This window comes from Hevea brasiliensis, chromosome 2 (assembly GCF_030052815.1).
Source record: "Hevea brasiliensis isolate MT/VB/25A 57/8 chromosome 2, ASM3005281v1, whole genome shotgun sequence".
Lineage (NCBI taxonomy): Eukaryota > Viridiplantae > Streptophyta > Magnoliopsida > Malpighiales > Euphorbiaceae > Hevea > Hevea brasiliensis.
The window spans coordinates 12,482,355-12,554,443 of record NC_079494.1 but is presented as its reverse complement, the minus strand read 5'-3'; the positions used below and the strand labels follow the sequence as shown (position 1 = coordinate 12,554,443).

Sequence of the window (72,089 nt, the reverse complement as noted above, 5' to 3'; positions counted from 1 at the left end):
TGAAGAGAAACTGTTTAGCTTCTGTATCTGTGACTTGTGAGGGAGCAAATTGAATCATTTTCTATCTTTAGAGTAAATGAGGAGACTTTGCTAGTAGATTCGTACTTAATGTTGCACTTATTTTTATCCAAACACGGTCTTATGATTTGCCCTAATATAATAGTACATTTCATATTAGTTGTATATACTAATTATTTAAAGTCAATTATGTACTTATTTTATTTATATAAAAAATAATATCAAAAAATAATTTTAAATAAATTAAAAGTATTTTTAATATTGTTAGTTTTATAAATTCAAAGTGATTATTAATTAACACAAATTATTATATTTTTAGGTCATATTTTTACAAATTAAATAGTTAAATATTCAATATAATAAAATGATGTTAAACACTTATTTATTGCAATTTTGTGTGATGTTGGTAACGAAAAGATGGATAAATTTTATTTTTGAGGGCAAGTCCTTATAAATAAAATTTTGTATAAGTTAAATAATACTAATTTTTGTTAATTTCATTGGACAACTTATGTTTAGTTAGATAATTGAAAAAATAATAAAAACTAAAACAGAATAAATTTAGGTAGAATAAAAAAAAAAATTTCTCAGTTTTTTTGTTTGTTTATTGGAAACAAATATCAATAATCTCCCAAGAAAAAAAATTACAGATTCAACAAGGTTAAATTACTACAAAGTCTCTAAATTTTATTAAAATTTATTAATTAATCGCTAAAATTCTGAAGAGGCAATTAAAATGTCCCTTATTTATTCAAAATAGAACTAGTTAGTCCCTTGTTTATTCTAACATTTTATCAACCCCATTTCTCTCCTAAATTCAAAGCCAAAAACACCAATTTCCTCTCTTGCCTTAGTTCCCAAATCACCAAAATGTGCAAAATTTTGATAAGCTTTGATGCCCGACCCGTAAACAAATGCGAAAACATATGCTTCTGCTTGGAAGGAAGTAGCCTGTCTGAGTAAATCAAGAAGTCCATGTTCTGCAGGGAAGGAACCTAAGCTAATCAAATAATACCAAAATTTGATCAACTTTAGTGTTGCTAAGGATGGAAATGGAGTGAAAGATATGGTGCGGAGGGTCTCTAGTTGAGGAGAAGCATCAAACATGGATCTGAAGTCAATGGAGGTGAAGGAATATGGAAAAGAAGCAAGTTGTCGATTGACTATATTATAAACCATACTTTGCAAAGTCCTTGAAGGTTGTAGTGTGGATGGTATATGAGAATATAAACAACAAAAATATTTACTTCCTTCAGATCACCCATTTTCTTTATAATTTTTTTTATTCTAGTTAAGGGTATTGCATCTTAGAAAAAAGATGGATCATTGATAAATCATTGTCTAGTTTGAAGCAGAGTATAACACATGTATTGCAAACTTGAAGCCATTAAAACCTAGCAAGTTGATCAATACGACAGTTTACTTTTTGCAGCTATGTTTGAACTTTTCCCTGCCATTGCATTTGTTTTCTTATGCTGTGGAAAAGCTTGAAGATATATTATTGGAGCATGAATAGTCATTTCTTATTACTCCATTCTAGAACTTTAAGCTGGGATATATAATCTTAGGACCAAGTCTAGTTGCTTGAAAAAAGAAAAGGAGTAGGGTCTGATTCTCGGTTGAAGCAAGAAGTTGGGTATTGAGGTTTGGATGCTGGATGTCATGAGTACAAATTTAGCTTTGGTGGTCTCTGCTGGGATTGAGGGATTTCACGAGTAAGAATTGTGCTGGTGAAGGGAATGGGTTTAATGATTTCAAGGCTATGAAGAATAGAAGCAGCGGATGGATTTATACTTTGTAGGGGCATTTTTGGAGTAGAAAATTTCTCTCTCTTCTGACTAAGGCCACATCCCTCTGACTAATGGATTCTATCAAAAAAATTGAACCAAGAACTAATTAGTTCTATTTTAAATAAATAAGGGACATGTTAATTGCCCTTAAAAATTTTAGGAACCAACTGATAAATTTTGACAAAATCTAGGGACCTCATAGTAATTTACCCATCCAACAATCTCTTAGCCTGTAAAACCATCTTAGAAAATGACAAAATTAATTTCACTAAACATTACACAGTCCCTAAATCCTTTAATAAGATGACAAAATGGAGACTTAAACACTTGAAAAACCAAATCAAGGAAAACCCATTAGGAAAAATAGAATCTGAGGAACTTTGAGTAGGAGGATGATGATTTGACAGATAATGATGAAGCAGTAAATGACATCACCTCACCTCATGCATTGCTCTCTAAGTTGAATTTTTTTTTTTGAACTACATACTAAAATGCATTTACAGGGCCCCATGGGCATCAAAACAGAGAATGGAGTTGAGCTTTAAAGGCACAAACTGAATCCAGTGAGAATACAATTTGCCCCTAGCAAAATGCTTTGCAACACAATCAGCAGCTCTATTTCTAGTCTTTCTAACTAATGAAAATGATAGGGAATAGAAAGAACTAGTTAAAGCCTGAATTGTTTTGACTATGGATAAGATTTCCTAGGAAATGGTTGTTTACCTATTAATGATGGCCTCAAACACACCAGATGAGTCAGTCTCAATCATCAATCTATCAACACCCATCATTTTAGCTAATTTAATAGCTTTTAGCACTACTCTAGCTTCAACTATTAAAGGAGAAGTAGCATAAATAAGAAAAACCTAGCATTAACGAGAGATCCCAATTGATTTCTTACTATAACTGCTATAGAAGCATAAAGAGAAAACTCCTTATAAGAAGCATCACAATTAAATTTCAAAACTCCATGATCTGACAAAGTCCACACTATAAGGATATTAGCAACTAGACTTCTACTCTATACTATCTCCTTTCCTGTTAAAACTTAGGCGTATTCTACATACATGAGAGTTATTTTACCTACTATGGATATGGGGTTAGGAACAACCTACTTAAACAGAACTTTATTTTTTTCTTTCCAAATTGCTTAACAAACTATAATTATAAGACTGAAAGCTTCCAAGTTAGAACTAAATTCTTGAACAACCTTGCTCCACATTGTGAGAAAGTGGTGAACCCAATAGGGTTTGGTTTATATGAACAAATGCTTGAAAACCAGGTTGCTATGACATAGTTACACCAAAAGAGGGTGTGCTGAACAATATCTGTGCGTTCATGACAAATTGGGCAAACCTTGCTTGGCAAGATTCTCTCTAATAAGTAGAGCATTGCAAATAGCTCTACAAATGAAGACTTTTAGCTTAGGTTGCATAGGAATGTTCCAAGTCAACTTCCAAACATCTTAAGTAATAGAGTGAGAATTTGATGGTCTACTATTCTAACTCCACTGATTCTAAGCAAGGAATTTATACCCAAATCAAATAGAATAATTACGATTTCTTTCATAATGCCACGCAATCTGATCTCTGGTCCCAAAAGGAGCAATAGGGATTGCAAGAATAGCCCTAGCTTCTTCTACAAAAAAAAGGGAATTGACTAAATCTCTTCTTCATTAAAGATTCTCCTGATCAATCAAACCTGCTACTAAGTGAAGATTTAGAGGGATTGCTCGTGGCCTATTAACTCAAAACCTCTTAACTTTTGGTATCCATGGATCTATCTATATCATAGTATCAAACCTATCTCTAATGTTGTGCCGAATCCCTTCTTTAGGAACCTTTCTTCCCAATAACAAACCTTGCCAAATCTAGGAACTTCTTCCCAGAGAATTTAATGCCTACCGCAAAGATAAGTTTAGAAAGTATAGGCTCTTTAAGATCTTAGCCCATAAACCCTCTGAATTCTTTAATAATCTCTAACACTATTTAGCTAAGCAAGTTAAATTGAAGAGTTCAAAATCCAAAAACCCATCCCTCCTTGCCCCTTTGGAATAAAAGCTTTCCTCTAATTGACCCAATGCAATTTCCTCTCCCTGTCCTTTTTTCCCTACTAGAAATTAAATACCACACTATTTAGTTGATTACAAAAATTCCTTGGGTATTTAAGAATGGACATGGAGTACGTTGGGCTAGCACACAACATAGATTTAATGAGGGTTTCACGGCTTGCTTAGGACAACAACTTTTACTTCCAAGATTATGCCTTCATCATCACTTTCTCCTTAATGAAACTCAAAGCTTGAGTTTTTTTATCTCCCTTATAAAGTTGGCAGCCCAAAATATCTATCTTCAACATTCATCTCTCTAACTTGGAACATATTGAGAATGTGATGCTTCAACTATGGAGGAGTCTTTTTATTGAAGAAAATGCTTGATTTGTTAAAATTTACTCTTTGTCCTAAAGCTTCTGAATAAAGAGAGATGATTTCGAGAATAGCCGCTATTTCTGCCATAGAAGTTTTACCAAAGAACAAGGTATCATCAGCAAACAAAATATTGGAAATTGCTAGAGTACCTTTAGCCACTTTAAAGCCCTTAATAATTCCTTCTCTCTTCACCTTATCAATCAAGCAAGATAAATCATAAGATATGAATAAAAAAAATATGAATAAATAAAAATATGAAGAAAAGGGATCTCCTTATCTAAAACCCTAAAGGATAAAAAGGAGCAGTAGGAACATATGCATATCTGCTTTTTCATTCTCATTCCCTTTTTGTTCTCTTAATGGATTAGGTGATTCAAAAATATGACCCTGAGAATTTTGTTTTTGAGTTTCTACCATAGCTCGTGCTTTTCTTTTCTAAGTATTTTTGGGTTAAGCAACTGGATAGGTAACTTCAGAGGAGACAAACTGCTTCATCCATCTGCATAAGTGGGAGATGAGGCTTTAGGATCATCTTCATGCACTTCAGCCTTAGTTATAACCATCGGAAGCATACATAAAACCTTTGGATCTTTAATATTAAGAATTAAAGCGATTTGAGAAGGTGTTGGGCCCGTAATAATAATATCTGGCTTATAGAGACTACTTGCTAAATGGATAAGGAAATCAATCTTCTTAGCTCAATAATGTTTGGATCTAGAAGTCTTGACTTTTTAATCTGCAGATGGGTTAGGGACTCTTGAACATCTCATTTTCTATTGCCCTAAGAGGAAGAAGATACAAGGCCACTCTAACTAGCCTTTTCATTTGTTATGGGCTTTACAAAGACATAGCCCATATCCTTATTTATCGATTCTACCTCTTTTTTTTAAAGTAACTTGTATTACTGAAGTCTCATTATGAACACTTTTTTCAACCTCAATCACCTCGAGTGGAGAGAAGGTTGGTGAGACAATTCTTGAAATAACTTCCCCAAAACTAAAAGAAGGGGGGTATTATCATGGAGTTCAAATTGCTTAGAAAAGCAGCAAAGCTCTTTTCCTTTGTTAAAAATTTCTCGAGAGAAGGGCTTATCTAAAATGAAGAGGTAGCTGGAGGAAGAGCTGTCAAAGTACTCATGGGCTATTCAGAGCATTTAATGTGAGCAGATGGGGTCATCAGGGTGGAGCCAAGAGCCAAATTGGGATACACACCACCTTAACACTCTGGTTTGTTGTAGATGAAATGGTAATAGGGATTAGAGAAAGATGTGCTGTAGAACTAGATTAGAGAGTCAATCCTTAATGATAGGGTATAAGAGGGTTAATTGAAGGTGATAGTGATGATATGTTTTTAGTAGAGAGCCAAAGACAAAATCGAAGGGTAGAAGCCAAGCCTGAACTATAATACCCACTACTTTCCGATGTCAGAATTCCCATCATGGATAGAAAATTCTTGTGAAACTTAGGATTTCATAAATAACAAAAATAGTGGTAAGTTATATATGTATGATATGATTTGCTAAAAAAATATATAATTATGAAAATGTTTTAAGTTTGATTTTTTGGGTAGAAGGAACTTCAATAGCCGAAAGTTGAAACTTTGATAGTCGAGTCCCTTTTTACTATTCAAATGTCCTTTTGGACAGAATAGACTCTGGCAACTAAAAGCTAAGCTTTCGGCAGTCGAAAGTCCCCTCGATAGCAGGGGTAAAAATAGCCACTCTGTCTTTTTTTTTTTTTTTTGAAGAACAATCAGTTTCTCTCCCTCTTTAATTAATGTTACATGCAAGGAGGATCTACTTTGGAATTTCCTTGGCTAATTGGGTGATTAGTGTGCTTAGACGCTTGGATTGTCTTTGGAGACTCAAGAATTACAAGATAATTAAAGTTCCTTTTTCTCCCTAGCCATTTTTAAAGGAGAAAGGTACCCCTCCATTCCTTTTCTCACCTTTAAAAACATGTATGAGTATGTTTTTAGGGAAATGAAGAGTAGCTTATATGGCATGCAAATTTTAGGTTGTTTTGAATTTTCGAGAAGAATAGGTGAGTTAATGCATGTATGAGTTGCTGAAGGTTTTATATTTTTGTGTCTTAGCGAGAATTTTCTGGTTGAGCTAGGGTGTTGATAATCATGATTTGTATATAAGTTAAAGAAGATAAAGTAAATTTAATTAAAATAGATGTTTTGTTTGAAGTTGAGAAAAATTATGTTTTTTTTCCCTTTTGGTGGATGCATGTAGCATGTCAATATGTCTTCAAGTTGATATATACCCTAGATATGTGTTTTGATAGTTGGATCATGTCTTGGAACCTAAAGATGAATTTTGAGAGTTTTGGGTATGAGTTGTGACATATAGTAAGTTTATAGAGTTAATTATATTAATTTTTATAAATATTTAGCCTTTTAATTAATTTTAATTATATTTTTATAGTTTATTTATCTAAAAGTTGATTTCTCTCTTTTTAATAGATATTTATTCTTTTTAGGAAAAATTATAAAGATTAGTGAAAGATGGAGAGAAGTTGAAAATTGGGCAGAAAATCTCACCCCCAGCCATGAGATTCACATGGTTAGCTGTGGAATTGAAAAAACAAACATGGCCTCTTGTGGGATGAGTGCAGAGCGCATGGCCAACCATGAGAATGCATCCTACACATATGACTAGCCATGAGATGGTCTTTGAGGGCATTTTCTCACCCAATGGTCTTGTGATACCTCACCAAGTGAAGGGGAAGAGTCAAAATTAGAGTTAGTTAGAGATTTTATGAATGGAGAAGAAAGGAAGAGACATTTTTTAGAGGTTTCTTAGCACCCAACCACTCCAGAAAATTCATTGTAAAGAAAGAGCAAGAAATTGGAGAGGGTTTTCTTGGAGCATTTGAAGGCTAGAGTAAGGGTTCTTTATCAAGCACACTTAGAGTTTATTCTTTCTATTCTTTTTCTTTCTTTTCTTTTATTTGAAACTCATTTTTTAATTTGAGTTGGTAGATGCACGAAGGGGTTCTCATGGCTTTCCACAACAGCATGAGACCCTTGAGCCTTTCGGTATGGGAAGGATGGGAAAAGATAGTTTTGTGAAGAGAGGAGATGAGTCAGAATTTATATCTCTTTCTTAGGAAGGACTGGAGTATGGGTTTGGGTGTCATTATCCATAACAAGGAAGTTTTAGAAACCCTAGGTTTATGGGCTACCCCTAATATTTTTGCTTCATGCTTACCCACCTTACTTCCCACCATTTAACCCATATCCCATGTATCCTCTCTAATAATAATCCCAAAGCTCTTTAACCCCCATGGGAACTCAGAACCCATGGAGGGGGTTACAGGAGAGCAAGCACCGCCACCAACCCCTGTAGCCCTTATGGCTCCAACATAAAAAACTTGGATAAGTAGTGGAGGTAAGACAAAGATGACAGACTACTTGAAGCTGGATGCACCTAAAGATAAAGAAGGAGATGATCCTTTAAGTATGTTAAGGGGTCCAGATGATAGCTAAGGAATTGGGTGCCAGTGACAGTAGAGCCATTTAGACGGCTAACTTTACTTAAAATTCAAAAAGGCAAAGAAATGGTATAAGGCTTATGTTGCCAGCAGGGTTGACAGCATGATTTAGTCTTAGTTTGTGATGGAATTTACCAATTGGGTTTTTCCAAAAAGCTCTAGGGAGTTAAAAGTGATAGAGTTTGAATAATTAAGGCAAATTGTTAGTATGAGTGTGGACAAATACATAGATATGTTTGTGGACCTCTTGCAGTATGTGGGGCAAGAGTATGATACTGATAAGAAGAAAGTGAAGAGGTACACCCATAGGCTACACTCTAGATACTCTTTGTTTTATTCTGGCTACAGAAACTCATAGCTTCCATTCGATAATAGATGCTACAAGGAAGATGGAAGCAGGGGCTATCATTGAAGAGAGTCTGAATCTAAAAAGTACAGAGGCTAAATAGTCTACTATTTCGAAGGCTATAGATACAGGGAGGTTTAGTCACTTGACCAAGAGTATTTTCTCATCGGAGACTGAGAAGGGAAAAGGGGGAAAGTTAGGCAAAAAGCATAAGAAAAATAAGTTCTGGTGCAGAATCAAGTCTGGCCTTAGGATGGGAAGTGTGTCTAGTTTAAAATCAGACACTTTTAGTTGTGTTAGCTATGGGAAACCTCATAAAGGACCTTATATGTTTGAAACCTCAGAGTGCTATAGATATCGTCAAGAGGGACACAGTGTCCTAATATAGAAAGGGTGGCTTCTCAACAAGCAGAGCCAGGCAGTGTGGCCCAACCAGTAGCGAGATAAACTCTTATGGGTCCCTCTTCAAGAAGGGGACAGTGTAGAGGATGAGGTTTTTCTTCCTCTATAGTAGGCTCATAAGGGAAAGGTTCAGTGGCACTGGCTTGGATCTTTACTATGAGATAATAGGAAGCTAATACCTTTAACATCATGGTGTCATGTAACCTTTACATAGGAAGCTTTAATGTGCATGCTTTGATTGATCCGGGTGCATCACACTCTTTTGTTAACCTAATATAGTCTTAGGGTTAGGATTGATAGTCTTAAGTTTGCAATGTCTGTTGTTTATTAGAGGCCCAAAGTCTGATCCTTCTGTGACACAAATGATCTGTTACTCCTATCTGGTGATGGTTAAAGATAAATGTTTTTCGGCTGACCTAGTGGTCCTAGAATTGACAGATTTTAACATCATTCTGGGGATGGATTGGCTTTCAACTAATTATACAACCTAAGACTACAAGAATAATGTGATAAAGTTTAGGGGACAGGATGAGTCAAAGGTAGTATTTTAGGGAGATCAAGTGCTAGCTGTGAAGGGGATGATCTCCACTAAGCAAGCCAGCAGAATACTCCGGAATGGATGTAGAGGGTTTCTAACAAATGTTAAAGAGGTTATTGAGAACAAAAGTGGATTAGGGTCAGTTCCTGTGGCAAGAGTAGGGCTGAGCACTATTCGGTTTAAACCGAATTAACCGAACCGAATCGCCCTATTTCGGTATTTCGGTTCGATTTTAGGAGTGGTTCAATTTGGTTCGGTTTTATTTTTTTGAAATTTCGATTATTTTGGTTCGGTTCGGTTTTACTGACCAAAAAGTTTGGTTGAACCGAACCGAACCGAAATTTATTAAAACACATCGTTTTGGCCTTGAGATTTAGGGTTAAGTAAATATCTCTTGTTAACTTCAGTCCCTTCCTCCAAACTTGCTCGCCACGCGATTCTGATTCTCCATAGCAGCACTTACTCATTCAATCATTCGATTCTCACTCATTCGTCTCGTCAGTCTTCACACTCCTCACTCATTCCTCTCCTCTCTTCTCTCTCGACTCATTCTTCTTACAACTTAAGGCTATCGTCGCTGTCTTGGAGTGCTTTGTCTCTCACTCTCATTCTCCAGTCCACGGTAGGTTCAACTCTCCTTAGTTCTTTTCTTACTTTCAATCTCAAATACAATTGAGTAGTTTGAATGTTTGATACACGATATTATAAATTTATATCTACTGCATGTTCAATTAAATGCTTGATTTATACTAAAATTTCTCTATGATTATTAAAGGGAATCATCATATATGTTGTTAAATTACTCAATTTTGTTTGTTTTTGTAGCCCAATTCTCAAATACTGTTGAGTAGTTTATTACATGATACTATAAATTTATATCTACTGCATTAATAATTTCAGTGATTAACATGATGCAAAATGGGTATAGTGTTACTAGTATTTGATTATGATTTCAATTGGGGAATTACTAGTCTATATCCATTTCAAATGACGGTCTCCTGGAGTGTAAACGCAACAAGTAGAGATATATTGGTGGTTTGAGCATGCTAATAGCTTGTAGGACTCTGCATACCAATAATAGAATCAACATTATTTTGTGTTAATCTAATCAGGTCAATATATAATTAATATTGTTTTACATCATATTAACTGTTAATATCATTATATATATTAATATATTTAGTCTCACAATATTTAAATTATAGAATAGTAGAATAATAGGAGTATAGGACTAAAGAAGGTATTGCCTAGTATAGTATATATCCCATCCTGGTATCAAGAAATGTAATATTACCTCGATAACATAAAATGAAGAGAAACAAATCCGGCAGAAAGAAGAATCAAGAAGAACAACTTCAAAAGAATGAAGCTGGATATTTCAAATTTTAATGGTTTTCAAGCAACCGAAGAAGCTCGAAGAGGCAACATGTCATAGCCATGAAAAACCATCAAAGAAAAGAGTAATTTTCTATAAACAACTATAGGAAAGTAATAATTATAGATCCTATTCCTAATTCCTATACCTAGTTATCTATCCATCATCCCATTTCCTGCTGACATTCTAGTTATAGAGAGAGAGAACTCTCTCTTCTTAGTTATAAATAGTAGTATGATCAGACCAAAAAAAGTCTACCAAGACAATTGCAACCCCCCATAAAATCTAAACTTGATATCATGGCTGTAGTTGCATTCCCAGACATTGCCACCAAGCAAATTTCTCCATTTTCATTTGGAAGAGACTAAAACTATTTACCCTTTAGTAGATGTTAATGGTGCACTTCAATTGTGCAACCTTAACATTGAGATTTTTATAATAAAATATACCAAAGGTGGAAAGAAAAGTAGAAATTCTCTTAAAACAATTGGAAATTTACTTGTTATTGCAAAGCCTTTTACAACAGTTGAGAGAACTATCCTCTAGGGTTGGATACACACTTGACACTTGTGAGGTGAACTTTATATCTCATGATAGAAATTTGATAACTCGTTTGTTTTCTTAAATAATCTAGAAAGTAAAAGGTAGACAATCTTTTATCACTTTTACTAATGACTACTCAAAATATATCCCATAAGAAACAAGATGGCTAAGGAACAATTTAGTGCAGATAAAGGAGAAGCCTGAATGAAGCTAAATTATACCATCCATATCATCCATTCAGAAAAGGGAGGAAAATACACCTTCAGAGTTTTCCAGCATTGTGAAGATGAAGGACTAGGAAAACAATCAACAGTTTCCTATACTCAGTGATGGGGAAATTGAACTCTGATTAAAAAAATGAGAGTTCTGTGCCAAGTGCCACTAGCTAAGGCCTTACATGAATTTTTCTAGGCAATCACTCTTATGTCTATTTGTCACACTGGTTCCCATAAGAAAGTGAGCACTCCTATCAAGTTATCAAAAGGCTAAATAACAAAAATCAGTTTATTGCAGAGTTTGGGGCAGCTTATCTCATATACAACTAGCAGATCAACAGACTTGATGGTCCCAAATTTTGGTTGATCACCAGCCAAAAAGAGGCACAGATTTATAGACTTAGGCTCCTGCACCATATATGATTATGGAACCTTTCCGGACAAGTATCCACACTCCCCCATCCCGGATCTGATGGGAGATAGTATATTAAAGTCATAACAATTGAGGTAGAAAAAAGCTATGATGGGAGATAGCAGCAGTAGCATATGTATTAAAAAAGAGGTTGTGATATTAAATTGATAAATGTTAAATTCATTTGATGAAAGTTTTAAAATTTGTTTAGTTTTAAATTCCATGCAACCAATAAAGCTTCAATTTTCTTTGCACTTTGTGGAAAATATCTGATAATTGGGCACATTGTAGTCCTCTTTCCATTTGCAGAAATCTTGTCTCATAAACCTCTGGACTATACTTCTTTGTTCTTAGCAAACTTGTGCTCCAGAATATAACATATTCCATTATAACATATTTTCAATTTCCCATAAAGCCAATGTCCATGGATTTTGTAAAATTTTGGTTACGATATTGATCCAAAGTGTGCAAAAACTGTAGGATGTTCTTCATAGCTGATCTGCATTCAGCTGCATATAGGAATCTTCTTTAGGTGCTCTTGTTTCCTTTTAATTCCCTTACATTTTATGCCTATTTGACCATCTCTACGTGGATATACATATGAAAGGGTGTTTGGATATGTAAAACCAGAATTCAATTTTACAGTAAGTGTAGCTCAAGTAGCACTATGCATATCAGCAACAGAAGCAGCACTATGCATAGCCTGGATATATTAATGAGCTGAAATATATATATATATATATATATATATATATATATATATATATAACAAATAATTAATTGAATTTAAGCTCATTAATCTAACCAAAGGCAAATAAGTAATTGAAAGTTATGCTGTTTTCACCAATAGAACAAGCAATCTAGTATCCTAGGTCATTTTATTAATAATTAATCCAATTAATTATTAATAAAATGACCTAGGATACTAGATTGCTTGTTCTATTGGTGAAAACAGCATAACTTTCAATTACTTATTTGCCTTTGGTTAGATTAATGAGCTTAAATTCAATTAATTATTTGTTATATATATATATATATATATATATATAGATGTATTATGTTTAAGTTTCATTCCTTCATAAAACATATTAAATGACATGTAATTGTATATTCTATGTAATTATATATTTTGATTTCATATGCAGGTTAATTTTTAAATTTCAAAGATGGCACAACAAGAAACAACAAATGATCTTCTTGTGGAACCTTCTCATCCACCTCCAGTTTCTTCAAGTCAAACCGAAGTCGACGAAGCAACTTCTAAAATGAAGAGGAAGGGCATGAAGCCAAGATCAGCTGTTTGGGATCACTTTTCAAAGTTTGTTGATGGTAGTGGCATACAAAAAGGCAAGTGCAATTACTGCTATAAAGAATTTTTCTGTGACCCCAAAAAAAATGGAATTACTGCACTTAGAAATCACATGTTTGCATGCATAAAGAACCCACATGGTATGACTACTAGGCAATCACAATTGTCTTTACAACCATCTTTGATTATACAAGAGGGAGGGGGAGGTCATTGTGGTACACTAAATACTTGGAATTTTAATCAAGAGAGGTCAAGGCGGAACCTAGCTAAAATAATAATTATTGATGAGCTCCCATTTATGTTTGTGAAAGGGGAAGGGTTTAAGGAATTTATGGAAGTTACACAACCTAGGTTTCGAATTCCATCCTGTTGGACAGTTTCAAAGGATTGTTATGACTTGTACATGGAAGAGAGAAAAAAAATTGAAGAATTACTTTCAAAATTCTAATCAAAGGGTTTGCATTACCACAAATACATGGACTTCATTGCAAAGAATCAATTATATGTGTATCACTGTACATTATGTTGATGATAATTGGACATTGCATAAAAAAATTCTTAATTTTTGTCTAATTACTAGTCACAAGGGTGATGATATTGGCATGGCAGTTGAGAGTTGTTTGCTAAATTGGGGAATTAAGAGAGTGTTTATAGTAATTGTTGATAATGCAAGTTCAAATGATGTTGCTATTGCCTATTTGAAAAAGAAAATAGTTGGTTGGGGGTTTAGCATTTTAAATTCCAAGTACCTTCACATGAGATGCATTGCACATATAATTAACTTGGTTGTTGTTGATGGATTGAAGGAAACTAATGTTTCAGTGAAAAGGGTTAGGAAAGCTGTGAGATATATTAGGCAATCTCCTGCTAGGTTGCAAAAGTTTAAATCATGTTGTGAGATGGAGGGGATTGAAAGTAAAAGTTCTTTATGCTTAGACATGTGCACTAGGTGGAATTCTACTTATTTGATGTTAAATGTTGCACAAAAGTTTGAAAATGCATTTGATAGATATGCTACTATAGATCCATGCTTTAAATTTGATCTTTAGTCAAGTGATGGTTTGCCAGATAGTTTGGATTGGGAAAATGTTAGGAGACTTGTAGATTTTTTGGGCCACTTTTATGATCTTACCTTGAGAATATCAGGATCTCGATATGTCACTTCTAATATATTTTTTAATGAGATCAGTTCAGTTGATTGTTTATTGCAAGAGTGGCAAGGGAGTAATGGCATAGAATTGGCTTGTATGGGTGATAGGATGAAGGTAAAATTTGATAAATATTGGGGGGATCTTGATAAGATGAATAAAATAATTTATATTGCAGTGGTGGTTGATCCTCGATATAAGTTGGAATTTATGGAATTTGCTCTTTCAACTGTGTATGGGAAAGAAAAGGGTATGGAATTGGCAAAGAAAATTAAATTGATTATATATGAGTTGTTTAATGAATACAAGAAAACATATCAAGCTGAACATGAACGTGGTAGCAATGTAGCTGGGAATACAAGTGAAAACAATGAAAGTGAAGGAGCAAAAAAGAAATCACGGTTGAATTTGGGGGATCAATTCTTGAAACATAAAATAGAGACTAGAGAAGCTAATAGCAAGTCTGACTTAGATTGCTATTTGAATGAGGGCATTAAAGTGGTGGATGAAAAAGAAGAATTTGATATATTAAAGTGGTGGCAACTTAATTCTGGTAGGTTTCCCATCCTTTCAATCATGGTAAGAGATATATTCGCAATGCCTATATCTACAGTTGCTTCAGAATCAGCCTTTAGTACTGGAGGTAGAGTACTTGATCCTTTTAGAAGTTCTTTAACTCCTAAAATTGTTGAAGCATTAATATGTGCACAAGATTGGTTGCGAAAGTCCCATTGCTACAAATCCATTGAAGAGCAAATTGCTGACCTTGAAAGGCTTGAAGAGGGTATGTGTTTCGATTAATTTGCTTTTATTTGTTTCTAATTTATTTGCTAAATTCATTTTTATTTATTTTTCAGCATTTTCACTTTGTGAAATAAGTAGCATCAATGATAACACTGTGAACTTAGATAGTTGATATTACAAGTAAATATGGCTATAATTGTTTAGAGTTATTATTGTTTATTTTGTTTATTTTTTTAAATTTTTTTTACCAATTCTAATCCTTTTCATGTTTACATATCCATCAATTGGTATTTAAAGCATTCAGGCTTGCTAGTTGGAGACAAAGTGATGGAACTATTGTAATATTTTAATTTGTAATTGTATGATTTTTTATGTTGGACACTTGCTTATTTGCTTTCATGTTTGATTTATTTTATGGAGTTTGTTTAATGTGGACTGTATAAGAACTTTTATTTTATTGGTTTGGATGGCTTTCATTTTATGTATTTAGATTGTCAAGGACTTATCCATTTGCTTTATGATGAATTTTTTTTAAATTATTTTATTTTTATAGAGATTTTGAGTACTATATGTTTAATTTTATTGATTAATGTGAAATCAGGTCTAAGTAGGGTAAAAATCAAATCAAAAAAGCAAAAATCAAGTTCAAGTAAGGTGAAATCGGGTCCAAAACTTAAGCCCATTTAGAGCCCAAACCGATTGAACTAAACCGAACCGAACCAAAATTTTTTGGTTCGGTTCAGTTCGGTTTATTATATATTTCAGTTCGGTTCGGTTCGGTTCATTATATTATGTAATTCGGTTTATTCGATTTTTTTGGTTCGATTCGGTTCGAACCAAATGCTCAGCCATAGGTAAGAGAGTTTCTAGATATTTTTCCAGAGAAACTACCTAGGTTGCCACTTGAGAGGGAAATAGATTTTAAAACTGATCTAGTGCCTAATACTAGACCCATATTTATCCCCTCTTATAGGATGGCTCCTGCAGAGTTAAAAGAGTTGAAGGAACAGTTATAAGGTTTAGTAATAAGGGGTTCATCAGACTGAATACCTCTCCTTATGGTGTTCTGGTATTGTTTGTGAAGAAGAAGAATGGATCCCTGATGTTGTGCATAGACTATAGACAATTAAATAGAGTAACCATGAAGAATAAGTATCCTCTACCCCATAATGATGATTTGTTTGATCAATTAGCCAGAGTTAATTGTTTTTTTAAGATAGATTTGAGGTTCGGTTACCACCAGTTGAGGATTAAGGAATCAGACATTTTGAAGATTGCTTTTCAAGCTAGATACGGGCATTATGACCTGTGATGTCATTTAGATTAACTAATGCTCCAGTTGTATTCATGGATCTCGTGAATAGGGTATTTAGACCTTATCTAGATCGCTATGTAATCGTCTTTATTAATGACATATTAGTGTATTCTGGAAGTCCCAAAGAATATGCATAGCATCTAAGAGTAGTCCTCCAGACCCTAAGAGAGCATCAGTTGTATGTCAAGTTGTAGAAGTGTGAGTTCTAACTAAAGAGTATATCTTTCTTGAGGCATATGGTGTCCAAAAATGGTATTGAGGTGGACCCCAAAAAGGAGAAAGCCAAAGCAGATTAGTCAAGGCCAACCACAGTGATGGAGATCAAGAGTTTCCTAGGCTTTACTGGCCATTATAGGAGATTTATGCTTGATTTCTCCAAGATAGCTGCTTTCATGACTAGGTTAACTCAGAAGAACAAGAAGTTTGAATGGGATGATCAACGTGAGAGCTTCCAAAACCTTAAAGAGTTTTTATTACAACACTAGTGCCAACCCTGCCTTTAGGCAATGAAGATTTCACCATTTACTGTGATGCCTTCAGAGTGGATTTAAGGTGTGTTCTCATGCAGAATGGTAGAATAATAGCTTATGCTTCGAGGCAGTTAAAGGCGTATAAAGCTAACTATCCCACTTATGACTTAGAAATAGTGGTTGTAGTCTTCACCCTAATGATGTGGAGACACTATCTATATGGGGCTAAATGTAAAATTTTCACAGACCACAAGAGTCTCTAGTACATCTTTAATTATAAAGAACAGAATCTTAGATAGAGGAGATGGGTAGAACTACTCAATGATCATGATTGTACCATCTATTACCACCTGAGAAAAGTAAATGTTTTTATAGATGCCCTCAACTGGAAATCATTGGCAATTTGGCTCATATATCCGTAAAAAAGTGGCCTATCTTAAAGGTGTTTCACCAGCTGATTAGAGAAGGGATACAGTTAAAGTTATCAGCTAAGGGTACCTAGATAACTTAGATGAAAGTGGCACTAATGTACTTGAGACAAGTGATAGAGAGATAGCACAAAGGTCATGAGTTGGTAAGGATAGCTGAAGTAATGTAAAAGGGTAAAAACCTTGAGTTCTGTTTTGATGGGAAAGGAGTGTTGAGAAATGGTAGCAGGTTATGTGTACCAAATGATATTAGGCTTAAGGGAGACATTAAGAAAGAAGCTTATAATGCTAGGTATAGCATACACCTTGGAGCCACCAAAATATATCAAGATCTAAAGAAGGTGTTTTGGTGGCTTTCCATAAAGAAAGAGATAGACCATTTGTGTCTACTTCTGAGGTCTGTCAAAGAGTGAAGTTAGAATATCATAAGCCAACAAGAATGCTTAACCCACTTCCTATTCCAGAGTGGAAATGAGAAAATGTGGCAATGGACTTTGTTGCGGGATTACCTATAGCCTCCAACAGATATGACTTTATTTGGGTGATGCTAGATAGGTTGACCAAGACTGCTCACTTCATTCTTATAAGAGCTAACTATTTTACGGATAAGTTGGCTCAGTTGTACATGGCAAAAATAATAAGGTTGCATGAAGCCCTAGTGATGATAGTCTCTGACAGAGGATCGCAATTCACATTAAGGTTTTCACACCGTCTTCAGAGTTAGGCACCAGGTTGGACTTCAACATGGCTTTCCATCCTCAGACAAATGGATAGTTAGAAAGGACCATACAGACTTTGGAAGATATGCTAAGAATTTGTGCAATTGACTTTGGAGGATTATGGAAAAAGTACCTTTCTCTAGTTGAGTTTGCATACAACAACAACTATTACTCTAGCATTGGAATGGCACCATGTTAAGCTTTGTATAGGCGGAAGTGTAGTTCTCCTGTGCATTAGGAAGAAGTTGGTGAGTGGGCCTTAGCAGGGATTGAGTTGGTGGAAATCACCAATCAAGCTATGCTACTAATCAGGGCAAGTTTGAAGACAACAGCTAGTAGACAGAAGAGCTATGCAGATTTCTATAGAAAGGAAATGGTTTTCCAAGAGGAGGATATGGTGCTTTTAAAGGTATCTGCAATGAAAGGTGTTATTTGGTTTGGGAGGAGAGGCAAACTAGCTTTGAGATATATTGAACCATATGAAGTACTGCAAAGGATCGGAAATGTATTGTATAAGCTAGCTTTGCCACTAGAAATGGAGAGAATCCATCCGATTTTTCATGTTTCTATGCTATAGAAGTTCGTGTCAGATCCAAATAAGGATATCAGTGAACCAAACATGAAAATTTTAGAGGATCTTTCCTATGTCAAACAACCTGTGCGGATTGTGGACACATAGATAAGAAAGCTGAGAACAAGGAAATTCCTATGGTCAAAGTTCTGTGGAATTGCCATAACATGGGAGAATGCATGTGGGAAACTCGTGACTCCATGTTACAACAATATCCTTCCGTGTTCTAGGTACGTCATGTTACACTTGTTATATCTGTTTGTTTGGTTATGTTACATATGTTATGCTGTTATGTGAGTTGTTTCAATGTTCGAGGACGAATGTTCCTAAGGGGGAAAGAATGTAACATCGGAGAGAATGTAACACCCACTACTTTGTAACATCAAAATTCTTATTGTGGATGGGAAATTCTCATGAAATTTAGTGTGTCACGGATAAAAGAAATAGTGGTAAGTTCTAAATGTATGATATAATGTGCTAAAAATGTAATTAAGTATGAAAATGCTTTAAGTGTTTTGACCAAGAAAAAGTTTAAGTGTGATTTTTTGGGCAGAAGGAACTTCAATTGCCGAAGATTAGACTTCTAGCAGTTGAAGTCCCTTTTTATTGTTCAAATGTTCTTTTAGATAGAATGGCTTTTGGCAGCCAAAAGCTAAGCTTTTGGTAGCTGAAAGTCTCCTTAACAGTTAGGGTATAAATAGTTACTCTGTCTGATTTTTTTTAAAAGAACAATCAGTTTCTCTCCCTCTCCAATTACTGTTACATGCAAGGAGGATTTACTTTGGAATTTTCTTGTTTAATTGGGTGATTGGTGTGATTAGATGCTTGGATTGTCTTTAGAGATTCAAGAATTCCAAGATAATTAAAGTTCCTATCTCTCTCTAATCATTTTTAAAGGAGAAAGGAATCCTCTCCCCCCCCCCCCCTCCCCATTCCTTTTCTCACCTTCAAATACCTGTTTGAGTATGTTTTTAGGGATATGAGGAGTAGTTTGTATTGCATGAAAATTTTAGGTAGTTTTGAACTTTCAGGAAAAAGAGGAGAGTTAATATATGCATGAGTTATCGAAGGTTTTATATTTGTGTGTCTTGGGGAGAATTTTCTAATTGAGCTAAGGTGTTGACAAGCATGATTTGTATATAGGTTAAAGAAGTTAAAGTAAATTTGAGTTCAAATAGATGTTTTGTTTGAAGTTCAAATAAAAGTTTAGTTTGAAGTTGAGAAAAATTGTGTTTTTTCCCCTTTTGATGGATGCGTGTAGCATTTAACCATGTGTTCAAGTTGATATATGCCCTAGATATGTGTTTTAATAGTTGGATCATGTCTTGGAACCTAAATATGAGTTTTGAGAATTTTTAGGTATGAGTTGCTACAGGTTTTCGACTTAGGAATTCTAAAAGTTTTCAGGTTTGACTATCAAAAAGCTTAATTTTAACAGCTGAAGTCATGCAATTTCTCAAGAAAATTTAGACAATTTCTAGGTTTAGCAGTCAAAGTCTAAGACTTCGACAACCGCAATGGCTACTGCCTGAAAAGAGCAGCCAAAGTTGATTCTGCTAGCCTTATTTCTCCTTTAGTTTTAAGGCTCCAAAACATGATTTAACTATCCAAAAGGACCTACAATTATCTCTTTGATGTATTTATAGAGTTTTAGAGTTTCAAATAACTCCTTAGGTTCTGATGTTTATAGTATCAGACTTAATCGATTTAGGAAGCTAAGGATCCAAGGCTAGCTATCATTTGAGTGAGGTTTTTGATAGGCTACAAGAGGTGAGTAACACTAACTCTAATGAATGTAAATGTAATTAAATTAAACTTATAATCATCTACATGCATCATTTCACTATTTACTAGAATGTATGTATCTAGAATACAAATGTATTACATTTTTACATATTTGTTATTGATCCACTTGTTTCCCCCATATTATGGATATATTTTATGATATAAGCATGCATGATATGATGTAGTAAAACCATGTGAGGTCTAATAAGCCCCTGGATCACTATTTATTAAGCGAAAGTCTAGAGGAACCTCTGTATGAGCAGCACTCATTGGATATGTTATGTATTTAAGCGAAAGTCCTGAGGAGCCTTTATATGAGCTGGACATATTGATTTGTCCATCTTATGTGAAATGTTTACGATGTGAAAATTCATTTGGATGATGCATTGCATATATATATGAAATGAGAAAGATAATACATGTATGTTTGATTAGTTTACTCACTAATTAGTTTACTCACTGAGCTTTTAGAATCTTACCCTTGTCCCCTAACCCCAGATGCAAGGTTACAGGAATAGAGATGTTTTTAAGAAGCTAGCAATAGGAGGAGCCTTAGACTTGTTATGTATATTTGATGTTGTTAGACTAGACATGTAAAATGTTAAGGGATAGATATTGTGCTTGGTTGTAAAAGTATTGTGTTAAGATTTGTTTTAAGTAAAGCATGTATGTATGTTACCATAATTTTAAGCATACTTGTGTTTTCCAATGTATGAATGTAAAGGCCACACTTTGTTATCTTTATGGAAGGTTCAAATTCAGAATCACTTTTTCATGGATTATGTAATATGTTCTAACAAAAGTTTCAAAATGTGAATGACATGGGTTGCTTAAATTATGGTTATTATGAAAATGTTTTTATGTTTAGTAGGTTTTTAGGCTTGCTATGGGTTCCAGTAGCCTTAAATTGACTCGATCCCTAACGTTGGTAATGGCCCCTAGGTTGGGTCATGACATGAACCACTTCCATCAAATTTCATTTTCTTTTCACAATTTCAAACATCATGGCCGATAATATAACAAAAGAAGCAAAAAAGAGGCAGTCTCTCATACTTGACTTTGTTTTAATCTCTTCCCTCCCCACCCCCCTTACCCAAACTTTCATACACACTACGGACGTCCATTTCCCCTGCTCTGCAATTATCTCATCCCATTTAACAAGACCACTAAACAAAGCTCTAATACTTTATGCATTTCAATGATTCCAATAAGAGGGAGGCAACCCATGTAATTGAACCAAAATGCACATGTAGAGAAATCTACTTCCTGAATAGCTTTATTTGGAGGGTCAGTCTTATAACACAATTAGATTATTATCAATCATGCAAGAGCTTTTCTCATAAACCCAATCTTTATCACTAACTTTCTCAAAGCATAAAACATAGCACCTTGTTGGGCCCCTTCTTACTTAAAAGTCAAACACTTTCCACACCTTACAAATGGTTGTTTTCAATACCCATGGGGACTACTTTTGGGCTATAACTTTGGCAATTAATTTATCCTCAGTCACCTACTTGCCTGAATACTCAGAGGCAACCAAGTGTAGAATTGGCTCCTCACAACTCAATGTTTTCGTCATTATGATGATATCACTCAAGGAGTCTTCTGAGGATAATGAGTTCAGAGGCTAGGAATAATTGAAGAAAGATAAACCACAACAAAAAGGAGTAAATGTAGGAAGAAAACTAGGTAGTGATTAGTAGTAAATGCAAGGGACAAGTGGAAGCTAGGCTGTATTGAGTAGTAAATGCAAGGAAAAATAGAAATTAGAGGAGAAAATGCCACAATTCCAATAGAGACAAGGATTGGGCAAGACAAAAGCCAGGATCAGGTTAAAAGCAACAAAAGGAGAATACAAACACATTAAAGATTAAAACATCAATCTCTCTTGTATTTTTTTTTTTATTGTTTTTCAAAACTACATTGGGACTTTGAGCTGTTGTGATGATATTTTATGTAATGGGTATTTTTTAGTTTTCAAAAAGAAAAATATCAAAAATTGAAATGGAAAACCCACAAAGAAAAAGAATTTTGATCAAGATATCTTAGATGAAATGGTTGAAGATGACCCTCCAACGTTAAAGGCGCTTACTTTTGAATTTCTTTTTTAACTTAGATGATGTCATTAAAAGGTGCCTTAAAGCCCAATATAGAGATAGGTTGATGGCCATAATACAATTAAACATTAAAACATGCTTTTAACTAGGCGATGTGCTTCAGTTTGTTGCAATCTCCCTCAGTTTGTTGCAGTGGCGTTCTCTCCTTGTTTCAAAAAGTGAAGCTTTTTAATGGAAATTCATTGTCTCTTCTTGTTTCAAAAAGTGAAGCTTTTTAATGGAACTTTTGCAAAGAAAAAGAAAAACTATGAGAATTTAAGATTGAGAGGAGGCATAACAAAGAGAGAAGGCTAGAAATTTATGGCCTTTGAGTTTTTAGTTTTGTTAATTTCTAGTGATTTGATGATCTTATTTTTTAGGGTTTTTAATTTTATGGACTTAGATTTTGTTAATTGTAAATTATAAAATTTTTTAAATATAAAAAATAATTTTTATTATTTAAATATTATAAATTTTTGTGTGCCATACCATTTTAATTTGCTCCTATACTTGTGTTATAGAATGTGAATATAAATGTTTTGATCATTAGGATTTTAGGGGTTTAACTATTCCACATTTTAGAAGTTTAGGAGTGAAATGGGATGCACTTAAAAATTGAGGAGGCAAAATGACTTTTTATAAAAAGGGTAGAGGCAAATTATGTATTCCACCTTAATCATATATATTTTTAATAGAGTACTTATTATTTAAACCGTAATTGATTTATAATTTAAAATATAAAGTATTTTATACCATCATTTTAAAATGTATTTTATTATTTTAGCTTACGGCTTTCTTTTCTCTCTATACAATTTCTTCTTTTTTGCTTTTTTTTTTTTTTTACTTGAGGGGGATATCTTTAGCCATTAACCACCTCTATTCTTTCCTTTTTTATTAAAAATCTTCATAAATAAGTGTTTTTACACATATCTGGCTCTATGCGAGTTTTTTTTTTCTCTTCTTTTTCGTGAGGCTTTTTAGTGGGTTTCGTATATACTATATGGCTTAGCTTGTTTTCCCTTTGAGGATTATATATAGAGCTTGCAAAATAAGAAAAAACTTTTTCTAGTAGGAGATCCAAATCACAACTCATTAATGTTTCGAGGTGCTAGTTATGATCTGGTGATACTATCCCTACTACATGCATTCAGGAATAAAACTGTGTTCTAATTGATTATTGTTCACACATTGTTATTGATGGAGTGAACCCACTTACTAAGGGCCTATTTGACATTACTATTTAAACTGCTATTAAGAAAATTATTTTTTTAAATATACTAGTCAGAGAATATGAAAAAATAATTTAAAATTAAATTTGATAAGTTTTAGTAATAAGAACATTAAAATAATAAAATAGCTTTTCTCAAATGGCCTTTTTTAACGGCATCTAAAATGATATTTTTATTCAAAAAAATAGTTTTAACCTCTAAAAACAATAACAAACAGACACTAACTTTGATTGAATTGTTGTAGTTCTATATTTTTTTTTGTTATTTTAAATTAGAACTTTGCTTAATATTTATCTATATTATCTTTTGTAATTCTGTAACGCCCTCACTTTAGGTGGTCCGTACATTCTACTGTTCCGATGATTAACGTCTGTTCAGATAGCTAGGATGTCTGAAATTACATTTAAACTAGGGTGAGGAGACATAAATTGATTGAATAAAGACCAAGAAAAATTAAGGAAAAATAAAAGAAATGAATTGCAAATGAGTTTAACGAGCCAGAGTCACGGCGATGGATGACCTTAATGGCGAGCGACTGTGAAGACAGTTGCCAATCCTAGACTCATGGGAAAACCTTGTAAGATAAATATTGGTACTTAATTGAAAGAATTATGAAGTCTAAATGACAATAAAAATACCAAAGAAAATCTAAGAAAATTTAGCCAATCGGTAAGGACAGTTAGAACTCGATAAGTACAACAAAGGGCATTTTGGTCATTTCACCCCCAGTGATGAATTTTGACCAAAATGTCAATTAAAATGAGAGAGATTAAAACATACAAAATGAATGAAAAAGATGAAATATGCAATGTAAAAAGGGAAAAGAAAAGAAAAGAAAGAAAATCAAAATATAAATGAATTATTACATGAGCATGATGTCATAATGACATCATTAAAAATTATGACCAATGGAAATTAGACAACATACATAAATAAGAGACAAAGTAAATTCTTCCTTTTCTTAGCTAGGCCGAACCACCATTTGAACACCTTCCACCATTTTTCTCTTCATTCCAAGCTTGATTTTCCTCCATATTTCACCATAAAACTCCTAAGTGCCTTCACAAAAACTTGCTTTTACACCTTGAGAGAACTAGTGGCAGCCAAGAAAGAGAGAAATATTGAAGTTTTTATAAGCTTGGATATCTCTTGATCAAGATTAGTGCTTGTTCTTCCTTCCCTCCTTTAAACTTTGAATTCTAGTTAAAATGAGTTGAAAATTCCATGAAATTAGAATGAATACCATGAGTAGGGGAAACCCTAATTTCGGCAGCCATAGGAAGTGTGATGAATTGATAGTTTTGATGGTTTTGAATTGGTTAGTGATGGCATGTAATAAGTATAAAGCAGTAAGACTATGTATTATATGTGTTATGTATGAGATTGTGATTTTGAGTTAGAGTTTTGACCTAACTTTGGGACTTTTGTATTATAGCTTGAAATTGGCATTGTTGAGATGATTTGTTGACCATTAGAAGTGCCATGTATGTTAAATGAAGTTTGGGAGTTGGAGAAATTGAAATTGGGAGTATTACATTTTCATGCAGATTTTGGGACTTATGAGTACAGTGTGATTATTGAGCCATAACTAGAGTTGTATTACTCTAATTGGTATGAGGCCAATTGGAGATGAAACTAGAGTCATAATTTCCCATTTTTCATGAATAGACCATGCCCAAAAACTATCCCTACCTTGACCTAAAATCTACTTGAATTTGGGTAACCTTAATCTGGAACTAGAAAAATGACCAAATAAATAATAAATGTTCAAATGGCCATAACTTACTCTAGAAAGGTCAGAATGACCTGATTCTTAAACCATTGGAAAGTTTAGACATAGGAGCACATTTTTCATGAAGAGCACAGAGCCTAATTCTGCCCCTAACCCAACCAAATTGCTAGCAAAATTTAGATTACCAATTTTATCCAGAACCAAACTGACTTAAAATTCTGAACTTAGACCTATCCGACCAGTTTTGGCAAAAATATCATAACTTGGTCCGCAAAATTGAAAATATAGTGAAACCAAAGCCCAAATTTCCATAAGATCTAGATCTACAACTTTGGTATTTTGACCAAAACCCAGAACCAAATTGAACTTGGCCAATTGGTTAGGTCAAGTCAGTATGCCAAATCCTGGAATTTAACTAAATAACCACTTGACCTCAGAATAGTTTTTAAGTCATATCTCCCACTAGGAAACTCCAATTCAGATGAGCCATATTATTATGGAAACCTGAGAAATAGGGCTCCAACTTTGATTTAGAGACTTACCTCAAATTTTGAGTGTAAGAACCCTAAAATGAGAGTCAAAATTACTAACCTGAACCTGAAATCCTGAAGGCAAAGGGTACCTGAGTCTAGGCTAGTTAATTTATTATAATTAATTCTATAAAACTTGAAAAATTGCAAATCTTAAATTTTAGTGATCCTAAGACATAGAGTAACAACTCCTATGAAGAACATTAGGCCTAAAAATGGCTGTAACATACTCAAATAATTAAATAAAGTTGGACTCCAAAATCTGCCTGGTTTTGGAACTCGAAAGAGGCAGTGAACCAGTTTTGGTTATTTGATCATAACTTGAGTTCTAAAACTCTAAATAACATGATTCAAAAAGAAAAACAAAGATAAGACATAGAGGAACAACTTCCATGAAGGAAGTATGGCCAAACAGTAGCCACATCTTAACCAATTTATTAGGTGAAGTTAAGACATCAAATCTGGACCTTGAGAAAGGTTCATAAAATGACTTGTTATATGATATGAAGTTAATCAAAATGAGTTGCTAAACACATAAGTCATATAAAAATACACTTGGGACTTATGTTCCCATTATTAATGATATGAAAATGGTATAAAGCATAGATAATACATGAAGTGAAATAATAACATGTTATGAACCCTTAATAGTACATAGCATGAAATAATAATACTATAAGTGCTTAACAATACTAAATTGCCTAATTTATACCTAGACTTATATATATAGCTTAGATCGATTAGTATACCAATTAGGGACTACAGCTTGCAGTACTGCCCACATGAATGATCATCGATAGATAACATATGTCTGAGATGGTTGTTCTACTAGCTTTATGCCTGCCTGTTGGCCCTAGTGCCTATTATAATTACTGGCTTTATGCCTGACATGACCGTTGTATACTTGATAGATATACGGATGTCTAATTAGTATACTCTCGTGTTTTCAGTCTATATAGTATGTCATAGGTTACTTGGATACAGATATGAGTAATAAGCCTTAAATTTAAATAATTACATGAAGAGATCACAGATATGAGTAATAAGACTGAACATGGAATAAATGAACAGAAAATATCATGATTAACTTAATTGCTTCCAAAGTTCTATAAACATGTAAAATACTCAAAATTCATGAAATTATACATGGAATAATTATTTTAATTATTTAGTTAGTTTTTTTTTACTTTAATTTATGCACCACTAAGCATTATGCTTAGCGCGTTGGTTTTTCCATCGTGTAGGTATTGGAGAGCAGCAACAACAGTAGTGCCTAGACAGGATTTTGATCAGATCTGCTACAATGTAGATTGTCACCTCAATAGTCCATTTTGATAGGGCTTATGTATATTTAGATTTTGCATTTTGATCATTGTATATAAGTAAATGTTGTAAATCATTTTGAGATATGTAATTAAATTTTGAGATTTGTAATTAAATTTTGAGATTGTATATAATTTGTACATTATTGTATGTAAATTTTATATGAATGAAAGGAAATTTATTTTCTTAAATATTTTATGAATAATGAGATGATATGATGTGGTATATAGAAATAATGAGATAGATAGTATAACATATGATATGAAATTATTTTTAACAAGTGAATATCAAAATTCATCATGCGCTAATAAACACAGAGGAGACTCTGTTTGGGTCTCCATAAAAATAAATTGTGATATAAAAAAAATCTACACGTAAAATAATATAAGCAAATGGACATTAAATTAATAATGAACACGACAAGACAAGGTAGGGTGCTTCGACACGAAATATGACATACCTTACTCGATTATATTATAGGCAAGTAAGGGGTGTCACAAATTCTCGTCAATTTTAATAAAATTTTAACTTTCCACAAAATATATATTTATTTATAATTTTTTTCAAAGTTTAAATTGTGGCATTAAAATTTTTAATAATTTATAAATAATATAAAATATTAAAAATATTTTAAATATGATTTTTTCCCCTTCCTGTTATTTTCTCCCTGTGGGTGACGCTCCCATTCACTAGACATTAGACAACGCACTAAATAGAGCGGTTCTCTGTGAACCCACCTCCGTACATGAAAATAATCGGACCCATATACATTTTTTTATTCACAACTCAATTTTGTTGAAATTTGATTACATAGTACAAAAAGGTGGATAGGAATAGTTAATATTGTGATTAGAGTTAAGAATTTTTTTTTTTTTTTTAAAAACCTCACCACCAGCTCTTAATTCATTGCGAAAGGTGATAATCCATATGTTTTCTGCATAATTAAGTAGTTCTTTTTTATAGAATTAAGTATTCCTTCTCATATTCTAGGTAGCCAGCCCATTCTCACTACCAAACCATAATCTAAACTTTTTTTTTGGTAAAATTATCTATGAATGAAATTTGAGATCTCACAACATTATCCAGCCAAAATTATTAATATTATAATTAGTTTTTTTTTATTTATATCAAATTATGTTTTTACTTATTCAAACGGATGGGATTAATTTATACTTAAATTTGAATATTATTCAGATAAAATTCTCTTAATAATGGTGATTTGAAAATTTAAAAGGCAATTTTTATAGTTCGTTCTTAAATTTTTATATTTTATTTTTATTCTTTAATTTTAATTTATTATTAAAAAAATATAAAATTTTAATTTTATTTCATAAAAATTCATCTAATTTGATATAACAGATTTACAGGTTAAAAAAAAATAAAATTATTTTTTTATCTCATTTTTACTCACATTCAAAAAATTATCCACTTCAATCACCATTAGACCTATTATAAAAATACTAATATCATCATAATGATCTATTTTATAAAAATGAGAGATAATTTATCTTTTATTGAAAAATACTAGAACTACATTTATAGAGTTACACGATAGTTTAATGGGATTTTTTAATATGTAAATTTACTATTGTAGATTTGAGGGATTTTTTATAAAATAAAATTAAAATTTAAAATTTTTTTAATAACATATTAAAATTAAGAAATAAAAGTGAAATATAAAATAAAATTTAGAGATAAATTATAAAAATTACTTAGAATTTAGATACCTAATCTTATAAATAAAGTCTCAAAGAATGTATATATTTTAAAGTTTTAGTGTAATAATAATAATAATAATAATAATAATAATAATAATAATAATAATAATAATAATTAAAATTTAATTTTAAATTTAAGATTTGAATATAAAAAAATAAACATAGGTTGATCCCATGAATTAGGAAATTATTAGAAAATAAATCCAAGTATCTTTGACCACCAACTACTAAAAGCAAGTTCAGACATATGAGTACAATTAAACAAATGAAATAAGGCATTACTCGTGAAAGTTGGAAACATGTCCGTCTTAGAGATCATCTACGCAACTCTACATTAATTAATGATTAACAATTAATAAAACTTAAAAAATGCTGTGTTTATAGATCTTGGCAAGAGAGCGTAGATGAGGGAAGGTCGGTGCGTGCGCGAGACATCAGCCGGTGAGGGTAGAATTAGAATTTTGAGTGGAGTCTGTCACGTGGCAATGCATCTTTGTTCATGCAGCCCACCACTCCTATCACCTGTCAACTTTAAGATGTGTGAGAGAGAGAGAGAGAGAGAGAGAGAGAGAGAGAGAGAGACATTGAAACCGGTAGCGGACTTTGTAAAACTTGTTTTCTTTCTTTCTTTCTTTCTTTCACAGTTTCACTCTTGCAATCAAACGTTATAAAAAGCAGTTTGGAGAAGGGGCAAAAAATGAAGTCGATGAAATGACATTTATACCCTTGGTATTTTCCGTCATTATGCGAGAATCTGTAGTAAATAATCTTTCTTCACAAGGATGTTCTCGTAATCTTAAGTCTTTTAACTTAAAATAATTGACCAAAAATTTAATAAAATTAAAAATTAAAAAAACAAAAACTCTTTGGCTTGCTAAACGAGTTTTGCTCATAAGACCATATATTTTCTTTGTTAGTTTGCGTGAGATGTGTATAAGAAATTTAAGATTTGTTTATTTTATCTGTTAAATATAATTAATAATTAATAATTAATAATTATTATTAATAATTAATAATTAATAATTAATGATATAAATAAATAATTTATATTATTAATAAAAATATTTTAATAAAATTAAAATATATTAATTAAAAATAAAAAATATAAAAATATTAATTTTTAAATTAAATAAAAAAATATAATCTAAATAAAAAATAAAATAAAATCAACCATCAATAAATAAAAATAATTTTAAAATTAAAATTAATATAAATTATATCTACTAAACATAATATCAATTATTAATTATTTAAAATTTATTAAATACTTTAATTTATCTATTTAAATAACTATAGCTACATTCAACAGTAAATCGAACGCCCTTCTAATACTCGCTTTGGTTGGTAAGGCTCTCTCTCTCTCTCTCTCTCTCTCTCTCTCTCCAATTATTTTATCTTTGCAAAATATCACACTTAACAAAAACCAGACTGGTTTTCAGTTTCAGCTAATAGCCTTGACCATGTCACCTGTTAAGCCTTGAGCTTCCCCCAAGATGCTTCTGTCTCCTAACCTTCAAGCTGATGTCTTTTTTTTGCTAATCTTCTGTTATTTGAATGTTTCTTCAGTGTAGAGGTGGTGTTCCAGTTTTTCTGAGGTGGGCTTTTTTTCTATATGGATTTTGGGGTGGTTGGTTTGGAGGGGTTTGTGGGTTCAGACACTAGTAGTAGTTGTTTTGCTTCTCTTGCTACTTCAGATCCTGAGATAAAGCAGAAGTGGTACGGATCTGGGGTTCTCAAGCAAGAGAGATCTGGTACTACGTCTGAAGATGATTGTAGGAGCTCTAAACTGTCAAAAACTGAGTCAATGCTGCTTCCTCAGAGAAACACTTTACTCAAATCTAATACCACTACTTCTACTACTACTACTCTTTTCCCTGATGGTCATCAACATCAGCAGATGCTGAGCTTCTCCCGTCCCAAATCAGAAGCTCTTTCAGTGGAGAGGAGTACTCAGAATGCCACATTGCCTTACTTTCAACTTACTTCTTCTGCTTATAATAGAAATACAGGTACCATAGTGAGCAATACTAGGCTTTAATTGACTTGTATCTTGGGGTATGCATGATTATTTGAGGAAATGAAAGTGATACATCTTGGTTTCCTCTGGGGAACTAAAGTGCTTAAATGGCTAAAATTTTAAATGGAACCATGGCTTTATGATGATGTGCGGTTGTTGTAAAAGATTAGACATCTGGTGTGATTAAAAGATGGGATGTTATTGGTTCCTCTTGGCCTTGATTCCTGATAGTGGCGGAGGTCTTTTCAGGGAAATCTAGGACTCATCTTTGTTTCAAGTCATGTCAAAAGAAAAAGTGGTTAATTTTTCTCTTTTCTACCGTAAAATCTGTGTCTTTCTTTTTTCTGGGTGATGGGGTTTGGTAATTAATCAAACACAGAGTATGAGTGTGCACTAAAGAAGTAAAGTTTATGAAGGGGAAATAGAGGCAGCAAGAACAACATGAAAGACCCAATCTCTGACCGGGTTGAGTCCTTCTGATTCTCTGTTTTCCTTCATCTCTTATCATTCTTCTATCAAAGACGAGAAATTCATGATTACTGTAGCCCCTTAAATGTTTGCAGACAAAGCTTTTGATTTTGGGTTACCTGCTAGACCCCCCCGTCTTTATTTTTATTATTTTTTTTCTTTTTACCAAGATAGCCTTTTTCTATTTCCAGTTTGCTGCTACATGCTTTGGAATTTCGGCTTTTGTGTCTCTGCTATTTCTCCCTATGATATTTTTCCTGAATTTTTTTTTTGGGGTTTTGTCTTTCAGGATACAACTATGGAAGCTTCAATAGTGCAAACATGCATGGGGTTTTGGCTGAGGCTAGAGGGCCATTTACTCCTTCTCAGTGGATGGAGCTTGAACACCAGGCCTTGATCTACAAATACATAACTGCTAATGTCCCTATACCTTCTAATCTGCTCATCCCTATAAGAAAAGCTCTCGATTCTGCTGGGTTCTCTAACTTTTCAGGCGGACTCCTCAGACCCAATACATGTAAGTTTTGTCTCTTTATCCTCACCTATTTTTTTTTTTTTTTGCCGATAAGATTTCACGTCTGCCGTCTACAGTGATTTTCAAATATGTACTTTGCTTTTCAAAGTTGCTATATTTGGCTTCTCTTTCTGCGAGTGCAATGATCCTGTGCTAATGGAGTAATGGTTCAAATTTCAAATAAAAATGTCACTGCTAAGTACATTTGTTTTCTCATTTTTTTTTCCCTCTAATTACTTTGGTTTTAATCTAAGTACAGATTGGCACTAAGCAGCAAAAGTACTGAATTTTTTTTGCAATTAGGCGTTTCTGTGAAAAAGCCCCAATTTTTAGCTGTATTCACTCGACTATTTCTATTTAAGACGAAAATCGAAAGTACTGATTTTGTGATGTTCTATCTTGATGGCAAATTTTTAGTGACTTGGGGAAATTTCCATCTGGGGTTCTCGAACAACACCGATCCAGAGCCAGGACGGTGTCGAAGAACGGATGGGAAAAAATGGCGGTGCTCAAGAGATGCGGTTGCCGATCAGAAGTATTGTGAGCGGCATATAAACCGGGGCCGCCATCGTTCAAGAAAGCCTGTGGAAGGTCAATCTGGCCATTCCGCTGCTGCTGCTACATCCACCACCGCTGCCTCTTCCTCATCCTCTATTTCAGCAGCTGTGGTGGGGCTCCGTGGCGGAGGCGGCGGCACGTCCAACAGCCTCGCCATTGCACAGCAGCAGCAGCGCAAAAACTTGCAGTCAGATAGTCTATCTAATCTTTCTGCAGTTACTCCCCTCAGCAGGTAAAACAGTTTTACTTTGTGGATTTTTGTTTTTTCTATTTTCTTGTTTTGTACTTTTTTTGTTAGTGTTTTGATGTTTTGCCATACTTCCTGGTAGCATCTGCTGATGATGACTTGGTTTGGTTATCTTTGCTGTTTGTTTCTCGTAGTCCAAGGTGTTGATTTTCTAGTATTGACAGTTTCTCTGTTTGGTGAATGCTCTTGCAGGATGTTTCTTGATAAAGAGAAATTGGGTGAGCGACAGCAAGATTCACCCGGCTTGTCCATGCTATCATCTAACGTTGACCTGAAATCTAAAGAAAACCCTTTCTTTATTTCAAAAGAATCATCACAGATTGAGTTCGGACTTGTTAACTCTGACTCACTACTCAACCCTTCACAGAATAGCTCTTCCTTGATCAGTTGCAGAAACTTGGGTTCTTCTCAGGACATCACTGACCGAGAAACTGCTGGACAGCATTCTGTTCGCCAATTCATGGATGATTGGCCTAAAAGCCAGTCTGATCGATCTGCTGTTTCATGGCCTCAACTCGATGGGCAATCAGATAGAACCCAGTTGTCGATTTCAATCCCCATAGCCCATACAGACTACATGTCCTCCACTTCCTCTCCAAACAATGAAAAAGTGACCCTCTCCCCATTAAGATTATCTCACGGTTTGAATCCTATACAAATGGGGCTCGGAGTTGGTAGTGTTCTTAATGAACAAAACCGAAGGCAAGCAAATTGGATACCCATCTCTTGGGAATCTTCTATGGGTGGTCCTCTCGGGGAGGTTTTGCACAGTACAAACAGTAGTGTCTCAGAATGCAAGAGTTCATCAGTACTTAACCTCATGACAGAGGGATGGGTTTGTAGTCCTCAGGTAGGTTCATCTCCAACTGGGGTCTTGCAGAAGACTTCATTTGCTTCACTTTCAAATAGCAGTGCAGGAAGCAGCCCAAGAGCAGAGAACAACAAAGCCAGCGAGGGGGCAAGTCTGCAATAACCTTCTTGGTTCAACTCTAGTTCATTCTTCTTCATTGCCTGCTTTGTAACTATTTGATCTGCCAATTAAGTTTTGGTGATGGAAGAATTAGATGAAGAAGAATGAATTTTTATCTGTGCTGACAAATGATGGAACGATTTTCATCATATGTTGTTTTCTTATCTTTCTTTTCGTTCTTTTTTTTTTCCTGGAAAATTTATTTGATAATATGTATCTCGTCCGTGCTTTTGCTTAGTAAATGCTGCTGACTGATTAGAAGGCTCTAGCCTAGGAGAAGACTAAGTAGTGTGGAATTATGGCTGTGAATTAAGATTTTGATTTTCTTCATTTTGTGCATGTTTGGGATGAGATTTTGATATTTAATTTTTCTGATAAATTTCGACTTACGTGAAAAATTACAGGTTAATTCATATATTCTTGATGAGAAACAGTTTAGTCCTTAGTTTTCATAATGCTATTTCATAATGCTAACAAAATGTTCATTTTGTCTATATTGCTATTAATCAAAGTTGAATTATCAATTTCAAAGGTAACTCTAATTAATCTTTGTCTTCCCTTTTATTTCCCTTCTGTAAGTCCCTTCTATGTAAATTTTTCTCTCTTTCCTTTCTCTTTTCCCCTTACCTTCTATTTGGATTATTAAGGGAAATAGGGCGAAGAACAAAGAAAAAAAATTTTGATTTCCTTAAATTTTCTTATTTGGGTACCAAATAGAGTAGAAATGAAGGGTTGAGAACTTTTATTTCTCCTCTTGTTGTGGAACTTGATTCAATTCGCTTCGAATTTGATAAATTTCTCCTACTCGATAAATTTTTCTGATCTCTTCCAAACTCGGTAAAAATTTTTGACCTTGCCTCGACCTTGATATTATGTGGGTCTTTGCTCTTGATCTCGTAGTCCATAAAAATAATTTATTTTAATATATTTTAATATTATAATTAAAAAATATATTTATATTATTAAGACTTTGATCTCTTGTGGGTGGAGATGTGGGAGCGATCTCGGCTCTACCCACCTTGTTATTATTTCTAAAACATTTTCCTTCAAATCGGTGGGGAGCGTAGAGAAATATAAAGAAACGAGTCTTTAAATATTTAAATGTCCTCCAACTATATAATGGATAGAAAAAAAAAAATTCAAGGTATAATAGTTATTTTCACTATATATTATTTACGATTTATAATTTTTATTATTCAAATTTTATTAATTTTTTTAAATTTAAATAAATTTAAAATTATTATTTACTCTTACTTGTATATATAAATATGGGATGGAGAGGTGAGAACATTAGAATTTTCAAAAATATTCATAATAATTTATCAATATAACAATAAAGGAATAATTATTATTTTTTCAGATTTCTATTTTAATATATATATATATAAAAGCTCTTGTATATGTTAATTAAGATAAAGAAATGTATTATCAATTATTAAACTATTATAATCCTATTCTAATTTTATAAGTAATACAAAATACAATATCTTATTTATTAAAGAAAAATAACGTTTAGCATGAAGGGAAAAAAATTACGTGCAAATTAAAGAGACAACATAAAACGATTTTATTAGAAAAAACTATAATCCTATTAGCATACATAAGTAACTTCTATAAGTATGGAATTGATTGATCAAAATCCAATTTTACTAACAGTTGGAGTTTAATTTGTTTAATTCCTCTTATATTAGGCCATTTTTTAGGTTTTTCTTTTAAATTATTCTTTTAATTTTCTATAATATTTATAGAATCTTAATAACTCTAACTTTGAGGAAAATTTGGTTTCATTTATATTGTTTCTACGGTGTTGAGAAATTATCTGTGTATATATTACGATTATATTTTTTATTATTTAAATTAATTTTAGAGTTTATTATAATCTTTTAACATAATTCCCATTCTTTTTAGAGTCCTATTTTTAGCCATGCAATTATCCTACTTTATTTATAATTTTATTATAATTTTTGTGCCTTACACTTTGTCTATATGATAAGCTATTTATATAGATCAAATAGGACTACTTAATATATAGAATCTTATTTAACTATGAAAACCTAATCTCAACATGCTACTGTTTATAAAAATTTGGTGGGTACTATAATTCTATTAAAAATTTATTTAATTTGATTAACATTAAATTAATCAATATATGTTACAAAATATTGTCTAAGCTTCAAATATTTAATAGCGATAAAATTGCAGTTTAAATAGATTTCTCATATTATTGCTTATTTGTTTAAATTTATCATAATTCAATTATTTATTATAAGTTTCGGGCTGGGGTTGATGAGGATAATGGCTCATCCATTTTTTTTATAATGCAGCCAAGACTTTTTACGTGGAGGCATTGGGGACTTGAGGAAGAAGTTGGTTGATGAGGGTAGCAGTTTATCTCCTTTTTCAATGCGGTCAGGACTTCATGTACAGAAGCTGAAAAATGATTTGATGGAATTAAGGAATGCCAATAGAAATAATTTCTCATTGAAGAACTCAACTAAATGACTTGATAGTGGCTTAGGTGGTTTAACTGGACTGTGCAGGGTGCTGGGATTCGTGGGAGGTGGAAGAGTTGTGCTGACATTTTTCAGGTAACATATCTTGCCTTGTGTTCATCAACTGCTAACATGTAATAGCTTTTGATGCACGGTATGAGGATTCCTTTTGATGTGCCCTCTTAGTGTATATCGGATTCTTGATGATCTTGTTACTTTGGTTGATTTCTTGATAATGCAATTTGTATTTGATTTATTTTTGTTGAAGGATAGATTGAATTTTATGGTTTCGAGGAGGTGATACAGAGCACATACTGTTTCTTGTCATGTTAAATTGTTGATAGACATGGCAATGCTTAGCATGCTGCTTCTTTGGCAAGTTATTGTGATTTTGCAATTAGTTTCCTGTGCTCTGTATTTAGGTCAAAGCATTGATTATTACTGGTGGGGATTCTTTGCCTGTCGCGTGTATGCAATAGGCCTTCTAGCCCGTATTCAAAAATAAACAAAGATTGTGAGTGGCATTAAACTCCAACGTTGGTAATCTTAGCCACTTAAATTGCCTCGGAGTTTGTTTTCTCCACTAAAAATGGCTAAGCAGTGAAGTATATTATTACACCCGTTTATTTTTATTTATTATTTTATTTAAAATTAATTATTATTTAAAAAAAATTAAAGTGTATTAATTAATTTTTTTAATTTTACTCTTAGTTTTATTAAGCACAATAATTATTACTATAATTTTTTATAATTTATCTTATTATTCTCCTCTTAATTAAGTGAGATAAATGATAATTTAATTAAATTATATAAGATTTTATTATAATTTAAATTATTTAATTATTTTCTTAATTACTGTATAAAAATTTTAAAATGAAAATATTAAAAAATTTTAAAATTAGTATAAGAATCCATTGTATTATAGAAAGATCATAAACTAACAAATAAATGCATTATTAATATTATATATAAAAACAATTTAATAATAATAATAATAATAATAATAATAATAATAATTATTATTATTATTATTATTATTATTATTATTATTAATTTTGATTAAAAAAAATTTTAGATACTTAAATTAAGGTAATAAAAAATATATTTTTATCTAAATGAGTAATCAAAATCTAATAATAAGAAAATTTTATTTATATTATCAGTATTAATAATAATTTTATTAATAAATATTACTTCAATTTTTTTATTTTATTTATACAAAATCACACTTATATGAGCGCTAGCAACACTAGTTTTCTTTTAAGGGAGATAATCTTATATTCTAATAATCTATAATAACAGTAATTTCTATTTTTTTTTAATTTTCTCTTCATTTTTTTTTATTTAATTTCTTATATTTTCCTTGCAAAATTAAGAATCCAAACAAAGGGGTGCTCTTTTTCATCTCTCTTGCCTCTCCCTCTTTCTCATTTTATTGTCTCTATTACTCTTTACAATTCACAAATCCAACTAACAAGAATATTTAATAAATTCACAAAATCACAAGAAAATCAAAGAAGAATTAAGCGTCTGCATCTCTTCTTTCAGATTCTAAAGCCAAAAATATACCTCCACTAAGACAAACAAATAACTAAGTGTTGCCGCAAAATGCATGCAATTGGATTGATATTGAAACTCTGAAAAATGAATAACGTCAGCTAATAGCTTATTGCTTAGCCACTATGTAGCACGGAAACGGAAACGCGGAAACGGGGAAACGCGGAAACGGACACGGGGAAACGGCATTTTAAAAAACATAGGAAACGGAAACGTGGGGGAAACGTGTAAATATAAAAAATATAGGGGTATATTTATAAATAAATAAATTATATATATATATATATATATATATATATATATATATATATATATATATATATATATATATATATATATATATATATATATCATGAAAGATGTTCAATAATAAATAAAGTTCAAATCAACATTTAAATTCAACTATAAAAATACATATTTAGAAGTTTCATACTTATAAGAAATAAATATCAACTACAACACATTCAAATGTTAAAAAAAAAAAGATAATAAAATTTATAACATTTCCTCAACTTCACTGTCTTTCTCATTCTCCTTCTCCATGCATGTAGTTGCATTTTCATCAAACAAAACAGACTCTAACTCTGGTTCATCCAATGAAAGGTCGGCAAATTCAAGAACTCCCACATCTTCCATACTTCCAAATTGATCACCACCAACATCCCACAATTTTGTCTTCTCATCATAATATTGGGAGGAATTTCTTGACAGAAGACGAAGATTATTATGGATAAAAACCAAGTCCTCTGCACGTTTTGGAATTAATTTATTCCTTCTGCATGAATGAATGAAGGAATAAATACTCCAATTTCTTTCACAACAAGAGGAGGAAGTAGGTTGTCCAAGCACTTTAAAAGCCAACCTTTGAAGTAAAGGTGCATTAGAACCAAAACATGCCCACCATTTCCTAGGATCCAGAACATACATACTTCCAATAGAATCGGGATCAAGAAAGGTCCACTTTTCAAAGAAAAATTTGCAAATTCATCATTTGCTCTAATTCGCTCATCTTCATTAGAAAAAATCCTCCTGAAACATTTAATTCTCTCAGTTGATACTTCTCCATCCATATGAGGAGGCACTCTACCTTCTCCCTCTTGAAGCCATTTTTCACTATAAAATCTTCAAAAATAAGAAAATAAATTCAGAAAAAAAAAAATTAGAACAAGAAGATGAGTATGTAAGTTAGAAATTTACCTTGGATTTAATGAATGGGCTAAACAATGAAGGGGAGTGTTGTTCTTTGCCCAACGATCAACAAGAATTCGATGAACCACATAATAAAAAGGAGAAAACCCATCTGCTTGCTTTCCTTCATGATCAAAAATAACTTGCTTCACCTTTTCAATCATAGAATCCCACAACTCATAAACCAAATTAAGGCATGGTTTGTCTGTGTCACAAACTCTGATCATGTCATAAATGGGCCCAGTAAAAGCAATGATGTAATCAACCTTTTCCCACCAATCCTCATCTACCACTTTATCACGAACAAATCTAGCTTTGCCTTGGTCATCTTCTCGGTATTGTGCCCATTGATCACTCATAACCATTGCTTCTAAAGCACGCCTAATAAGTTTAAATCTTTTAAGCATCACAACAATAGAAGCAAAACGAGTGTCAGCAACTGAAAGCAATTTCAAAGGGCTAAACCGATTATAAATTGCAAGCCTCATGGAATGATTCATTATAAAATTCTTGATTTGCAAAGCATCCCCATGGATTTCAGTAATCCAGTGACACACATCATAAGTTTCTTGATTATTTTCCAAATTTTTTGCACATATATTCTTCAAAGCAAGATTAAGAGTGTGCACAACACAAGGAGTCCAATAAATATGTGGAAACATTCCCTCAATGATTTCTCCAGCACCTTTACAATTTGAAGCATTATCAGTAATGACTTGTACCACTTTTTGATGACCCACCTCATCAATTACTTCTTTTAGCAAATTAGCAATAAATTGCTTATCTTTCACTTCACCAGAACAATCTACAGATTTGATAAACATGGGGCCAGACTCAGAAACAACCATAAAATTAATCAAAGGCCTCCTCTGGAGATCACTCCATCCATCACTCACAATACTAACACCCTTTTCTAACCAAGTACTTTTAATTGGTTCAAGCAACCTCTCTACATTTGCTTTTTCTTGCTGAAGTAATGTGGTTCTCAATTTGTTATAACCAGGCGGCACATAACCACCCAAAACATGATTAGCAGCAAAAGAATAAGAACTCACATAATAAGGATTTCTAGCAAAATTAAAAGGTAGACCCCCAGTGTAGAACATTCTAGCAATCTCTGCATCTAATTGAGCTCTAGTTTGCAAGTCAAAAGCTCTACCAAGAGGAGAATCATTAACTCTTCTTTTCTTCAAAGCTGCTGAAATACTTGGTTCAGTTATATTCAATGAAGGAACAGAAGTTATACTAATAGGCAAAGAAACTCGCCTAGATTGTGAATTGGTAATTTTGTTTGTTGCCTCATCCTCCTGTTTCCTCATTTCAGAAATACTATCATTCCTCACTTTTTTACACACACCAATCCCCTTTCCAGTGATTTTCAATAAATGAGCCCTCACTCTAGTATAAGTCCCTTGCTTTTCTTGTCCACAAAAATTGCATATCCATTTACAATTACACCCTCCTTCTCCAGTTTTCTCTAATTTAGTTACATATCTCCATAGAGGACTAAATTCTTCCTCCCTAGTATTTGAAGAAGTGCCACTAGTGCTATTTGCTTGTGGAGAATTTGAGTTTGAAGAATCCATTCAAATATTGTCCTATCAAAATGACAAAAAGAAAATGCAATTTTATACAATTTACAAATTATTTAAACAAATTATATACTAAGGATTAAAGCACAATGTAAATTATATATTAAATGATTAAAGAGTTAAATAATAGAATTGAATAAATTGACTATATTATGAAAAATTTTAATATATAATATAACGATACATTAAAACAAATTATATTAAACATATTATATATAAACTATTACAAAAATATAAAATATATTAATATAAAATACAAATTTTGAATATTGAAATTTTTTTTATTTATCATTAATTAGAATTTAAACTTGAAATTTTATAATTTTAAAAATAACTTTAAAAATATATTTACATTTGTCCTTAATTTCCTTCAAAATGTTGATTGTAAAAATATGGCAAATCTTGAAAATTTTTAGTGAATTTGGGAAAATTTTTTTTATCTTTTTTTTTAAAAAAAAAATATTTATAATAACTCCTCAAATTTAGTTTGAGAAAAATCTAATTATGGAATATATATTTAGAGAAAAAAAATTGATATTAAATATGATAAATTTATGATTAATTAATAGAATAAAATTATAATTAATTAATAAAAATTACTTGATAAAATTATTTTACAAAAAAATTAAAAAAAGAAAATAATAAATTAATAATAAAGAAAATAATAAATTAAATAATAATAAATTAATAAAACCACCCCAATCTAATAAACCTAATTACCCAGCCCAGCCCTCATTCATTTCACAATCGGGAAATGGGGAAGGAAAAAAAAAAAGGGAAACGTTACCTGGGAGAATGGCGAGTGCGACTGCTGCTGCTGCTTCTTCTTCTGTTTCTTCTTCTGCTTCTTCTTCTTCTTCTGTTGAGTGTTGATAAGAGAGAAAAGAGTTAATATGGCAGTGGCAGATCAAAGAAAAAAGAAGAGGTGTTGCGAATCTTGCGATTCTTACCCGACGGCGACGCTTGAAGCCTTGAAGGTTCCCTTTCCCTTTTCTTTTTCTTTTTCTTCTTCTTTCTTTTTTGTTTCTGTTGTTGGTGAATATTGTGAACTGTGAGCGTGAAGTAATCGATTTTAACCTACCCATTTTTTTTTTTTTTTTTTTTTAATTTTCTTTAAAGAAACGCGTTTAAACAGCGAAACGCGTTTCCGATATTTTGAAGCGACCGGAAACGTTTCCGAGCCGTGTCAGTTCGTTTCCCCGTCGGAAACGTTTCCGACACTGGGAAACGGCACTCGGAGCCGTTTCCGTGCTACATAGCTTAGCCATATCGCCTCTTAGCCGTAAAACCAATTTTCTCCTTGTTAATGGCCTAGGACTCCATTATTTCTTCAATGTAGAGGTTTTACGGTTTCCATTAGCTATTTCTGCATGAATTTTGGGGTGGTGGGTTTGGAGGGATTGGTGGGTTCAGTCGATACTAGTGCTGCTATTGCTTTTCTTGCTAGTTCAGATCGGTAAACAAGCAGGAGTGGTATGGATCGGGGTTCCTTAAGCAAGAAATATCTAGCACCACTGAAGTTGACTGGAGGAGCTCCAAATTGTCCAAAACTTTTGAGTCAATGCTGCTTATTCCATAGCGGAACACTTCACTAAAATCTAAAACCACGTCTTTCACCTAAGGCCAGCAACAGCAGCAGATGTTGAGCTTCTTTTTTTCCAAATCAAAAGCTCTATATGCAGAGAGGAGCACTCAGAATCCCACATTGCATAGCTTTCATCTCACTTCTTCTGCTTAAAGTAAAAGTACAGGTACTTTACCACAGTAAGCAATACTAAGGCTTTAAGTATATCTTGGACTACATGAATACATAAGCCTGAAGCCATGGTTTTATCAGGAGATGAGGTTTTTTAAGAGACTAGACATCTGATCATGTTATTTGTTGCTTTGGGATCTAATGAAAGTTTAAGCTGTTCAAAACTGATTCGGCTCGTTTACAGCTTAGACAAGCCAGAGCAACATGAATGGAACCAATATTTGACCGGGTTGAGTGATGCAGTTCTGTTCATCTCCTTTTCTTTTATTTTCGCTTCTCCCCCTAGTTCATAATTATTGTAGTCCTCAATGTTCTAGTCAATAATGATTTTGGGTTGCATGACATTTCCCTCTCTACTCTTTTACGTGAGATTTCTCCGTTCGGTGTACAACTATGGAAGCTTCAATAATACAAACACTAACATGCATGGTGTCTTCACAGAGGCGAGAGGACCATTTGCCCCATCTCAGTGGAGGGAGCTTGAACAACAGGCCTTGATCTACATGCACATAACTGCTAATGTACCTATACCTTCTAATCTACAGTAAATTATTTTTTTAAACATATAAATTAGAGAGTATTAAAAAAAATTTAAAATTAAATTTGATAAATTTTAATTATAAGAATATTAAAATAATAAAATGATTTTTTTTCAAGCTATTTTTTTAAAAATATCTAAAATAATATTTTTATTTAAAAAGGTAGCTTTAAACCTCTAAACACAGACATTTATTTTTTCCATTATTGGTTACCCATAAAAGGGGGAGAAACATGAGAGCCTGCTATTGGTCAGGTCGGGCTAGTACATTCCAGTAGGGCTTTGATACAAATTTTGTTAACATTTGGGCCAAATTTTAGACAAACTTAAGGGCCTTTTCAAGTAAGGCCAGTTAAAAAAATACAATCACATCTAACTAAAATTTCTTGCAAGAAAGAGTTTCCGTGGAAGCAGAATTTGCCAACATGTCCTTAAAATCAACAGCTTTGTACTTTCAAAGTTGAGAAAGCCTTCTATACTGCTCTCTCAGTCAAAAATGAAAACGCCAACTTTGAGGCACATCCAAATAAACTACCAATCAACTATGTATCTAACAAATTCTACGGATTAATAACCTCCTTAGCTGTGCACTTCTTCCCCGTAAATATCCTACAACTAATCTGCAGTCAACAAAGATACAATACAAATGATAATCTGTATCAGCACTAGCCCCTCTGGACTTCCAGTTCAATTTTAAGTTTCTGATATACCTCTTTCTTCAGCTAAATTCAAATTACCCAAAAGCTTGTCCAGCGTTAAACAATAAGTTGAATGGACCAGAAGATGGATAATATTACATCTTCCAAGTAATTGCAAACAATCAGCATCCATAGAGCTATAATGATTAATGAGCTACATTGACCACAATTATCTAATCAGAGCTTGAGCCAACATGTATTGTCAATGCCAATATGGGAATAAAAGATGCACAGATTATATAGAACCAAATGAAAATAAAGATATGTTAGCTAATAGATTGAATTACCAAGGTCCACATTCTTCCTGCAAGCCAAAGATTGTGATACAAGGTTTCCTGCTAGTACCAAGCCACTATCTGCAAGGTATGAATAAATACACAGGATATACTAAGTGATACCGATGGACAACTTCATGTTTTTTTCCAGAAGTTTTTAAAAATCGGAAACCAAGTTGTATCATAAAATAAAACAAATTAAATTCACTTTTTCATCCATGGAAGCAGAGCAATCCCTTCTATATGATAAAAGCAAAAAGAAAATCCATTGCAGAAGACAAAAGTCATTTTTGAGGAAGGAATTCCAAGATCATATTCATATCTCAATTCTGGGTCTTGAATAATGAGAAATTTGTTGATAAGTCATCAAACAACTCAAGCTCAAGTTCGCGTGTGCGAAAGTCGAGATAAACATAAGAAAATTAGAAATAGATGCAGTTGAAAATTAAAAAAAAAAAAAAATGATATGGAGGTGTGCGTAACCCTAATCTACGAAATTGCATCTTCCATCAAATTAAGGCTTTAAACACCACCAAATAATTTTACGGAGTTGAATCAACACAATGCAATTTAAGTGTAATGCCTTGCAAATCAAATTCAACTCCTACAAAATTTTCAATAATCTTTTGTAGCGACTACACTATAAATCAATTGAAAAGCTTTGAAAATTTGGGAATTTAGACCTTAATCAAATCTTCAAATCAAAAACAGTATATAATTGCAAAAAGCAGCGAAATTTCCAACTCATATTAACCCACACAAATTACTATTAATCCCAGAATAAGCCAACAAACCAAATCTATAAATAAAGCAATTAATTACCCAAAATAAAGAGAAATTTGAGGGCGGTGCTCATATTCTATGGGTGTAAAGGAGTCTGTCATGCCATGGCTATAGCATTCAGAACGAGGAATTTCTTTTCTAATCATCGCAACCAACCCTCTCTTTTTCCCTTTCTATCTACATAGATACATGTAAATTACGCATAAATTCCTGCTTCTAAGAATGCAGGTATAGTAAAGAGGAAGATAATTACAGAGGAGTGTGACGGCACATAAATAGGCAAGGATAAAGGATCGATGGCCAAAACCCTAACCCTAATTGCACAAACCCCAACTTTGAGGTTCATTTTTCTGAGAATTCGCTAAGTGACGTCGTTTAAAAGTTCATCGTTCAGACTTAACGACGCCGCATCATCATTTGAAGAAAAGGGGAATTAAATTATCATTATTGCTAAAGCTAAAATCATTAACAGATTCTTGCTAATTTAAAATCTAATTAAAAATTTTTTATATTTTATTTTCTTTGATTAAAAATCTTTCCATTTAAAAAAGTAATAAATTAAATTACTTTAATAAAAATTTTGTTTATTTTGATTATTAAAAATATAAATAAATTATTATATTAAGTTGATGTATATTATAAAAAGATATATAAATATTTATACTTTTAACAATAATATTGGACTGTAGTTTTTAAGATCTTCTCAAAATTTATTTTTTTTTAAAAACAATAAAATTAAGAACGTTAGAATTTTTTTTCTCTTTAATATGTATTATTTTATTTTTAATATTTTTAGGTATATTTTATAAATTATTATTTTTTAAATGTGCGATATGCATTTATACTATAATCGTGATTTAATTTATTTTTATGTAATTTTATGTTAATTTAGATATAATATAATTATAATATATTTATTTTCATAATAACAAATATAACAAATGATTACTAATATGTTTTACTACTAAATATTTTTTATTCATATTTTTAAATTTTTATACATTTAATTTTATATTTTTTTAAATAATCTTTTCTACTCTATTATTTATATAATTTAGGATATTATATATATATAATATTTTAATATACACTTATTTATTAAATAATTAATGTCAATAAATTTTTAAGTTTTCACATTACTATTAATATATTCGAGACGGTTAATAATTCAAAACAATCTTTAAAAAATAATTAAAGAAGAACAGATGTATAGAGAAAAATTTTTCCACCCAGGTTTAAATTTATTAAATTAAAACTCTTATAATCAATAAAATTATAGTTAAAAAATTTAAAAAATAATATTATAAAGAGAATAAAACTTATGCAGGAAACATTAAGTTTCAATAATAGTAAGACTTTGCTATCAAAAATTAAAAAAATAATAATAATAGAACTTTAAGTTACAGAACTATTTAATAAATTATAAAAAAATTGAGTTAATAAGTATTAACACTCTTATATAATATCTAAAAGGTTTATTTTTATCCTGTTTTCAACGGTTTGAGTAGGGGAGAGCAGTTTTCGGTTTAAACCGAAAAATTGAACCGAACTGATTCAATTCGATTCAATCGGTTCAGTTCGGTTTATAATTTTGATAATTTTGATTAATAGGTTCGGTTCGGTTATTTTTATAAAAAAATTAAAAAAACCGAACCGAACCGATTAACCGAAATTATTAATATATATAGGAAATCAAAGAAAATCAAATCAAATTGAATCGAACCGAAATCAAAGAAAAAGGAACCGAACCTTAAGATTTTTTAGTTTTGATTTCTATTTTTTTTTTGTTTTTATGTTTTTATTATTTAGATTTAATGTTAAAAATATGAAATATTATAAATTTTGATTTGATCGGTTTAAAACCGAATCGAACCGATATTTATCGGTTTGATTCGGTTCGATTTTCTCTTATTAATCAGTTCGATTCGGTTTTTAAAATTTTTAATTTTTAATTTTTGGTTTTTGGTTTTATCGGTTCGATTCGGTTCGGAACCGAACCGACCGTTTGCACACCCCTAGGTTTGAGTCCTATATATTTTATTTATATTTTATTTTCAAGTAAATTGATATTCTTAATAAAAAATTAATTAATTAATTTTTAATAATTAATTAAATTTAGTTATTTATTATCATAATATTAAATTATTATGTTCATGGGTATTTAGTAATCCATATGTTCCCCTTTTTTCTAATTTTATATTATATATAAATGTACAAATGAGGGGACTTTTGAATGGATGAAAAATACCATTAAATTTTATATTATTTATAATTATATTATTTTTAATTATTTATATTAATTTTATAGTTTTTATAAATTTAAAATTCCTAAACTTACTTATTGTTCTACTTAACTAAAATTTCTACAGCAATTTAAATTAAAATATTATTAAAAATTAATTAATAAATTCATATTTCCTTAAAAAAATCATGAATTTATGTTAAAAAAAAACAATTCAATTCAAATAGCTTTTAATTATACTAATAATTAATACTCTAAATCTTAATTAATAAAATTATATTTTTCTTAATTTTACATCAAATTGGAAATGTAAACTTAGCTAAAATAAAATTAAATTTTAGAAAAAAAAATACTATATTTAATTAAAAGAAAATAAAATTTGTGAAATCATAAAAAGAATCTTTCTGATCTTTTTTCAACAATATATGTAATATGGTGGCTTAAATATATTTATCAGAACATTGATCAAAGTTTTTATATATAATTAGGAGTAGTCACAGAATTAAACATGGAAGAGGGCAAAAATTAAATAGTCATATAATTATTATAATTAATAAAAGTTATACTTTGATCAAACAATAATCATGATGTTTTATGAATCATATATTTTATTTACTTTAAATAGTCATGAATAACTTAATAAAAAAGTTCATAAATCATAATCAACATTAATTTCAATATTTTTTAGCCATCGATTAGGGTATTAATATTTAGAGAATTTAATTTATGATTTAAAGATTAAAAAGTTAAAGTGTTATAGAAAAACTAAATTTGATATTTAAGACTTTAAGTGTGTGTAGATATATTTTTTAAATTAATTTTTGTTTTAAAATAATAAATTATAGTTATTATAATAAATAGTAATTAAAAATTTTGACTCCATGAGAATAACAAAATGGATATAAATTTTTATTTTTACTTAATATTTAATTTATTTTCATAATTGATGGTAAAACTAATTTTAAATATTAATTAATTAAATAATATTATTCTTCCTAAATTTTGAGAGAAATTTTTAGAGAGAAATTAAAATTTTAATAATTTAAATAAATAAATTTGTAAACCTTATATTTAATATTTATATTTTAAAAAAAGGAAAGTAATTTTTCAAAAAAAAAAAAAGGATATGTGAGTGTACCCTTACGTACAACATTGATAATAAAAATATAAAATTAAGTAAATAAAAATTAATAAAGTTTAATAGATATAAATAATTACAATTTTTAATTTTAAGGTAGACATAATTTTAAAATATATATCATGTAATATTTAATGTGCTATCACTATTGACAAAACCTTTATTTTATCAAATTATATCTTAAATTTTTATGCCACCATATTATTATTATTATCCATATATTATTTACTGGAGTAATAACATGACAATAACATTAATTGAAATAAAAAAAATATCATGTTAGCATTATGTTAGTTGATATAAACATAATGTAATAGTATAATACTTCAAGATATTAATTTAATGAAAATGAAAATTCTCTCTCTTAAACAATCAAGTAATAAATTACATGGTGTATTTTTTAAATTCTCTATATATAATTTATATTGATATAATCACATCTATATATACAGAGTTTTGTCTTGTATTTGTTGAGATTATTAATTCAATACAATTTTTTTAAGTATTGTATTTTATTTGTTTCAAAAGAAAGTATTATATATTATTTTTTTTTATAAATTTTGTATGTTTTTATGTTAAATATGATATATATATATATATATATATATTTATATTTGCATAATGTTTCTTATGAACATATAAATTTGAAGTTACTTTTAAAATGAAATGTTGAATGTTATAAATAGAATAGTAAAATTTAATTGTTACTAAGTTGCTTTGAGTTATGTATCAAAATGTAAAAAAGTGATCTTTCGTCAAGTTTTACAAAACTTGTTACGGGTGTCGGTTGGGGGTTGTACAGTTCTAATTTAATTTGGGATCTGTCTACAAACCGAAAATAAACCAAAATTTTAGTACAGTTTTAATTTTGAATTATGTTATTAATATATAATATATAATATAATATATCTTTTAACTATTTCTAAATTATATAATTATTAACTATAAAGTGCATATATAATTTTGGATTAAATATATTATATAATATAGTAGTATAATATACATTTTAACTATTTATTAATTATAAAATATTTAACCACAAAATAAAAATATAATTAAGGTAATTTAATGTATTTATTACTAAAATTATTAAGAAAATATAGAGAAATAAAATATAATATTAAATTGCATTTAGTTCATAATTAAATATATATATTAAAAGTATATAATATATAATATTAAATTGCATTTAGTTCATAATTAAATATATATATTAAAAGTATATAATATATATATAAAAAAAGAAAAATATATGTATAAATTCGATCTTTGGTTCAGTTTTGATTCGGGGTGGTTCGGTTTCGTTATTATTCCGGTTTGGTTCTTAGTGAAGAATCAAAATTGAACAAAAATTTCAAACTAACTTCAGTTCGGTATGTTTCCTATCAGTTCGGTACTGTAACACCCCTAATTTTTAAATTTATTATTTTATGGGTAACTATTAATATTTTATTTTATTTAAATTTTGGAAAAATTATTTGAAATTTTTCAATTTTTGAAAATATAAAACTTTGATGATTTTTAAAAATTTATTTAAAAACCACGTGGCAAAACTAAAAATACATTTAGACTCTACGAATTTTTTTGAGTTTTTTGAAATTTTTTCGAAATTTTTGGGCCTCGTTTTTGGTCCTAGGGCAGAGTAAAAATTTAAATTTGGGTATCCTGAATCAGACCGACTTAATACAGATCGAATCGGACCGACCCTCTTTCTTTTAATTATCTAGTGCTTGATTTTGGACCCGGCAGGCAGACTACCAAAAAAGTTTCAGAACCGGGCTGAGAGTATAGGCTACCCCACCATTTTCAGACGTCCCGGACACGTCTCCAGAGTCTGAATTAGCATAGGTAAATCCGAACCCTACTTTTTCTTAATTATTTAGTGCCTGATGTCGATTAAAAATCTATAAAACATTCATAGTAGGTTAGAAAAATATAATTACTTTTGCATTAGCTTAATAATATTGCTAAGGACCGCGGGGCAAAGTTTTAGAAATTTTAGAGCTCATTTGTATAGCTTTTGCAAAAGGGTTAGTTATAGGGAGTAAACTGTAATTTTTCAAATTATGATTGTTGACTGTTTGGATAGGCCCAGGAGGGGCCATGTGATGTGATTGAGTTGTGGATGCATGACTTGTAGATATAGAAGTGCATTTTGAGCCCTTTTACAGGTTAGGTAGGTCCTAGGTATAGGGGGGACTCTGCTAGATTTTTGGCATGACTTAGAGTGTCTTTGGTCTTTTTCAAACTTATATTGAGTCAAATATATTAAATAATTACAATGAAATTTTTCAGGTGAGCCGGGACAGTCTTCCTCCTTCGCCCAGCCATCACAGTGATCTTGGTTTAAGTCTGTGAGTAAAATATTAATTTTAATTATAATTTTAATATTATTATATATTCAAGTATGCCCATGTATCACTTATAAATATGTACCTATGTAGTTAAATACTAGGCACGTTTTATAATGCATTCTTAATTGATGAAGTGCCATAGTTGTTGTTTATGGTAATTTGGAGCAGTGTGCGTACGTTGGCGTGTGTGTGGTGTGTGGTATTGGATATGGATAGGATGGATAGACACGGCTTGAGAGACACTCGCTGGGACCTGGTCCTTTATGGATAAGTCAGGGTAGGCACGGCTAGAGAGACACTCACTGGCCCCCGTATTTGGTTTATTAAGTGAAAGTCCGGCTTGAGAGACATTCGTTGGCATAGGTTGGATTAAGAGAGTTGTATAGGGAATCAGCTCCCATATATGTACTGTTTGAGCATTATTGGGTGTGTGAGTACTCCAAATTGCCTTTTTACTGTTATGATGTGATTTGTATGAAAATTCTGATGATGTTGCATTCCACTCCTTAGGATGCATTAGCTTTATATAGCTATAGAAATTATAGTTAAAATTGGTATTTTACTCTATGAGTCAAACACTCACTCCTGTTCATTTTATTTTTTCAGGCTATAGGAGGATTACTTGTTGTAACTAACCTGCTCTTCTTCTTCATAGGTCAATTAGTAATATCTAATGCATTTTGTTCAATTTAGTCAAATTTTAGACTCCGCATGTGTTAGGAGTATTTTAATCAATTTGGGACTATAATATAATATTGTGTTAAATTTGTAAGAACATTAAATGCATGCATGACTGGATTGGATGAGGGAGCTGAGCTCCAATTGGAATTTATGATATTATGAGTATGTGGAGGGTGAGCTGAGCTCTCGAAATTATTATATATTGTGTTTACAGGTCTGGTGAGTCAAAAACTCCCCGTTATATGGTCCATTTTATGGTTGGACTCTGTCCGATTGAATTCTTGAAATTGGGCCTAAATGGGACTTAGGATTGGGTTAAGGAATAGTTAGACTTACTACGAGCCTCGAGGGCTTTAGGCTGGCCCAGGTCCTAGTGCCGGTCCGGCCCATAGGTTGGGTAGTGATAAATGTGGTATCAGAGCTTAGGCTCTAGATTTGTAGGGAATATATGTCTAAAGTTTTGAGAAGAGTCTAATAGGAGTCACATGCGGAGAATAGGGTCTACATTCATCCTTGCATTGTCATCTTTGCTTCTAGTTTCTGCTTTATATAATTGTGCGTAAATATAAGTCTATAGAGCTGTGTAACATGCTGTTTTGAATTTTGTGGGCTAATGCTGCTGAATTTCAGGAAAATGCATAAAAGCAGAAGAGCTACCACTACACCATAACGGGATGTGCCAAATGAGGTGTTGGCACAGGATGAGGCGCTTGCCCCTAGGAGGTGGGGTAGGAGACCTAGAGCTACTCAAGTAGAAGAGCAGCTGCCACCAGTATAGAAACAGTCTTTTGTGGCCCAGGGTCCCATGGACCCAATGGCAGCTACCCTAGCCGGATTGCAGAGAACTATCGTTATGATGGCACAATATATGATCCACCCTCCACAACAGTAGCAGCTCACCGCACCAAGAGGGGAACCTTACAAACAAATAATTAATTTTAAGAAGTTGGTGCTTGGTACTTATGATGTGTCAGATGATGCTTACCAGTTTTTAGACTCCTGCAAACAGGCAGGGGTGGAACTATAGTTAGCTGACAGGAGATTGGTAGAGTGTGTGCAGCATGTATTAGGGCCAGTGCCAAGGTAGTGGATGATAGACTACGTACTTCCTCGTATTGAGGGATTATCTTAGACCCAATTTATGGAACTGTTCGTCAATAGGTTTGTTCCAAAAAGCTTCAAAGACCAGAAGCAGTGGGCTTTTGAGGCCTTAAGGTAGAATGGCAGATCTATAGATGAATATGTTACATAATTTTTAGAACTAAGTAGATATGCCCCCCACAGCAGTGGCTACAGAAAATATGAAGGTAAAGAGGTTCCTAAAGGGGCTGGACAGGAGGTATGCAAACCTGGCTATGATGTCTGATCAATCTTTAATGTGGTAGTTGATCGAGCCCGACAGATTAAAATTAGCTATACAGGAGATGACAGTAGAAGGGCAAAGAAGAATAGAGCAGAGGGTTCTTCAGGTGTTCACTACATGGGTACGACGGATAGTGGAGGCCAAAGTCACTACAGAGGAAGGAGTAGAAACAACAAGAAGGGTGGTTTTAAACGCAGATCTCGAGGATTCAGACTAAGGTACGGATCCAACAGTAGTCACAGTTCAGGTTACAGCAGTTCTGGGTCTGGTTCAGGATCCTCCTTGGCACCTTACACGCAGTGTAGAAGAGGACATTCAGGACCTTGTATGATGGGTTCAGGAGTATGTTTCCGGTGTGGCCAGCAAGGTCACTTTGATAGAGAATGCCCGGTGTTCAGTGAGCCATAAATGGGGTCATAGGGGTTCTGTTGCAAATGTTCCTTATCAATTGTATCCTGGTACTTCCAGCATGGTAGGCAGTCAGTTTAGTTGCCAACAGGGCCAAGGATAAGGAGGATGTGGATTTGGAGGCAGGTCAGTAGGTAGAAGTCAATTTTAGGGTTCTGCAATGCAGGGTAGGGGTCAAGCTCAGGTTTTCACCTTGATCCATCAGGATGCTCAGGCTTCCAATGCAGTTGTAGCAGGTATTCTTCTAGTCTGTTCCTATGAGGCTCGTGTTTTGATAGATCCGAGTGCTATGCACTCATTTGTCTCCCTTATTTTTGCCATGAGATTGGGTAGGAACCCTACAACTTTAGAATGCCTCTTATCTGTAGCTACCCCTCTTAGTGATAACATAGATGTGGATATGGTTTTTCTGGGTAGCCCAGTGGTAGTGGATGGAAGGATCCTCCTAGCAGACATGGTTCCTCGACCAGTAATGGATTTTGATGTAATTTTGGGAATGGATTGGCTAGCAACTCATTATGCCACATTAGACTGTAGGAACAAAAGGGTGTACTTTCATATACCTAGTGTGGAAGAGTTTAGAGTTGATGGTGACAGGAGCATGGCTGCATACAACTTGGTGTCAGCAATTAGTGCTAGAAAAATGTTAAAGTGTGGGTGTCAAGGGTATTTGGCATTAGTGAGAGATACATCTGTAGAAGGTGTTAACATTGAGAATGTTCCTGTTGTTAGAGAATTTATGGATGTTTTCCCTGAGGAACTTCCAGGGTTACCACCAGGAAGGGAAATAGAGTTTTGCATTGATGTTGTGCCGGGTACAAATCACATATCAATGCTGCCTTACAGAATGGCACCAGCAGAATTGAAAGAGCTAAAGGAGCAGCTACAAGAGCTTTTGGACAAGGGTTTCATATGTTCAAGCACTTCACCCTGGGGCGCTCTTATTCTATTTGTGAGAAAGAAAGTGAAGGAGTGGAAGTATGAAAAACATAAGTTTATATCATTGAATTCAAAAATTTTTCACCTAGGGTTACATGCATCATGCAAGATTCATTTTTATCTATTTAATTTCAATGATAAATAGCATATTAAAACTCTTTTTAATATGTTTTTGGATCTACATTTGTCATTTAATATTTTAGAATTAATCAGATTAATTCATTAGAACCCTAGATTAAATCAAGAACAAGTGCACTAACCTTTTTGATGCACTGCAGTGTGTTTGGCACCTTTGGGATGTGCCTAGGACACCAGATGTTGTTCCTCTAGCTTGTCCACACCAAGATCACCAATGGCAGCCCCTTGAATAGCTTCTAAAGCTTTTTCAATCAATTAGAAAATCAAGTTTTGCTTTTTGAGAGATTACAGATGTAAACAGGACACTAGAAATGATTTCTAGTATTTTTAATTCAAGAGATTGTTATCTAATCTCTTTGAATTGATGAGAGATGAAGAAGAAGAGAAGAAGAGGCAGCCAAGGGTGGTGGCACAAAATAGATGAATGGCAGCTTGTATTTTTTCTTTTCATCCTATTCCTTATATAGCTAGGTCATCACTTAAACCCTTGCCACATGTCACATTCTGATTGGCTCTAGGTTTAATTGACCCAATCACATTGTGCCAAGTGTCAAATCTATATTTAATCTTGACTTTGATCATCTTACATGATTAAAAAACATATATGGCAAGCTTATGTGTAGTGCCATGTGTCACCATCTCATGGTGCCACATGTCACCCCGTGAAATGATTAAAATACCCTTGTGTATTAATTTTGAGTTCTCAACCCAAAATAATTATTTCTCTTCTTCTAATCAATTTATGTCAAATATAATTAATTAATTAATCTCTATTAATTATTTCTCATTAATTAAATTCATATTTAAACACTTTAAATATAAATTTAACTTATACTATACATCCAATAACCTAGATTTAGTTTCAAGCTATGCTAGGGACTTTGCAATCTAATTGCAAACCAAACTTATTTAATTAATCAATTAAACTCTTTAATTAATTAATTAAATCATATTTAATTTGATGATTACTTGTGTATGTGTGTGACTTACTAGGCTCATCACTAATTGGCAATGAGACATGATATCAACTCTTAATATCATCAGAACTCTTTCTTACCATAAATGATTTCTCTAAATCATTTTATGCACCTCATAGACCATGGTTAACACCTAGCATAGCATGCCATGGCCACCCAATCAATAATAAGTTTTACCTTAAATGAACCTATAATCATATGTTACCATGCATTAGAATTTCTCTGTTACAAAATCCCAATTCGAGCTAGAGTCATGGTTTATGTCAAACCCTATTTGCTATGAATATTATGTTCTCTTTTAATTCCAGTTCTTGATTAAAAAGATTTTCTCATCAGAAACTCTTTTCTAATTAAATCTATCTGTCCTGGCTAGAAACTTGAAACATCAAGAACAATTAAATGAACATAGGACTTTATCCCTATTTACTTAGGGTAACAGATTCCATCTTGATCAACACCTACATCCATATATAACTAGTAGGAGCCAACACATGCCCATATACCCATACACAGTACAAGTATGAAAGCAGTATCAAACTCAAACCACCTATATACAAGATAATTGTGCTATCTCTGGTCTAAAGATTATATGCACTGATATGATTTATGATAATGCATTGATAAGAGTAAACTCCATGTGCTTGTCATAAGTGTCACTGGTTTGGCCTACTTATCATGTATAAGTGCTTATCATGTTTGTTATATGGTATGAGACTCACCATTCCATCTTATTTACATCTCATATAAATAACTTGGGAACAAACATGATTACAATCTTTCTGGATAAGTCATGTCCTTATTGTGAAGTATCCTCGATTGTGAACCAATTTATGATACTGTATAGAAATATCACACTCATATTCTTAACAACTTAAGAATAGAATTTCTAACAAAATATCAATGGACCTTTTCTATTACACATAAATATATTATGTAAATGGAAAAGTGAAAATGCCTTTTATTAATAAAACATGTACAAGATACATACTAAATGATATGCTCTAGGGCATACTACTAACAATCTCCCACTAGCACTAGAGCCATTCATTACAATACCTTAGACCCATCTTCTCAAGATGTCGGTCTAACTGTGCTTGTGATAAAGACTTAGTGAATGGATCAGCTGGATTTTTAGCTGATGCTATTTTCTGCATGGCTACATCGCCTCGCCCAACTATTTCTCTAATAATGTAGTAGCGCCTTTCTATGTATTTGGATTTCTAGTGAGACTGGGGTTTCTTATATCCAAACAGCTTCTTTTACAGCATCTAATGCAGTAATATACTCGACCTCTGTCGTGGAATCTGCAGTCGTACTCTGTTTGGAACTCTTCCAACTGACTGCACCTCCATTACAAATAAACACATATCTAGAGGTAGACTTTCTATCATCGATATCTGATTGGAAATCAGAATTAGTATAACCATCCAATTGCAAGTTACCACCTCCATATATCAAGAATAAAACCTTAGTTCTTCTCAAGTACTTAAGGATATTCTTGACAGCTATCCAGTATTCCAAACCTAGATTGAATTGATACCTGCTAGTCAAACTAACAGCATATGCGATATTTGGCCCAGTAAACAACATTGCATACATCAAACTTCCAATAGCCGAAGCATATGGAATCCTGACCATTTTATCTCTTTCTTCAAGTGTTTTTGGAGACATCTCTTTAGAAAGGTGGATACCATGTCCCACTGGTAACAATCTTCTCTTGGAATCAAGCATGTTAAACCTCTTTAACACCTTTTCCAAGTATAGACTTTGGGATAAACCAATTATTCTTTTCACTCTATCTCTATAGATGCGAATCCCAAGAACATAAGTTGTCTTCCCTAAGTCTTTCATGGAAAATGTATTTGACAACCATACCTTTACAGTTGTCAACAGACCTGTGTCATTACCCATCAATAGAATGTCATCCACATATAAGACAAGGAAAGTGATAGTACTGTCACTAACCTTCTTACATACACATGGCTCATTCTCATTTTTGATAAAACCAAATGACTTAATGGCTTCATCAAAACGGATGTTCCATCTCCTCGAAGCTTGTTTCAAGCCATAAATGGATCGCTTTAGTTTGTGCACTTTGGAACCATCTTGGGATTTAAAACCCCTAAGTTGTTCCATGAAAATGTTTTCTTCAATGTATCAATTGAGAAAAGCTGTTTTGACATCCATTTGCTAAATTTCATAATCATAGTATGCAGCTATTACTAATAGAATCCTAATTGATTTAAGCATGGCAACAGGCGAGAAAGTCTCCTCATAGTCGATTTCTTGCTTTGGCGAAACCCTTTTGCTACTAGCCTTGCATTATAGGTCTCTACCTTTTCATCAGAACTAATTTTCTTCTTGAAAACCCATTTGTTCCCTATAGGTACAATACCTTCAGGTGGGTCAACAAGATCCCAAACTTGATTCTTATACAATGAATCAATCTCAGATTTCACAGCATCAATCCATTTTGAAGAGTCTATATCTGATATAGCTTCTTCATAGGTAAGTGGATCATCTCCATGATCAACTTCTTCATGAGTAGACAACTCTTGTTCTTCTTTATGAAGGAAACCATATCTCACTAGTGAGTGAGATACCCTGGTTGTTCTACGAGGAACAACTGTAGATATTTCATCAATAGGTGTAGGTTGACTAGATAGATCTATATCCATCTGATCTGTTGGTTGGTTAGAATTCTCCAATTCTAACTCTATTTGCCTTCCTTTGCCTCCTTCTTGAACAAACTGTTGTTCAAGAAATGTGGCATCTCTACTTATCACAACCTTTTGTGATGTAGGCAAATAAAAATAATATCGAAAACTATCTTTTGGATATCCAACAAATCGACCATTTTCTGATATGGTTTCCAATTTATAAGTATTCAGCTTTTTGATATAAGCTGGACAATCCCAATCTTAACATGCTTAAGACTTATTTTTCTTCCATGCCATATCTCTTAAGGTGTGGAAGATACTAATTTTATTGGAATCCTATTCAAAATATACAAAGTTGATTCTAATGCAAATCCCCAAAAGGAGATTGGCATATCAGTATAGCTCATCATACTACGTACCATATCCAATAGGGTACGATTTCTCCTTTCAGATACACCATTCAGCTGTGGCGTTCTTGGAGGAGTAAGCTGGGAAACAATGCCATTCTCTCTCAAGTATTCATCAAATTCAGTACTCAAGTATTCACCTCCACGATCTGATCGAAGAGCTTTAATACTCTTTCCCGTTTGATTTTCTACTTCAGATTTAAATTCTTTGAACTTTTTAAAGGTTTCATGTTTGTATTTCATCAAATACAATTACCAAAACCTTGATTTATCATTAGAAAAGGTAATAAAATAATGAAAACTATCACACCTTACCCCTCTGTAAGACATAACATGATCCCGTAGAATACCTAATGAACTACCGAACCTCATCTATCGATAACTCATTAAGTACCCTACAAGGGATTTTAAAACAATTTTCTTACTTTTATAAGCGGTGAGCATTTTCTAATAGATATTAAAATCATTAATTCAAAGTTCTAAAACTAGTAAAATTTTTGTTCCATTTTATTTTTTCACAAATTTTATAAAAATTCCGGCAGAGTGCTGCTTGTATTTTGAGAAAACAGTTCTTCAAATACCTATAAAAAGCACTTCCTAAGATTTATCTCAACAACTTCATCAATTTCACAACCATTCCAACCAATTTCAATATCATTTCTCAATTTCATAAATTTAACAATCATCAAAATGCTACCAATTAATTTCATTCAAATTAAAACAAAATACTTCCATTCATATTTCATTAAAGATAAAAAAATTTATATACATCATTCCAAAAATTTATATTAGAAAAAATCCAAATCAAAATTAATTACAAGTTTTATACAACTTTATACAACTGCTCATAACTAATTTTACATGTCTATAGAGTTACATACATTTACATATATCAAAATAGTTTTTACATTCAGGGTATAAAATTTACCCGATAACTTCAAAGTAGGTAGCTCCTCAATCCTCAGCAGCTCACTCTGCTGCTCCTCTAGTCTCTATATCTGCGATAGCAATAACAGCTATCGTTGAGTACTAGGACTTGGTGATGCACAACATACTAAAATAATCTTTATGCAGAATTTAAAACATATTTATTCAAAAATTAAACTGAACATGCAATATCAATACAAAACATGATTTACAAGATTTTAGTTCAAACAATTTTATTTCAAAAGTCTCAAAACCATTTACATAAAAACACACAGTTATATCATGCCATTCGAAACAAATATCATCTCAATAGCCAGAGGCTAAGGAGAAGTCACATCACAAGGCTAGCTAGCTCAAATATATGGGAACCCATTCTTTTTCTTCTTCTACTGGCACACACCTCAACACTTCAGCCAGAGAAGGAATAAAAATTCGAAACTGATTTCCCCTACTAGTCATGCTAATGAGGTGTTCAAATATATGGTCATGACACTGTGTTTCAAAACTTTTCTTAATAATTTACTAAACATTTATTGCCATTTCAAACATACACAAATAAACTTTCAACAATTCAAAGCAAAAGCATAATACACATTTCATGCACTTTGTAAATGAATTTTAAAGCATATTGATGTTGTGCACAAACCTTATACGAGTCGCCTCTTGGCCTTGACTCAATCCTTCGGCTTCTTTTCCGGTATTCTTTTCCACTAAAACACATAATTTCACAGTGTTTCAGTATCATAACTCATTATAAATCCAAAAATAAATTCAAATTCACTTATACCTAGCTTTAATATGCTAAACTTGGCATTCTTTAAATTTTGTGTTTTGGGGTTACTATTCACTATACTATTCAAGTAAATTTGTTGACTTTCTAAGGCTTAATAGGTATGGGAATTCTAATTTCACCCACATACCACATTTTCGTTACCTAATTTGTTGGTTTTGATTGTTTACTCAAAACTTAAGTCTTTTAGGCAAAATTTTAAATTTTCAGTTTTGGTGTCTTATGTTGCACTATTCCATTGGTTATTTTTCTGTTAGAATTTGGCTAAGTTTTCTTCATAGAAATTGTTCCTTATTGTCTTAACTTTATTCTCCTTTTTGAATCACTCCAATTGGAGTTTTGTAGCTCAACTTATAGCCATTTGAATCATGATTGCCGAATTGGACTTACCCAGATTTTCTGGGCACCAAATTGGTTCTGGCAGTTTTAGGTCACCAATTTTGGGTGGCTAAATGACTTGGTTAAGGGCAAAATTTGGGTTTGTGTTCTTCATGAAAGTTTTAGGTCCATATCTCAGCTTTCTACTGGTAAAATTTCCTAGCCCAAGTTATAGCCAAATGAACAAACACTGTTCATTTGATCATTTTTGTATAGGTCAGATTTCCTAATCCGGATTTGGTCAATTTGTTCACTAGGTTTTAGTCATTGGGCATGATTCCTAAATGAAAAATGTGTCATTTTGTGTCTAGTTTTATCCCCAATTGGCCTCACACCAATTGGTCTTGTAAATTTTCAGTTTTGGTTCCTAAAAGTGACCTTGGTCATGCTGCCTACAGCATGACCCTAATCACTCCAAATTTAAACTTAATTTTAACACTTCCAACATACTACAATTGGTCATACATGACCATTTTTCAGCTCAAATAAGGTCAAACACACCATTTGACCAATTCTTAAAATTTTGTCTCCCAAACCCTAGGTCCAAAACCCTAACTTCCATGTTTAGTTCATTTGTTGAATTATAAATGCATATTTAGTTCTCATACACTCAATCACACTTAACTAATTCATAATTTGCATCAAAATCATCCATTCTCAAACTTAAATCCTAGCTGGCTGAATTTCTTTTCTGTCCTCCAAAGATGTTTTCTTTTGATTTTTAAGTTGAGTTCTAGGTTAGTTAAGCTACAAACACAACTAATAAACTAAAATTTTCAAATTATATTGCTTACCTCCACTTTGAAGTTCACTCATCCAATTTCTTCTCTTTTTCCTTCTTTCTTTCTTGCTCAATAGTTGAACATAAGTGCTAGAACAAGGTTTAGTTTAATGGATTGGGAAAATTATGGCCAAAGTGAGGGTTTTGAGAAGCTTTAATCAAGCTTCCATGGAGGTTTAGTGAGTGAAGGGAGAGAAGGTGAAGGTGGACGTCCAAAGGAAGAAGAAAGGAAATAATTTTATTTCTTTTTAATTTTCAACTTTATTAATTCATAATTATCCCAAAATTTCAATTTTTAAATATTAGGATTTATTGCATCATGCTTATGTCATGCATGATGTCATAAACTTTTTGATATTTTTTGGTTTTTTCATTTCTTTTTCATTTCTTTTCCATTTACTTCTTTAATTTAATTCTTGATCTCGAAATTTTCTTTTCTCCAATTTTATTGGACAGTCAGGTCAGGAGTTAGCTCTAGGGGTCAATTGACCAAATTGCCCCTCGCCGTTTTGACCTGGTTTGTAAATAATTCAATATTTCTTTCGGATCCCTGACCTAATTATTTGATCGGCTTAATAATTCTTTTTCGTGATTTTCTCTTTTCCACTATGTTTGCAATAGTCCTAAGGACCGTGACGTCACATTTTATGGTTCAAAATTTGAGTTTAAATCGACTTCATAATCCTTCCCGAGAAGATCACCCATCGCTGTGACTCTCGGCTCATTTAACTTCTTATGTTCTGTTTTTCTTATTTATACTAAACTAGTTGATAATTACTAATTATTTGTGTTTAGGACTTATCTAGTTGTCTTAGATATGGTTCTAATGCCCTTAATTATCCAGACCGACACGGGTCACCGGAATGGTGAAATATACGAGGCTATACAAATAGGGGTGTTACAATTCTCCCCCCTAAAATAAATTTTGTCTCGAAATTTTACTTGGTATCAGTCTCCAAACAGCTGTGGGTGTTGTCTCCTCATGTTCTCTTCTCGTTCCCAAGTAGCTTCTTGGCCCGAATGATGGTTCCACAACACTTTCACTAACGGTATTTGCTTGTTCCATAGCTGCTTCACCTCATAAGCCAGAATCTCTACAGGTTCTTCCTCATATGTGAGGTCTGGATTCACTTCAATGTCTTCCACTGGGAGTACATGAGATGGGTCTGATCGATACCTCCTCAACATAGACACATGGAAGACATTATGTATCTTCTCCAACTCTAGAGGTAGCGCTAAATGATATGCCAAGGGACCCACTCTTTCCAGAACCTCATATGGCCCAATAAAATGAGGACTTAGTTTCCCCTTCCTGCCGAATCTCATAATTCTCTTCCAAGGGTAAACCTTGAGGAATACTTTCTCACCCACTGCCTAATCAATATCCCTTCTCTTTAAACCAATGTAGGAATTCTGATGGTCTGATGCAGTCTTAAGTCGATCTCTTATCACCCTGATTTTCTCCTCAGTTTGCTGAATAATTTCGGGCCCAATCATCTTTCTTTCACCTACCTCATCCCAACATAGGGGAGTTCTACATTTTCTGCCATACAAAGCTTCATATGGAGGTATCCCAATGCTTGAATGGTAGCTATTGTTGTAAACAAACTCAATCAAAGGCAAGTGTGTGTCCCAACTGCCCTCAAATTCAATCACACAAGCCCGTAGCATGTCCTCCAAGATCTGAATTACCCTCTCAGACTGGCCATCTGTCTGTGGGTGGAATGTCGTACTGAAGTTCAATCTAGTTCCTAGGGCTCTCTGAAGACTACCCCAGAATCTAGAAGTGAACCTAGGATCTCTGTCAGATACGATGGATACTGGCACTCCATGCAATCTTACTATCTCATCAATGTACAACTTGGCCAATCTTTCTAAACTATAGTCCATCCAAACTAGTAGAAAATGAGCAGACTTGGTTAGTCTGTCAACAATGACCCATACTGCATCATGACTCTTCTGTGTCCTCGGAAGTCCCATCACAAAATCCATCGTTATTTTCTCCCATTTCCATTCTGGTACTGGTAATGGATGTAACAAACCAACAGGTACTTGATGCTCTGCCTTCACTTGTTGACAAGTTAGGCATTTGGAAACAAAGTCTACCACATCTCTTTTCATACCCATCCACCAGTAATGCTCTTTTAGCCCTCTATACATTTTTGTGCCACCAGGGTGCATGGCAAAAGGAGACTCATTTGCTTCCTTCAAAATGATCTGTCTCAAGTCGACGTCATTAGGAATGCACATTCTACCCTGGTGTAACTGTAGGCCATCATCTCTTATTGAGAATTCTGGTTTCTTGCCCTGTTTGACTTCTTCCAATAGCTTCTGATACTTCTGATCATTCTGAGCAGTCATTCTGATCTGATCAATCAACACTGGCTGTACATGCCATGCAACTGCTGTCTGCCCCTCATCATTAATCTCTAAGCTGGCATGTAATGATCTCAACTCATATACCTTAGACAAAGGAGTAACCCATAGACTTGCCATAGTCTTGCGACTTAAGGCGTCAGCCACCACATTAACTTTCCCTGGCTGATAGTCTATCAGACAATCATAGTCTTTTATCAATTCTAACCATCTCCTCTGTCTCAAATTCAATTCTTTTTGGGTGCCCAAATACTTCAAACTCTTATGATCTGTGTAGATCTAGCACTTCTCCCCATACAAATAGTGTCTCCAGATCTTAAGAGCAAACACAATAACTGCAAGCTCCAAATCATGTGTTGGATAATTCCTCTCATGCGGTTTTAGCTGACGTGATACATAGGCAATGACATTTCGATCTTGCAACAATACACAACCTAACCCATTATGAGAAGCATCACTATAAACTGTATATTCTTTACCCGGTGTGGGTAAAGTCAGGACTGGAGCCTCAGTCAAACACCTCTTCAATTCATCAAAACTCTGCTGGCATTTATTTGTCCACTGAAATTTCACATCTTTTCGAAGTAGCTTAGTCAATCGAGATGCCAACATGGAGAACCATTTTACAAATCGACGGTAGTATCCAGCTAAACCCAGAAAACTGCGAATCTCCGTGATATTTCTGGGTGGTCTCCAATTAAGGACAGCTTCTATCTTACTTGGATCTACCTTGATGCCCTCTACTGATACTACGTGCCCCAAAAAGGATATTTTCTTCAGCCAAAATTCACACTTCGATAATATGGCATATAGCTGTTTCTCCCTCAAAGTCTACAGTATATTCCGTAGATGTCTATCATGCTCTTCTACACTCCTCAAATAAACCAATATATCATCTATGAATACCACAACAAACTAATCGAGGTATGGTCTGAAGACGGTGTTCATCAGATCCATAAAAGCAGCTGGAGCATTAGTTAACCCGAATGGCATGACCAAAAACTCGTAATGGCCATAGCGGGTTCTGAAGGCAGTTTTAGGAATACTCTGCTCTTGTATTTTCAGCTGATAATAACCTGATCTCAGGTTAATTTTAGAGAACACAGCTACACCCCTCAACTGATCAAATAAGTCATCAATGCGGGGTAATGGATATCTATTCTTTATTGTCACCTTATTCAACTACAGGTAGTCAATACATAAGCGGAGAGTGCCATCCTTCTTCTTAACAAACAACACTGGTGCTCCCCAAGGTGACACACTAGGGCGGATAAAGCCCTTGTCAAGCAGCTCTTGCAACTGCACTTTCAACTCTTTCAATTCTGCAAGTGCCATTCTATATGGTGTTATAGAGATTGGGTCCATACCAGGCATAACATCAATCTCAAATTGCACTTCTCTTTCTGGAGGTAATCCTGGCAAATCATCAGGAAATACATCCGAAAAGTCACATACTATAGGGATGTCCCTGAGTACTGGACTCCCCACTTGGGTGTCTATCACATGTGCCAAGTATGCTTCACACCCCTTTCTGATCATCCTTCTTGCTAGTGCAGTCGAAATGATGTTTGATGGCAGTAAATGCCTCTCCCCATATATTACCACATCACCATATAGAGGGAGACCAAAAGTGACTGTCTTCAGTCTACAGTCAATCATAGTGTGATGCCTGGCTAACCAATCCATGCTCGAGATAATATCATAATCTCTGAAGGGCATTTCAATCAAATCTGACAGAAAAATATGTACTTGGATCACCAAAGGACAGTCTCTATAGATTTTGTTGACTCGAACCTCTTGTCCTAACGGACTAGTTACTAGCACTACAAAATCTATTTTGACACATGGAACAGCAAGTGAACTGACTATGCTAGCACTAACATATGAGTGGGTTGAACCCGGATCAAACAGCACAAATGTATCTTGATCAGAGATAGAGAATGTACCGGCTACCACATTAGAAGTCTCAGCCTCTTCTCGCTGTCTCATCGTGTAAACCCTGGCTGAAGCACTTCTTTGTGTTGACTAACCAATAGTACCTTGACTACCAGAAGCAGTGCCTCTACCTCTACCTCTTCCTCTGCCCACTAGTTATGAACCTCTGGGAGCAGGACTCTGAATGGATCCTTCCGCAGTAGTAGAAACTGGACCGTATCTAGGAGCACTAGTGCAATCTTTTGCAATATGACCCTTGCCTCCACAGTTAAAATAGGCTCCTGTTGCCCAATAGCATTCTCTCCCATGAATCTTGCCACAAGTCTCACAGGGGCGGGGAGGTTGTGAACCCCTACTCGACTGTTGACCAGACCTAGGGGGTCTCTGTCCAGAGAATCTGCCCCTTCCAAACCTTCCACCTCGACCTTTGTTAGGTCCCCCAAATTTCTTCTGCTTCTCAGAAGTACCACTAGGACTTGGCTCTACTGACTTTTCCCCCTTGTCTTTCTCTGATTTTTCAGCTTTTTCTGATTTTTCTTTTGCTAGGGTCGCTTCTGATTCAATTCTTTCCAACTCAAGTGCCTGAGAAATGAGCTCTGAAAAATTACTGTGTTTGAATCCCACTACTTGCATCCGTAAGCTGGGCTTTAAACTTGTCTCAAATCTCTTGCACCTTTCCTTGCTGGTAGAAAGGAGACTCCTAGCATAGTGGCTTAAGCGGGAGAACTCCCTCTCATATTCTGCCACTAATTTACTCCCTTGCTTCAGACTCTGAAATTCTTGTAGTTTCTGATCCACATATGCATCTGGGACGTATTTCTGTCTAAATTCTCTGATGAAGTCATCCCAGGTCAGTACTGGTGGTTCTGCCAAGCTGTGTAGGATGGTCTTCTACCAATCATACGCATCCCCTTGCAGTAGCGATACTGAGTATTCAAATCTCAACTCATCTTGGCAGTGCAGCTTTTTGAACACTCGATCCATCTTCTCTAGCCATTGCTCTGCCTCTAAAGGGTCTACTGTACCCTTGAATTTTGTAGCCCCATACTTCAACAGCTTGTCATACTGTCTGGCTGGAGGTTGTGGTTGTATCACAGGTGTCTGGGGCGGAGCTTGAGCAGGCATACCCCAACCATTTGATGAAACATTGCTGCCATCTGCTGTGCAAACTGTGTTGGAAACTACAGCATTTGTAGGGCTGGTGCCACTGATCCACTGACATTCTATAGAGCTGGGGCTTCCTCTTGTGGCTCAGCTTCAACAGATTGCTCAACTGAGCGATCGCCTTCTTTTATTTCAATCTGAAGTAGGATATCTCCTGAACAAATAACATAAAGAGATTTCCCTCTGTTAGTTCATATTCATGATGTATTGCACTGTATGTAACAAATAAGGACATTGAGCAGTTGAACTTAGTAAAGAAAAGACACAAATTCACAAGTTAAAACATACTTTAAAAATTCGCTCTGATACCACTAAAACATGTCACACCTTACCCCTTTGTAAGGCACAACATGATCCCATAGAATACCTAATGAACTACCGAACCTCACATACCGATAACTCATTAAGTACCCTACAAGGGATTTTAAAACAATTTTCTTACTTTTATAAGCGGTGAGCATTTTCTAATAGATATTAAAATTATTTATTCAAAGTTCTAAAACTAGTAAAAATTTTTGTTCCATTTTATTTTTTCGCAAATTTTATAAAAATTTCGGCAGAGTGCTGTTTGTATTTTGAGAAAATAGTTCTTCAAATACCTATAAAAAACACTTCTAAAGATTTATCTCAACAACTTCATCAATTTCACAACCATTCCAACCAATTTCAATATCATTTCTCAATTTCTAAAATTCAACAATCATCAAAATACTACCAATTAATTTCATTCAAATTAAAACAAAATACTTCCATTCATATTTCATTAAAGATAAAAAAATTTATATACATCATTCCAAAAATTTACATTAGGAAAAATCCAAACCAAAATTAATTATAAGTTTTATACAACTGCTCATAACCAATTTTACATATCCATACAGTTACATATATTTACATATATCAAAATAGTTTTTACATTTAGGGTATAAAATATACCCGATAACTTCAAAGTAGGTAGCTCCTCAATCCTTAGCAGCTTACTCTGCTGCTCCTCTAGTCTCTATATCTGTGACAGCAATAACAGCTATCGTTGAGTAATAGGACTCAGTGGTGCATAACATACTAAAATAATCTTTATGCGAAATTTAAAACATATTTATTTAAAAATTAAACTGAACTTGTGATATCAATACAAAACATGATTTACAAGATTTTAGTTCAAACAATTTTATTTCAAAATTCTCAAAACCATTTACATAAAAACACACAGTTATATCATGCCATTCGAAACAAATATCATCTCAATAGCCAGAGGCTAAGGAGAAGTCACATCACAAGGCTAGCTAGCTCAAATATATGGGAACCCATTCTTTTTCTTCTTCTACTGGCACACACCTCAACACTTCAGCCAGAGAAGGAATAAAAATTCGAAACTGATTTCCCCTACCAGTCATGCTAATAAGGTGTTCAAATATATGGTCATGACACTGGGGTTTCAAAACTTATCTTAACAATTTACTAAACATTTATTGCCATTTCAAACATACACAAATAAACTTTCAACAATTCAAAGCAAAAGCATAATACACATTTCATGCACTTTGTAAATGAATTTTAAAGCATATTGATGTTGTGCACAAACCTTATACGAGTCGCCTCTTGGCCTTGACTCGATCCCTCGGCTTCTTTATTGATATTCTTTTCCACTAAAACACATAGTTTCACAGTGTTTCAGTATCATAACTCATTATAAATCCAAAAATAAATTCAAACTCACTTATACCAAGCTTTAATATGCTAAACTTGGCGTTCTTTAAATTTTATGTTTTGGGGTTACTATTCACTATACTATTCAAGTAAATTTGTTGACTTTCTAAGGCTTAATAGGTATGAGAATTCTAATTTCACCCACATACCATATTTTGGTTATCTAATTTTTTGGTTTTGGTTGTTTACTCAAAACTTAAGTCTTTTAGGCAAAATTTTAAATTTTCAGTTTTGGTGTCTTATGTTGCACTGTTCCATTGGTCATTTTTCTGTTAGAATTTGGCTAAGTTTTCTTCACAGAAATTGTTCCTTATTGTCTTAACTTTATTCTTCTTTTTGAATCACTCCAATTGGAGTTTTGTAACTCAACTTATAGCCATTTGAATCATAGCTGCCGGATTGGACTTACCCAGATTTTCTGGGCACCAAATTGATTCTGACAGTTTTAGGTCACCAACTTTGGGTGGCTAAATGACTTGGTTAAGGGAAAATTTGGATTTATGTTCTTCATGAAAGTTTTAAGTCCATATCTAAGCTTTCTACTGGTAAAATTTCAGGTCATTTAGACCTGCCTAGCCCAAGTTATAGCCAAATGAACAAACACTGTTCATTTGGTCATTTTTGCACAGGTCAGATTGCCTAATCCGGATTTGGTCAATTTGTTCACTAGGTTTTAGTCACTTTTTGGGCATGATTCCTAAATGAAAAATGTGTCAATTTGTGTCTAGTTTCATTCCCAATTGGCCTCACACCAATTGGGCTTGTAAAATTTCAGTTTTGGTCCCTAAAAGGGACCTTGGTCATGTGCCTGCAGTATGACCCTAATCACTCTGAATTTAAACTTAATTTTAACACTTCCAACATACTACAATTGGTCATACATGACCATTTTTCAGTTCAAACAAGTTCAAACACACCATTTGACCAATTCTTAAAATTTTGTCTCCCAAACCCTAGGTCCAAAACCCTAACTTCCATGTTTAGTTCATTTGTTGAATTATAAATGCATATTTAGTTCTCATACACTCAGTCACACTTAACTAATTCATAATTTGCATCAAAATCATCCATTCTCAAACTTAAACCCTAGCTGGCTGAATTTCTTTTCTGTCCTCCAAAGATGTTTTCTTTTGATTTTTAAGTTGAGTTCTAGGTTAGTTAAGCTACAAACACAACTAATAAACTAAAATTTTCAAATTATATTGCTTACCTCCACTTTGAAGTTCACTCCTCCAATTTCTTCTCTTTTTCCTTCTTTCTTTCTTGCTCAATAGTTGAACATAAGTGCTAGAACAAGGTTTAGTTTAATGGATTGGGAAAATTATGGCCAAAGTGAGGGTTTTGAGAAGCTTTAATCAAGCTTCCATGGAGGTTTAGTGAGTGAAGGGAGAGAAGGTGAAGGTGGACGTCCAAAGGAAGAAGAAAGGAAATAATTTTATTTCTTTTTAATTTTCAACTTTATTAATTCATAATTATCCCAAAATTTCAATTTTTAAATATTAGAATTTATTGCATTATGCTTATGTCATGCATGATGTCATAAACTTTTTGATTTTTTTTGGATTTTTCATTTCTTTTTCATTTCTTTTCAATTTACTTCTTTAATTTAATTCTTGATCTCGAAATTTTCTTTTCTCCAATTTTGTTGGACAGTCAGGTCAGGAGTCAGCTCTAGGGGTCAATTGACCAAATTGCCCCTCGCCGTTTCGACCCGGTTTGCAAATAATTCAATATTTCTTTTGGATCTCTGACCTAATTATTTGACCGGCTTAACGACTCTTTTTCGTGATTTTCTCTTTTCCACTGTGTTCGCAATAGTCCTAAGGACCGCGATGTCACATTTTACGGTTCGAAATTTGAGTTTAAATCGACTTCGTAATCCTTCCCGAGAAGATCACCCATCGCTGTAACTCTTAGCTCATTTAACTTTTTATATTCTGTTTTTCTTATTTATACTAAACTAGTTGATAATTACTAATTATTTGTGTTTAGGACTTATCTAGTTGTCTTAGATGTGGTTCTAATGCCCTTAATTATCCAGACCGACACGGGTCACCGGAATATTGAAATATACCAGGCTATACAAATAGGGGTGTTATAATTCTCCCCCCCTAAAATAAATTTCGTCTCGAAATTTTACCTGGTATCAGTCTCTAAACAGCTGTGGGTGTTGTCTCCTCATGTCCTCTTCTCCTTCCCAAGTAGCTTCTTGGTCCGAATGATGGTTCCACAACACTTTTCACTAACGGTATTTGCTTGTTCTGTAGCTGCTTCACCTCATAAGCCAGAATCTCTACGGGTTCTTCCTCATATGTGAGGTTTGGATTCACTTCAATGTCTTCCACTGGGAGTACATGAGATGGGTCTAATCGATACCTCCTCAACATAGACATATGGAAGACATTATGTATCTTCTCCAACTTTGGAGGTAGCGCCAAACGATATGCCAAGGGACCCACTCTTTCCAGAACCTCATATGGCCTAATAAAACAAGGACTCAGTTTCCCCTTCCTGCCGAATCTCATAATTCTCTTCCAAGGGGAAACCTTGAGGAGTACTTTCTCACCCACTGCATACTCAATATCCCTTCTCTTTAAATCAATGTAGGACTTCTGACGGTTTGATGCAGTCTTAAGTCGATCTCTGATCACCCTGATCTTCTCCTCAGTTTGCTGAATAATTTCGGGCCCAATCATCTTTCTTTCCCCTACCTCATCCCAACATAGGGGAGTTCTACATTTTCTGCCATACAAAGCTTTATATGGAGGCATCCCAATGCTTGATTGGTAGCTATTGTTGTAAGTAAACTCAATCAAAGGCAAGTGTGTGTCCCAACTGCCCTCAAATTCAATCACACAAGCCCGTAGCATGTCCTCCAAGATCTGAATTACTCTTTTAGACTGGCTATCTGTCTATGGGTAGAATGCCGTATTGAAGTTCAATCTAGTTCCTAGGGCTCTCTGAAGACTACCACAGAATCTAGAAGTGAACCTAGGATCTCTGTCAGATACGATGGATACTGGCACTCCATGCAGTCTTACTATCTCATCAATGTACAACCTGGCTAATCTTTCTAAACTGTAGTCCATCCAAACTAGCAGAAAATGAGCAGACTTGGTTAGTTTGTCAACAATGACCCATACTGCATCATGACTCTTCTGTGTCCTCGAAAGTCCCATCACAAAATCCATCGTTATTCTCTCCCATTTCCATTCTGGTACTGGTAGTGGATGTAACAAACCAGCGGGTACTTGATGCTCTACCTTCACTTGTTGACAAGTTAGGCATTTGGAAACAAACTCTACCATATGTCTTTTCATACCCATCCACCAGTAATGCTCCTTTAGCCCTTTATACATTTTTGTGCCACCAGGGTGCATGGCAAAAGGAGACTCATGTGTTTCTTTCAAAATGATCTGTCTCAAGTCAACGTCATTAGGAACGCACATTCTGCCCTGGTGTAACAGTAGGCCATCATCTCTTATTGAGAATTCTGGTTTCTTGCCCTGTCTGACTTCTTCCAACAGCTTCTGATACTTCTGATCATTATGAGCAGCCATTCTGATCTGATCAATCAACACTGGCTGTACATGCCATGCAACTACTGTCTGCCCCTCATCATTAATCTCTAAGCTAGCATGTAATGATCTCAACTCATGTACCATAGACAAAGGAGTAACCCCTAGACTTGCCATAGTCTTGCGACTTAAGGCGTCAGCCACCACATTAGCTTTCCCAGGCTGATGGTCTATCAGACAATCATAGTCTTTTATCAATTCTAACCATCTCCTCTGTCTCAAATTCAATTCTTTTTAGGTGCCTAAATACTTCAAACTCTTATGATCTGTGTAGATGTAGCACTTCTCCCCATACAAATAGTGTCTCCAGATCTTAAGAGCAAACACAATTTTCAGATCTTAAGGTGAAGGTGGACGCCCAAAGGAAGAAGAAAGGAAATAATTTTATTTCTTTTTAATTTTCAACTTTATTAATTCATAATTATCCCAAAATTTTAATTTTTAAATATTAGAATTTATTGCATCATGATTATGTCATGCATGATGTCATAAACTTTTTGATTTTTTTTGGATTTTTCATTTCTTTTTCATTTCTTTTCCATTTACTTCTTTAATTTAATTCTTGAACTCAAAATTTTCTTTTCTCCAATTTTATTGGACAGTCAAGTCAGGAGTCAGCTCTAGGGGTCAATTGACCAAATTACCCCTCGTCAGTTTGACCCGGTTTGCAAATAATTCAATATTTCTTTCGGATCCCGACCTAATTATTTGACCGGCATAACAATTCTTTTTTGTGATTTTCTCTTTTCCACTATGTTCGCAATAGTCCTAAGGAACGCGATGTCACATTTTACGGTTCAAAATTTGAG

General features: G+C 33.2%; 2 protein-coding genes, 1 long non-coding RNA gene and 1 other non-coding gene across 4 annotated transcripts; 1 reads left to right on the top strand and 3 right to left on the bottom strand.

The window, feature by feature from the left end:
• Nucleotides 1-30,046: 30,046 nt before the first annotated feature.
• On the top strand, nt 30,047-33,788 carry LOC110665515 (growth-regulating factor 1). The gene is given in 5 exon segments (XM_021825682.2): nt 30,047-30,693; nt 31,459-31,686; nt 32,101-32,473; nt 32,681-33,451; nt 33,453-33,788. Coding segments are annotated over 5 exon segments (1,827 nt in total). The 5' UTR covers nt 30,047-30,296; the 3' UTR covers nt 33,511-33,788.
• Nucleotides 33,789-38,002: 4,214 nt separating this feature from the next.
• LOC110673033 (uncharacterized) lies at nt 38,003-40,307 on the bottom strand. Its single transcript, XM_058143060.1, has 3 exons — nt 38,705-40,307; nt 38,370-38,629; nt 38,003-38,253 (listed from the first exon to the last, which is right to left on the bottom strand). The coding sequence occupies exons 1-3, from the start codon at nt 40,279-40,281 to the stop codon at nt 38,003-38,005; spliced, it is 2,088 nt and encodes a 695-aa protein (XP_057999043.1). The 5' UTR covers nt 40,282-40,307.
• A 2,555-nt stretch (nt 40,308-42,862) lies between these two features.
• On the bottom strand, nt 42,863-44,719 carry LOC110665522 (uncharacterized). Its single transcript, XR_009143242.1, has 2 exons — nt 43,567-44,719; nt 42,863-43,433 (listed from the first exon to the last, which is right to left on the bottom strand). It is a non-coding gene; the product is annotated as an uncharacterized LOC110665522 (long non-coding RNA).
• Nucleotides 44,402-44,492, bottom strand: LOC131178252 (small nucleolar RNA snoR8a). Its single transcript, XR_009147386.1, has one exon. It is a non-coding gene; the product is annotated as a small nucleolar RNA snoR8a (small nucleolar RNA).
• Nucleotides 44,720-72,089: the final 27,370 nt, after the last annotated feature.

Coding starts and splice junctions, on each gene's coding strand:
- LOC110673033 (XM_058143060.1), bottom strand. CDS start 40,281: ATGGATTCTTCAAACTCAAATTCTCCACAAGCAAATAGCACTAGTGGC. Junction 38,630..38,704: donor GCCCATTCATTAAATCCAAG/GTAAATTTCTAA, acceptor TTATTTTTGAAG/ATTTTATAGTGAAAAATGGC. Junction 38,254..38,369: donor AATGCACCTTTACTTCAAAG/GTTGGCTTTTAA, acceptor CAAAACGTGCAG/AGGACTTGGTTTTTATCCAT.